Consider the following 72,089-nt stretch of genomic DNA (forward strand, 5'->3'; position numbering starts at 1 on the left):
AATGTAGAGAACAAGAGGATGCGGTTTATGAGGCAAAGACAGAGTGAGGCAAGTGGCAAGAAGCTGCAGGTCATCAGGTATAGGAGCACATGGCAGGAGACAAGGGGGGGAGGAGGGAGGTGAGGGGAAGAGTCAGTGGGTAAATTACCACGGGGAAGGGGTAGTACAGACAGCACAAAACAGCACGGTGCAGGTAACAAAGACGAGGCAGAGTAGGAGACAGTGGGATGCAGGGCAAGGAGCAAAGTGGGAGTCAATCAGTGGGGACACAAAAGGTAAGGAATAATAACACAAGGACACTGGCTGCTGGTAGAAAGGACATGCAGTGCAAAGGATATGAGGATGCAGAACCGGGCAAGAGGGAGCAGCACAGTGAGCAAAGTGGAAAGATGTGAAGTGGGGAGGGGACATAGGCACAATGTGAGGAGCATTACAAGAGCTGATGATTGTGTGTAGTCAAAAAGGGGGGCTGCACAGAATGCAAAGTGCAGGGGTACAGGGTGTACAGAGCCAGCACTGAGAACAAAGGGAAGGAGTAGTGCAGAGGAGGATGGAGGACATTTACTGGGGGCAATGGGCGTAATGCAAGGAGCAAGTGGACAGCGCAGTAGACAGTGGTGAGCAGAGCAGGTCGCAAAGGAGGGCAGTAGGTGTGAAAAGAGGAGCAGTACAAAGTGCAAGTGGGGAAGGCAATGCAGAGCAGAAGGTGGAGAGAAGGGCAGGGTGCAAGTAGGAGCAGTGCTGTGGGCGTGGGGGAAGCAGGGCAGGGGAAGTGGTGAATGGGGCAATAGGGACTAGGGAATGGAAGGGGAATAGTGCAAGGTCAAATGGCAGAAGGGGAACATCAAGAGATAGTTGTTCAAGCAGGTATGGGGCAGCAAAGAACCAAAGAAGCAGAACAATGCAGGGTGCAGGGAAGCATGGCAGTGTGAAAGAGGCAGTAGAGGGGACAATGTATGACAGAAGCAGTGTGGGTGAGACACAAGGGCGTGCTGCAGTTGGCCAGATGTGTATTAGAGAGGGTATGGGCAGCGCAATGCAGTCAGTGGGGCAAGGTTGGGGAGCAAGAAACGGAAACAATCCAGGGGCAATGGGGTAGCACAGAGGGCACAAGGTAGCAGCACAGGGAAAAGGAGAAAGAAGCACAGGAGGCTCGGATGATCAGGGTGGAAGAAGGAATGGAAACCCTAGAGTTGAGATTAGAGGAGAATGCAAGGAGTAAGGAGGGCAGTGGCGAGTTCCAGGGGCAATGAGGAGTGAGCAGGGGTGAGAGCAGCTTGTGAAACTGGGAGTCCCAATGACACCGCAAACATACAGGAGCAAGTTCAGAGACTATGGAGAAATGGGATAGAAGAGGGTGGAGAAGATAAAGACATTTTCATGGTGAAAAGTGGAGTGTAAAGTGCAGGGGGGTCATAGAATAAGGAGGAGTGTTTGGGTGAGTGCAAGGGCAAAGGGCATACAGGGATAAAAGGGGTGCAGAAGGTAAGCAAGGCACATGGTGAAAGGAGGAAAACTTCAAGCAATCCTCCCATGCAAACAAAGAACTGGTACAGCACAGATATAATGAGTGCATTCTCCCACTCCACAGACATACAGATCAGGTAGTACATGGGTAGTACATGAGCATAAGTAGAACTAGTTCCCTCAGCAAGAAGCACTAGTATGAAATGTGCAGCTACCGTTGCAATAATCACTGGTACAGAAATATTAAAGCAAAAAAAGCTGTGCACACTGTGTGATGGGGGGGGGCAAATGAAGAATGCAGGGTGGAGGTAGTACTTCAGATTACTCACTTCTTTATCAACATATAGGGATGCAAACAAACATATAGAAGAGGGTACCAAGTAGACATCTGCACTGTGATATTCCCTCACAGACACTGGCAAGCAGTAGCAGGGTAAGCTTTCCTCACACAAAACATTTATTTCAATGGCAGAGGGGATGCATCCAGTTCTTGAAAGAGGCAAGCGTTCCTTACATGTAGGAACCATTACAGAAAAAGAAGTAGTTGTACAATGGTGTGGAGCTCTTCTCAGCAAGAATGTTGCATATCAGATCCACTGCACTAGTAGAAGGCTGTGTCAGGTACTCAGGGCTATTCACAAAGGTAAACTTACTCATGAGTAAATCTACATGTGTAAGTCTACTCTTACATTTTTTAGTAGCTTTACTACTTTTTGCTGTTCATCATTACTCAAAAGTTTAGGCTTACTTGTCCCATCCGCTGAATTCAGGGGGTGGACACTAATTTACAAAAATAAAGCTATCATTTGTAACTTTTTACATGTAGGAGAAGGTCTTTTCCACCAGGGCAAAGATCTCCCTAAGGTAAACTAACCAATCAATCAATTGGTAGAGTGCTGCTTGTTACCTACAAGGGTATGCAGACACTAGCGGGGACCCAGTGTTCGATGAAAGTGCCAGAACTTGAGCATCTTCCAGAAATCTGGGAAAGTGCCAGAGGTCCAGAGGTATAGGGGGAGGTCATTCCATGCTTTGGCTGTAAGGTAGGAGAAGGAGCAGCCACCGGCCCTGCTCTTCTAGAAGGTGCATGGAAGTCTAGGTGGCACTTGAGGTATGGTGGTCTAGAGTTGTGCAGGGCTTTGAAAGTGTGGATGGGTAGTTTGAAATGGAGCATGTGAAGCTTCTTGAGATGTGGGGTAATATGTAATCATGAGAGGAGATTTAGGATGAGCCTGGCTGTGGCGTTCTGGATGTTTTGGACTCTGTGGAGGAGATGGGATATATCTATTGCATTAAGGGCATTTACATAGTCCAGTCGGCCGGTCATCAGGGCCTGGGTGATGGTGCATCTGGAGTTTTGGGGAAGCCACATGAAGATCTTGAGTAGCATACACAGGATGAAGAAGCATGAGAATGATACAGCATTGATTGGGGATGTCATGGAGCAATTGTCATCCAGTAATATGTCTAGGTTCCTGGCAAGGTCTGTTGAGGTTGGCGTGGGTCCGAGTACAGTTGGGCACCATGAGGCTTCCGGGGGTGGGGGGGGTTTGCTGAAGATCAGCATATCCAACTTGTCCATGTTGAGTTTGAGGCAGTTTTCCCTTATTCAGTTTGTGATGCTAGTCTTGCAGTGGTGGAAGTTTGTCCTGGTGGAACTGCTATCTTTGGAAAGGGAGAGAATGAGTTGGGTGTCATCTATGTAGGAGATGATGTTGAGTCTGTGGGATCTGACAACACTGGCTAGCGGTGTGAAGTATTTAGGAAGGTGGGCTGAGTTATGAGACTTGAGGAACTCAATAGGTGATATCCTTGGGTGCAGAAGTGAAAGGTGGCTGTTGTAACGGCTCAGTTCTGCCGTTGAGGATGGGGCCGATCCATCTGAGGGGGTGTTCCTTGGACTCCTATGTAATGCATTCTGGCGATCAGCATGTGGAGCAAAATGGTGTTGAATGCACCGGAGAAATCTAGGAGAAGTAATTGTTCTGTTCCCCCTGATCGGAAAGGGTCCGGATGTCATTAGTTTCTGTGAGCAGGGCTGTTTTGGTGCTGTAGTTGCAGCGAAAGCCAGATTGGGAATTGGCCAGGAGATGGTTTTGTTCAAGGTAGGTAGACAGCTGGTGGTTGGTTGCTTTTTCTATGACTTTGGCTGGGAAGAAAAGAGGGGAGATGGATCTGGAGGGATTGAGTTCACCTGAGTTTGCTGATGGCTGTATCAGTAATGCATTGACCTCAGCCTGCTTCCAGATTTTAGGGAATGTGGCCATGGTCAGGGAGGCATTGATTAGAGTGCTGAGTCCTGGCTGATTCTGGTGGTTCTGAGGCTGAAGATGTGGTGTAGGCAAGGGTCGGTGGGGGCCCCTGAGTGTATCGATCTCATGATGGTGGTGGTTCCCTCATTGGTGAGGAGGTTCCATATGGTGAGACATGGTTCCATTGTGAGTGTGGAGTTATCATGCTGGTTCTTGAAGAAGTCAGCCAGTCTGATTTGGGCATTTAAATTTCTATAGATTTTGACGATTTTGTTGTGAAAGACGTTCACAGGGTTGTTAGGGGGTGATGTTGTTTGTTGTGGCTGTCGAGTTGTAGAACTCCTTAATGATGCTGAAGAGTTCTTGGCAGTTGTTGGAGCTGGTTTCTATGAGTGTCACCAGGGCCTTCATCTTAATGTCCCTTGGCTGTCTGTGGTAAAGTTTGAGGGCAGTTTTGAAGGCTTGTCTGTTGGTGGAATCCTTGCTGATTCACCATTGCCTCTTGAGTTGTTGGCAAAGACTTTTGGAGTTCCTGAAATCCTCGGAGTACCACCTGTCTTATTTTGTATATCTCCTTTGTTTGTCATTGCTAATGGGAGCAATGCTGTTGGTGCGGTCTGTGACCCAGTTGTTCAAGTTGATGATGTTTTGGTCCAGGTTGTTGGAGCCAATGGGCTGATAGGTAGCCAGGTATTGTGCCCATTTGGGTTCAGATATTTTTCTCCATTTGTGGTGGGGAGATCCTGGGGGTGGTGATGTTGAAGTGGTCAATGGAGTGGTCTGACCAAGTGATTTCTGTGGTGTGGCTGTATTTTATTCTGTTGCTGGAGATGAAGTTGGGGTCAAGTGTGTGGCCTGCGATGTGGTGGAGTTGTGGATACGTTGGGTGAGGCAGAGGGTCCCGAGGGTGTTGAATAGGAGGGTTTAGTTGGGGTTGGTGAGGTCATCGAGGTGGAAGTTGAGGTTGCCCAAGGGAAGGTAGTTCTTGGAGCTGATAACAAGGGAGGCGATGCAGTCAGCAATGGACCTGTGATCTGAAGGTGAGGGTGCCCCTGATTGTTGTTTACCCATCCATCTGAAGATTAGGTGCTCAATGGCCAAGAAGGGGATGTCGGCTGTAGTGGTGCATAATATGGACTCTCTGTGGATAATGACAATTCCTTTGCCAGGCTTGTTAGTGCAGTCACGGTGGGAGATCTTGTAGCCTGGTGGTATTGTGGTGGCAATGTCAGGGGCGGAGGATGGGTTGAGACAGGTCTCAGAGAGAAAGATGTCTGACTGCAACGTGTGGATGGGATCCCAGACCTTGATGCCGTGTTTGCCGAACAAACACGCATTGACAAAGATGCAAGCGAGCTGTCCCCGAGGTGCCAGTGTAGTGGGGGTGGAGGGTTGCACAGGGTTTGGAAGTGCGATTGTGAACATGTTGGTGAAGTAGCAGTGGGGGAAGGTGAAAGGGACTTCCATGGAGAGTGGGGAAAAGCGGCAGCAGAGCTTGTGGTGATGTCTGGGTTTAAAAGTGTGGATGGCAGCTGAGGTGTAGCTGTAGTGGGTGCAGTCCAGACATGGACAGGCATAAACGGGCTTGCCCTTAGCCTGCCTTTGGCATGCCAGCAGTGTGGGTGCACTGTTGCCATCATTAGGTCAGTGCTGGGAGATGGGAGGAGTGCTGGGTCATGGAGAGGGAGATTGCGGGGTGGGATGTGCTGGGCGAGAGCCACAGCAAGGGGTGCATGACTGAGGCCAAAAAAGTGTGAGAAACAGCAGCAAAAATGGGCAGAGAGGAGAAGAGAAAAATGGGCACAGAAGGCAAAGAAAATGAGGCAGTATGGATGAAAGAGAGGGCTCACAGAGCAAGGAAAATGAACCAGCAGAGATGAAAGAGAGGGAATCAGAGGTCAAAGAAAATGAGACAGCAGAGACGGAAGAGAGGGCTCAGAGGGCAAAGAAAACGAGGCAGCGGAGATGAAAGTGAGGGCTGCAGCTGTGGTGGTCCGACTGCCACATCACGATCCTGGCAGTCAGACTGCCAAAAGACCACCGTCTCCACCAGGATCTTTGATCTAGATGGGATGGTAGTGGTCGTGGTTGTAATCAGCCACAGCGGAACTAAAGTCAGCGCCGCCATGCTGATTAGAACCATGTTCTCTGCCAGCCTTTTCTTAGCAGTTCAACCGGCATGTAAAGGCTGGTGGAGAACAAGTGCTCAGCACCAGAGAGGGGCCCCTGCCCTGCCCATGACATTGTAGTGGGCAGTGCAGAGCCCCCTGCCCAGCACCGTCTGAATATGCACTGTCTGCTCAGCAGATAGTGTGCATTCTGGGGGCTCTAGACAAGCCCCCTGTGCGACAGCTTTGGACTCAGCTCCATGTGGAGCTAAGTCCTATGCGGCCACACATTTTCCACTGGGCTGACTAGTGGAAACCTTGGTTCCTGACGGTCAGTGCAGTGAAAAACTCATAATGGGGCCGGTGGGGAGCACACCAGCACAGTGGCAGTCTACTGATCTAGAGTTTGGCAGTCGGGTGTTTCTGACCACCAAACTCGTAATTAGCTCCTAAATCTTCACAGTCATACTCAGGAAATGCTTCTATGGTCCTGTGCATGGGCTGAGTCAACTCTTCATGGTTAGAGAATATAATCAGCTGTGCTTGTGTGAGGTAGCTCACATTTCTTCTTGATAACGTCAATGTTAAAATTTAGTTTTTTGTTTGCAAAACCTTGTCTGCATTTTTTAGTAGATAGACTTTTGTGATAAAAACCATGGGTGACTGCTAGAAAAACCCCATTTATCACCCATGGAACATCCTTTTTACGTAAAGTAATGCAAAACAGTTCTTTGCATTACTTTCAGGTGACTTTGCAGCACAAAACACGTTTTTGAGCTGCAAAGTAAATTTCAAACAAATATTAGAAAACATACATGTCTGTCTAAACTATAAATATGTTTCAATCACCGATAATATTTTTTTTATCTTACCACGTAGGATGACAGTCTGAGTGAGCCTTGTTAGGAATGGGACATGTCACCATTAGAGCCCTACTCACCAGTATAACACTCTTGTGAGCTTCAGACCATGTGGATGCTTTCAGAGCAGAATGGGCTGCCATGGCCCTAGCTTGCTCCCGTGGCTACATTCTGGTCACAGCATCCTGCAGGGTGGGGTTAGATTGAACAGTTTTACCAGGGTTGACTTTAATTGATAAATCCTGTCATTTAGTTGCATTTGAGTTTAAAGAGTAGTAAAACTTTATTTAAAATTAAGTTGAACATATTAATGCAAGATATTAGTTAGCAACGCCAGTTGTCTTTTGAGCCTTTCCCTGTTTTACCAGAAAAAGAGAAATACTTGCATAATTTCATTAAGAGGTAATACCAACACTTGAAGGGTAAAAGTCAACTAGAGTTTGTTCATTTGATCAGAATAAAATGAATAACAAATATTTTGGACGACTGAGAAAGAGCTGCAGGAAACCGACGCCTAACCTGAGTGGCTGTTCATTAACTGTATCAGGTGAGAAAGATAATTCAAAGATGAAAGGGCCATCTATAGATTATTTCATCAAAGAGGAGCCCAGGCAAACAAAAGGAGCTCTTTAATGTGTTAAAAGTGTGTTTAATAATTACTGTTGTGTTTGAATAATGGCTTGCCACTCCCCTTGAGAGCCATGTTGTTTCTCGTTTCTCATTGCATATCTCAGTAAGAAGTGATTTTGACTCACTGTATCCATACACCTGGAGCAGAATCTAGCTCTTTGGGAAGTGCTTATTGGGTTTCCTTTCTGTCTCTCACGATTTGTAACGCCGAGTGACAGCTGGGAATACAATTCCTTTTTGCCAGATGTCTCACAAAACGTCTGGCTTCAGGGACTACAACAGAACTGGTGTGAAGCTACCTGTGCACCGATTACAATTTACCCACATCCAGTTCTGTAGCGCTACTGTGTATTTCTGGCTACCTGATAAGCAACCATGAGGCAGAGTGGTCTGTAAACATCACCAGAACTCCATAACATGTTGTCTATTGTATACTTGTCATATTACATCACCTTTAAATAGAAAAACGCATTTTAGAAACGCTGCTACATCATACCCGTGCGCTTTATTATACATTTCTACTTCCTAGCGCTCATGCCGGCTGGTATGTTCACAATGATAATGACATTTCTGTGAACTGGGGAAAATTAGTAACCCACAGGCCTGGCATCATTCCTTTAAAATACAGATTTGCAAACCATTACTGAAAGAACTTTATAATGATAATTACAAACATAAGAAACTTCGAATTTTACCATTTATGATCAGTATTGTACCACCGCACTGCAGAATTTGAAGCTCATGAATTTTACAAATGCCATGTAGCCAAAGTACACCTTCCTAAAATAATAGCTGAACATTGCTACTACTAGCGGACACTGGACACAGGGATGTCCCCAGCCCAGGACCTGCGACCAGTATTCTGCTCCTGGTACCCATTGGCCATAGGTGCAGCTGTGCCACGTGCCCCCCTCGGCATGGTATGCACCCATGCCCCGTGATCAGTACTCTGGCAGGTAGTACATATTGGGAACGGGCAGCGGCCACAGCCAATCAATTACACCCATCGTTATGAAAGGTATGTGCCTTTTGCTTTTTTAAACATAGGCATATGCCGCCTTCTAAAATAGATCACACAAAACTATTTGTTTGTCTGCTCCCCCAGAACTCCTCGTGACCATCTCAAGCTTTTTCATTACCTTCTCACATTTACCGTCCACGAGTTAGGCTTAAATTACCGAATGTTGGCACCAGGACAAACATTATTTCATATTTGTACTCACCCAGGCACAATCTACTTGCTTTTGCCCATTTTCGCCGGTCTAAACTTGCCCTAACTGTCCTGCGTAAAGCGCCGAGCGCAGTATCTGGTCAAACCAATGCTACATAACGGGGGGAGAGCGCCGTGTGTCCCAGGAATAGAAGCATTACGCATTCTTCTGTGCTGCTGGAGCTTCGATGCTATTTAGGACCAGGAAAGGCTGACTGGAGGCTGCATAACGACTTCACGAGGTCGTGCATTACTTTATTTCCTTTCATTGTGTCAAAACTGGGTCGGTCGGTGAGCGTGGGAGTGAGTACACTTCACAATCTGTCAATTTCCTTATCCAGATAAGGTACCTGGCAACTCAGAACACACCGATGCTTACAGCGGAGGTGAAACGTCATATTTTCGCTATTAGAGAAACACGAGCATTGAAACGGCAACAACAAATTGACAGGTAGGTAGAACAGAATGTAAAGCTGCTGCTGAAACAGTTGAAATAAATAAAGATTGGGGTCTAGAGACGAAACAACTCGACATTTTACTGTCCTAAGCAACGTTAGCCAGCGTTGTGTTCTAGCACTAGCCATGCCCACCCTTTATATAGACAATTTGCCCCTGACCTAGGCATTAAGGGGCATCATTGTGAGCCCCGTTGCGTTAGCGACGCAGGCCCAAAATGTGATTTATGAAGCCACGGAAGGCCACCCTGCATGGCCCTGCGTGACTTCATAAATCTCGGGTAAAGCAACGCAGCACAAATCGCTGCGTTGCCTTATGCCCCAGAAAGCATCCATGGCTTTTGCATGCGTGCAACATCCATGGATTTTGATGCATTCCCAGATTTACCAGAAGTGGTAGACCTGGGAATGTGTCAAAAACCTAAGCCTCCCCAGGTGAGCCGTAAAGAGGAGAAATATGTTGATTTCTCCTCATTAGTTCCTCTTTCTGTGTTTGCTGCATTCTGAAGCACACATAGAAAGTGGAATATACCTCAGTGGATTGTTTTTGTGCAGGAAGGTGCCCTGTCTGAATAAAAAGAATCCTCCTTACAAAGGAGCAAGGGTGCCTGCATTGACGCTAGGCAGCCCATTGTGCGCCAGAGCTGGAGAAAGGACAGGAATGCAACATATTGGGATAAACATGGCACATTCCTGCCTTTTCTGTCTCACTTGCCCATAAATATGGCCCTAACTGATCTAACCAATGATCCAAAATGTGCCTGCGTGAGTATGATAATGATGCTGTTTACTGATTATGCTGCTATCCTGTTTACTCTGATGGCCTTTCCTGGCGCCCCAACTGACTCTCGCCTTTGTGTAATGAGAGAGGGCTGTCATCCAATAAAAACCTAATAGGCAGCCTTGAATCCCACCCCAAAAGTTGTTAAAGAATAACATCAGTCTTCATTCACTCATGCTAGTGAAGATTTCAGAAATTGAATATTTTGGTGTTCAGTTTTGGGAGAACCAAATCTGAGTCAGTCAGCTCGCAAAGATTGATGCAATCCTTTGTCAAAAAGAGGGAGCCCTGAAGAGAATCATAGTGAGACATGGCAGTAGGGTGCTAGCCTCATATAATCAATCAATCAATCAGGGGATTTGTAAAGTGCACTACTCACCCGTGAGGGTCTCAAGGTGCTGAGGAGAGGAGGGGGAGAAGGGGGGTGAGGGGGTGCTGCTACTGCTCAAACAGCCAGGTCTTGTGAAGTTTCCTGAAGATAAAGAGGTCTTTGGTCTGGCGCAGGTGGGTGGGAAGAGTGTTCCACGTTTTGGCGGCGAGGTGTGAAAATGATTTACCTCTGGTTGTAGTTCTGTGGACGTGTGGGACGGTTGCGAGGGCAAGGTCAGCGGACCGGAGATGCCGGGTTGGGGTGTAGAAGGAGAGTCGTTTGTTGAGGTATTCTGAGGTATACTAAGATGTTCACTGATAAGGCGGTTTGTGTCATAGGTGACATTTGGAGTGGATCTGTGGATATAGGCCAAATGAGATACATTGGGCGCTAAAGAAAATTCATTTAAAATAGCTTCTTGAGTTACCCAATTGAACATCAATTTTGCCTCTCTTCATGGATCTGAGACATGATTCCATCATTTGTAAAATTTGTATGAAACCTTAGGACTATTGGATGTTAATTGTTGCTCTGTTGCTTATGAAAATAATAGAGTAACTTTTACTGACAATTGAAAGAATCAATAAGTTATTTTTGCATTGTCTCCAGCAATGTTGCCTGACATAGTATGCACAGTTTCAGATCTGATCAAACACTCCTCAAACTAATATAATCTCTGCTCTTAAGAATCAGTAATACCACTGATATGACCTCTACCCTTAAGTACCAATGTCACATGTTTGTCACATGCAATACAGAAAGCAATCCTTTTTGCTACTTTTCCCCCAGCATTGGCAAAGCCAAAGGCCTGACTTTCATGTGCTAAACAGCTTTTATGCATGTAATGCTCAGAAACAGAATTTGTGCAAGTCTGTGTTTGCGTGCTCTAGCACATTGATGCCAGGCATATTTGGCTTTCCAAATGTTTTTTCTTTTTCCTGTCCTGTCTATATGGTTCCTCACAGGAGCTGGCTAGTACTGCTTTTCAGGCCTACATGGATGGTGTATGTTACACCTGGCATTCTTGGTGTGGTTTCCTCCTAACTTTGGCCCATATTTATACTTTTTGACGCAAAACTGCACTAACGCAGTTTTGCGTAAAAAAAATTAGCGCCGGCTAACGCCATTCTGAAGCGCCATGCGGGCGCCGTATTTATTCAATGACGTTAGCCGGCGTTAGCCGCCGGCGCTGCCTGGTGTGCGTGGAAAAAAACGACGTACACCAGGCAGCGCCGGCGTAGGGGGATATGGGGTTTGGGCGTCAAGAAATGGGGCAAGTCAGTTTGAGGCAATTTTTTCGCCTCAACCCGATTTGCGCCATTTTTTTTCACTCCCAACCCCCATAGAAATGACTCCTGTCTTAGCAAAGACAGGAGTCATGCCCCCTTGCCCAATGGCCATGCCCAGGGGACTTCTGTCCCCTGGGCATGGTCATTGGGCATAGTGGCATGTAGGGGGGCACAAATCAGGCCCCCCTATGCCACAAAAAAATAAAAATAAAAACACTTACCTGAACTTACCTTAATGTCCCTGGGATGGGTCCCTCCAGCCTTGGGTGTCCTCCTGGGGTGGGCAAGGGTGACAGGGGGTGTCCCTGGGGGCATGGGAGGGCACCTCTGGGCTCCTTCAGAGCCCACAGGTCCCTTAACGCCTGCCTTTTGCAGGCGCTAAAAAACGGCGCAAAAGCGGCCGTACGTCATTTTTTTTGACCCGCCCACTCCCGGGCGTGAATTTTGCCCCGGGAGTATAAATCCGACGCACATGCCTCGGAGTCGATTTTTTAGACGTGAACGCCTACCTTGCATCTCATTAACGCAAAGTAGGTGTCCACGCTAAAAAATGACGCAAACTCCATGGAGTTTGGCGCTAGACGCATCTAACGCCAAAGTATAAATATGGAGTTAGTTTTGCGTCGAAATTGCGTAAAAAAAAACGACGCAATTCCGTCGCAAACGGAGTATAAATATGCCCCTTTGTGCCTTCAGACCTCCTGCTCTTGCTGAATTAATTTGTATTGGCCTTAGGACTTTGCACACATTACCACTGCTAACCAGTGCTAAAGTGCTTGTGGTCTCTGTTCAAAACAGGGTAACACTGATTTATACCCAATTGGCATATCTGATTTATTTTAAGTCCCTAGCAAAGTGTACTACATGTGCTCAGGTGCTGTAAATTAAATGCTACTAGTAGGCTTGCAGCACTGATTGTGCCATCTACATAAGTAGCCCTTTAAACATATCTCAGGCCTGCTATTGCAGAGCCTGTGTATGCTTTTTTAACCTGCCATTTCAACCAGATGAAATAAACCATTTGCCAGGATCAACCTTTCCTAAAACAAAATACCAGCAGACTCAACTATGGCAACGCCCTCTACGCCGGTACCATGCAGAAGAACCTGAAGAAATTACAGCACATCCAAAACGCCTCCCCCAGACTCATCCTGGACATTCCCCATTGTGAACATATCTTCAACCACCTAAGAGACCTACACTGGCTTCCAATCAAGGAAAAAATTAACTTCAAGCTCCTCGTCCATGCCTACAAGCCCTCCACAAGTTAGGACCAGACCTACCTCAACCACTGCATCACCTTGTACTCCCCTACCAGACCTCTCTGCTCAACAAACACTAGCCACTGTACCCTGCATATGGAAGGCCTTGGCTGGTGGAAGATCCTTCGCCATCTTCAGGGCAAAGAGCGGGAACATCCTGCCCCTGCACCTCAGGCAGTCACCGTTGCTGACTCAATTCTGGCAAGACCTTAAAACCTGGCTCTTCAACTGAAGCTCAGAGGACAAAACCCTTAGTGCCTTGAGACCCTTATGGGTGAGTAGTTGCGCTTTATAAACCCTGATTTGATATATATATATAAATATATATATATATATATATATATATATATATATATATATATATATATATGGGGAGTTACTTCGAAAGTGACGCGTTTTGTCCGACTCCGTGGCCGACTCTCCATCAGTAAACAAGTAAAGTAAATCCCTGTTTTCACTTTGTATCTGAGTGAGCATACTTTGTTGAATGTACTGAAGACATTTACTGCCGGTGTGCTCCGCCGGCTCATGCTGTCGGGTGGGCAACACTTTGTTCAGATATGGATATATAAATATATATATATGGCGGGTCATAGCCTGAAAGAAGGGGTAGACAGACATGTTAGGGTTAACAATGGTTGTCTTTTTTTTTATATTTGCTCTTTGAATGTCCCAAAACTGTCCTTATCACTTCTCCTCATCAGCGTCCTCTTCGGAATTGGTGTTATGATTTCCTTTTTCCTCTCATTTCTAATTTATTAGGTTAGAAGGTACGACCTGGGTCCCCTCTCCACTCCCACTAGTTCACCACGGAGAAAGAGCGAGAGACAAGAAAGATCCAGGATCAGGTAAGAGCTTCCAGACTTAGGGTTATCGGTAGGGAAACAGGGAAGCCCTCGGTTTTCACCTCTCTATGTGAAAGAAAACCATGCAGTTCTATCATTCCCGAGTGGCTTCAAAGGGTGCCCTCTGCTGGAACACGGAGTTGCCTCCCTTACAAGCTGGTCTCCAACCTGTTCTCAGCACCAGCTTCCCCTTTTTAGACACTTGTCTCTACTCCAAAGAGACCATACCTTGTCTATCCATGCTTCTCCAGGAGCATGGTGTGGCTGTAGGGTCTGAACTCCTCCTTCCTCAGCTTTTCAGTCCACCTCGGAGGCCATTATGCCTTCATCCTCCTCATCAGCTTCCATAGGCTCCTCTTCTTCCTCCTTTTCAGGATTCGCGTCTGCTCCATTGTGCATCCCGGATTCTGTTGGCCCGGGTCCCCCGTCTTCTTCGATGTGCGTCCCTGGTTCTCCTGCCTTGGGTCTCACATCTTCTTTTCACTCTCTCTGTCCATCGTCGTCTGTTCTCTATTTCTCTGCCTGCCCCTCTTCTGGACTGCGTTGACCACAGAAGTAGTACTCATTTCCGGTATACCGTCCCTCCATTGTTTCCCCGGGGCACCGATAGAGGTCATTCTGGAAAGTGGAGTCACCGGACCATGCCGGAGAAACCCCTCAAGACCCGTCATGAGATATATATATATATATATATATATATATATATATATATATATCATCCAAACGTCCTGCTACAGCTGACTGCTACCGCCTATGAGGTTGGTGCTCAGCTACGGACGCAGGATCCGTAAATATTCAAAGAACTTCTCGCTCAACACGATAATGAAGGAGACGCCGGCACTCCAGACTCTCTTAGAAATCCATTGCTTTATTCATATGACGACTGTACAAAGCTGAATTATCCTATGGCTTTAGGGCTGACGCGTTTCAACCGTGTTGGTCTTATTCATAGCCCACATTGTCTTAGTTTGAAAAAACAAGTCCTACCACCTTTCAACCTTATATCCTGTCTGTTAATAAACATAAACAAAATAGTCACACTAATATCATATACTAGCAACATAAATCTCACTCCTTATATTCATTGATATCTTCCTTATACATTCTCTCATCCCTTTCCCATCATTTTTATTTTAATTTTTTGTTTAGATTATTATTTATTTTTGTTTTTTATCTTGGTTATTAATTATACCCCATACAGTATATGCATTATACAATTTTAAATAATGTTCCCATCCTATTCTAAATATACCATCTTTACATAAATTCCTCTCCAAAAAACAAAAACTCTTATTTCATTCATTAATTTCAAATCAATACATTTCTTTCAGTTAATCACAATTTTTCTGTATTAGACAGCTAAGTGGATTTAGCCAGATTACTGAAGGCCCGGTCAATTTCATTCTCATTGATTACAACATCTCTGATTCAAAAACAAATCAAAAATATTATCCCACTTGTACATAAAGTTCTTCATCCTGGTTCAAACCCCACGGGGTTCTACTATTGAGTCTAATTATATATTCCGATTCCATCCTCCTAAGAGTCCGTTCCCTGTCTCCTCCTCTTGGAGACAGCAACACCCTGTCAATTCCAAAAAATAACAGATCATCAACTTTCCCATCATATTCCTGTCTGCAATGTCGTACTATCGGATAATTGGAATCATTTTTTTTAATAGCTCGCCAGTGTTCCAAAATACATTTTTATCTGGAAAAATCATACTTCCAACATACCATAAATTACACGGACATTTTATGACATATATGGTAAAATCTGAATTACAATTAATGAACTTATCGATCTTCCTCTCTTCCCCTGCGGGCACACAATTACGAACAAAGGTTCAATTTGGGTTAAATATGGAAGAGGAACTTCATGTACATATATAAGTGACATGAATCAAAAGTGATAAAGGACTACAGCACCTTGGGTGTTCATATTGGAATAATACTCAATTGGAACTCTTCCTCTTCTTTCTTTCTTTCTTTCTCCCTTGTTTCTTTCTCCTTACTCTAGATTATATTTATTATTGCATAAAAATTAAGAGAAAATTAGGAAAGTAAAATCTAAGAAAATTGCAAATAAGTGGAAATTAATTGATGCAATAATATAGTTATATATGGCACTTAGCCAATAGGATCTGAAAATTGCCTTATTATCATATGTTTATTATGCAATGAGATAATAATACTGATATTGATTTAGTTATAATTATATGAATTTTGCTATATAAGTAGATTACAATTTGATTTTCACAATGTATGATATGAGGTGATTCATAGCACATTACAGGGGTTAAAATGATTGTTAGTGAGCAGAAATTGCCACACGTTTTATTTTAAATGATTATTTTTGTATTTGTACATAGTAACTATAAGGTCCAGAATGGCACATAATGGGCATCATAGACCTATGCTATTTAAGGTAAAAGGGAAAAAGGACTCACTAGCCACGAGCAAGACTTGTTAGAAGTCGAAACACGTTGGTGGTTGCTGGAACAATAAAATAGAGTCTTCAAAAACCTCCTGGAGTGCGGTGAATATTTTTGATTTTTATAAATATATATATATATATGTATATATATATATATATTTTTTTTGCTTAGACCCTGGACAGCCCCAAGGGCAGTCCAGTCTACATTTAGCACTTTCAGGTTTTCCATGTCATTGTAGTAAAAAACTCTTACATTCTTTTTTCACTACTGCAAGGCCTATCTCTCCCACAGGATAACATTGGAGTTTCCCTTATTGCATTTCATAGATTTAATTTCCAAATAAGAACAGAAAACTGGTTCTTTTTTGGTGTCTATTGAATCTTTATTAAAAATCCTAAGTTATGGTGAAGTCAGATTTTAAATTACAATTCTAAAAATGCCAGTTTTAGAAAGTTGACATTTTCTTGCTGTAGCCATTTCGTACCGGCATCCTGTGTCTGGTCATATAACTGAGTGTAGCTGGCAGTTGGGCTTTCTGTATTCCTTCTAGACAGCCACACACAATCAGAATTTAGGTGTGACCATATGGGCCATCACTGGCAGGATGGGAGGGAGGAGCTAAGCCCAGCCTCACTTACACGTAAATAGGCTGTGCCCTGTCTCCACACAAAGGGCTGCATTGCCCCTGTAGCTAGACTGGAGCCAGGGCATGGAAGGCAGGGCATCCGTGCTCTTCAAAGGCATGCCTCAAGAAGCTTCTCACCACTTCAAGGCCTCACACCTGTGTATAAAATAAGGACCTCAGACACCACCACTTCAGTACACTTCTGGACCTCTTAATACTCTGCCAGGAAAAGTACTGCTGTGCTACTAGAGGGACTGCAATTCTGCTGGACTGCTGCTCTGAAGGAACTGCTGACTTGCTTTGCTGACCTGCAGCCAGCTGCCCTCTTCCCTGGGTAAGAAAGACTGGACATGCATCTCTTGAATCCAGAACCCATAATGACTCCTAGGGCTAGGTGACAGAGTAAGGACCATCAGAGATGGGGCCATGTGTCTGCCCACTCAATTAAGAGTTGGCAGGCACTTAGCCAATTTTCACTTTTGCAAGCCACCATCTAAAATGTGGCGGTATGTAAAAGTAAAAATTTCAATGACCCACACATCATGGGAAAACACTTGCATGGAAGGGGGGGGTCATTGTTTTTTTTATTTTCAAAAACAAAATCCCAATTTGGGATTTTGTTTTTGAAAATAAAAAAAGAAAATGAAAGTGTGCTCTACAGTGCCATCATATTGAAGGAGCAGCAAGGCATAATTTTATTGCATTTACAGAAACAGCCATGACGGCAGTGCCTATAAATACAAGAGATGACTGCTTGGGCGGTGGACATCTCTAAATGTGGTGGGTGGAGTACTCTTGCCATAGTGGAGTACTTTACTCCCACACTAACACTGTCTGCCAATATTTAAATCAGGCCCTCTGCCAAGCTCCAGATCAGGGCCAATGTATGGGCTCCTCTTGTATTATGTTAATATGTGTATAACATTGTAATGCAAAGATGTAGGAAATTGGATTTTTGATTGCTAGTGTGGAGAAGAATGTAGCAGGAGCTACCATGAAGTCAGGAAGACTGGTGATGCACCTTGGGCAGATCAGCAAGCAGGTAGGTCCTGGTCTTCTCTCGGTTCTTAGGCTACTTTTTATTGGCAAACTTTCAAAGTCCCAAGTTTCTGTTTTTAGTAGAAGTTTGGGCAACTTTAGCAACACCTTCAAGGGTCCAGGACTGGGTGGGCTCTACCTGGAGGGTAGGACTCACTTGAGGTAGGGTCCAGGTGTATGGTTTAAGTGGTTGTAGCTTTTTGTGTCCCTTGTCGCTCAGGAAAGGAGTCCAGAGTCACTCTGGTAGTCGTGGGATGAAGCAGCAAGACTGGACTCAAGCAGCATGGCAGTCCTCTAAGGGTACAAGGTAGGTTGCAAGCAGCAGGGCAGTCCTCTGGTAGCAGCAGGCAGTCCTCTGTGTAAAAAGCAGACCTCAAGCTGCAGGGGCGTCCTCTGAAATACACAGCAGCTCTTCTAGGAGTCCACCTCAGGTCCAGATATGAACTGAAGAGTTGGTCTGAGAGTCCAATATTTAAACCTGGTGCCAGTCTTTGAAACTGGAGACGTTTCTAAAGTTCCCCCACATCTGGTTCTGGAATTTTCCTTCCTTCCCTGAACAGGCTCCAAGAGGTCTAAGTTGACAAATGACAGGTGTCAAGTTCTTTGTGAGTGGGCTGAGGCAGCACCCTTGAAATGTAAGTGTGGCAGGGAACAGTTTTGCCCCTTCCAACCTGGCAGGATAGTCCATCCTGCCGACATCTAGTCCCCCTTGGTTTCACTGTCTGGGAGGAATACACAAAGCCCAGTTTTCAACTATCCACAGTCATGTGACACAGGACACAGACTGTAGGCACCAAATGGTAAAGACAAAAAAATGCAAACTTTCTAAAAGTGCCATTTTCAGAATTGTGACTTAAAATCCAACATTACCATTAAAGATGATTTTGAATTGCAATTCCTTTTAGACCAAACATGGCATTTCTACCTGCTCCCAAGCAAAAATGATCACCAATGTTACCCTATGGGAGAGCTTGGCCTCACAGTAATGAAAACCTTTTTGGGAGTTGTTCCCTCCCAGGACATGGAAAACTTAAAAGTACATGTTCAGCTTTTTTAAATACACTGCACTCTGCCCAGTGGGTCATTTAGAGCCTATCTCTGGGTGATATAGGTATTAAAAAGGGAGATTTAGGCCTGGCAAAAGGTTTATTTTGCCAAATCAACTTGGCAGGTTAAAAACTGCACACAGGCTGCAATGGCAGGACTGGTACATGTCTTAATGGGATACTAAAGTTGGTGGCACAATAAGTGCTGCAGGCCCACCAGTGACATTTAATGTATAGGCCCTGGGAACATGTTGTACCATACTAAGGACTTATAAGCAAATTAAATGTGCCAAGCAATTGTGGGCCACTTTTGTCATGTCTTAAGGAGTAAACACAAGCATTTTACAACTGGTTAGCAGCATTAAAGTCTGCAAGTGAACAAGAATGAATTTCAGCAACAGGAGGTGAGTAGGAAAAAAGTGTGCAGGAACACCACCCTGAGGGCCTTCAGATTTAACAGCAGAACAAATGATTTTCAATTTATCTGCCCGAGTTCAAGCCTAGAACTCAACCAGAGCTATTCCGAAGAAAGAGAGAGTTTAGTTTTGAATAATAACGGTCTTCGCATGTTGCAGGTCCTGTGCAAAAACAGAATCAGGATCTTTGATAATTTTTCTTAGTTCAGGGCAAAGGGTGCATAACGAGTCAGTCTATATGGAAAGAGCAATCTCTGTTTCTGTGAGGGAAACTGGTGAATTGTTTTAAAGTAACAATTTGACCATACATTGATCCTCACTTCCCCATGCAAATTCCTGGGAGAAATGAAAAATGCTGCTGCTGGCTATCACCTCGTGATTTTGTATGAAACCAGAAATGAGCAACCTACTGCCCAAGAAAGGGGGTTTAAGTTTAGAGAATTACTGTGAAAAACACCCTTTTCGCCTTTTTTAATATTTATTGTGGGTAAAAAGAGATAATTTCTTAACCTGGAGAAAGGTTAAGGCATATTTGCACCCTAACCTAACTGTATGGCTTTTGGCAGAGGCCCATGGCTGTGTTCCTAGGGGTGGGGGGTGAGGGGGTTCAAGTGAAAATGCCTTTGTAAATGCTTGTTGTAAATAAAGGAGTCTTGGAACGTTTCCAGGTTGTCTTCATTTATTTCCAGGGGTTAAAGTGGCTAAAAAAAATATGGCAGCTGTGGTGGCGGGATCAAAGACATGGGTAAGTGGTTAAAAATTATATTTTCTGCACGTATTTTGTGTTTTCACCTTCAGCTAGCTGAATATACTGTAAATGAAAAAGAAATGGCAAGTAAACCAATGGTTGGGAACACTTTCTTGTATGTTATGGAACCTCGTTTAATTAATGAGATCACTGCAGATGTCTGTTGCGAGACAAGAGAGTCACACATTCAAGTCATGGTTAGGGCATTGTGAAATAGTGACTTGTGTATTTATTACGATATGATGTTTGCAGCCTGCAACACAAAGCACTGTGAACTTGCAAGTTATTAATTAAAATTTGTATTTCACATATTATAAGCAGGGCTATCGGAATTTTACAGAAGGGGAGGACCAAATTATGCAGGGATGACTAAACAAAACAACAAATGTGTGGCTTATGCACTTTTGTTGAAAGTATTACTTCATCATTTTTCAGTTTACACAAGCTAACACTGTCTGGACACAGGATTCACCTCATTAATACCAGTTTAATACCTAAACACAGCAATTAGCACTGGAATGATGACCAGTCAACCATAGCAATGGGTCTTACACTAAGTGACAACGTGTCGCCACTTTTTCATAACTTTTTATCCATTTGAGCTAGAAACACATTTTTAGGGTTAAAATCTGCAGATGATGCAGCAGATGACTGATTATGTGAAACATGCAGCAAATCTATAATTATGCAGAAAATGCCACAAAATTGAATAATTCCAGTGGCTCTAAGATAGGCTACCACAAAAAGATTTACTGTTTAAGAACAAGCAAGTGCTTTAAAGAATATCTTTTTCGTGATAGGCAGTCACACTGTATCTAGTGCAAACATTTTTATAAGTCCATTAAAAGTACACTTTCCAAAACTCAACACCCTAAGATGACATCTCAAAAAGAAAACATCTTTGTTATCCTGAAGCTTCAAGTGACGACATAAATTAAGCCTCTACTTGCTTCCAAGCAGCCTTAATATTTGGTGATTAACCAATTAAACACATTTACATTTCTTTCAGGTAGTAGGTACACTATTGGGAAGGCCTGCTTTTTCTTTAACTCTGTCCATGGGTAGCAAGATATGGCCCAGACGAGCGGGAGCCTGTTTTTTTGTTTACAAATGGACATTCAGCTTCCTCATGGAGGTGCCCTGAGGAAGATGGAGAGATGTAAGCTCATTTTCTTTTTAGATGCCATCACTACCATTAGTGCAGCAGGTGCAGTGGCACTGCTGGGGCAATGCTATGAGGGACTACTGCATCCCAGTTACGGTTATGCTACTAGAAAAAGGTGGGTGGGAACCCTTTTTTACTTGTTAGCCTTAGAGCCCAGATTACCCTTACTGTGCAGGATACGGGTCACAAGCAACAGGGGCCGCAAAGCGGATTTATCCCCTTTTTTTTTACACAAAGGGTCAGCCAGCCAGCTTTGGTCCTCAGGCCTAGGAGTGATTGCCCAGCTGAGTGAAGAGAGGAGTAGGTATCATTTGTGCTCCCGGTGCAGTGGCACCGGGCCCAGGGGTGTGATGCACCAACTAAACCCCAATTAGTGTTGTTTTGCTATCCTTCCTCGTTTAAGGCCTAGTGCATCGCTGCTGTGCCAGTAACGTTTGGGTCTCAGACCAATAGCCAAACGGAGGGAAAAATTGAAGCACACAAGACACCTTAGCTTAGGCCTCAAAGAGATGAAAGAGTAGGGAATTGAGCAAGCTGGAGGCCCATGCTTTTCTCATGTTTTTGACTCTCGTTCATGAAGCTGGTGCTAAGCCCCTGGGGCCCAGGAGTGTGAGAAGCCCACTACATCTGAATTATGATTCCTTACTTTATGAAAGTGGCATTGAGGCTCCTTTACCTTGCTACCATTAGGGCTGATGGACCCTTGTTGCAAAGTGGAGGGCAACACCTCAATTATGTGGCGTAGTGTTTTTTGGTCGATTTCTGTTTTGCTTTGATATATTATCTCTTTTATAAGTCTCACATGTAGTGTGGATTATAAGATACAGAAAAAATACCCCACAAATTATAGGACCGCTCCCTGCACTCAGCCCAGACCATTCTGCTCCTCCAAGTACTGCCATAAAGTTTTTGAGGGAGGCCCAACTTAAACAAATTTTGCTGAGGGGGGGGGGGGCTCACAGCAAGAGAGTTTGAAGATCTCTGGTTCATGTTAGGTGAATGGAAGTAAACACGATTTTCAATTATTTTGGTGTGTAGGCCAGAACGCTTTTTGTGACACTGTCGATAAGGGCCACTTAACAAAAACAGCATTAATGCATGGGGCTATGATTTGTAAAGCTACTCTTTTCTTGGTAAAGTAGTCCAGTTACACAGCGTTTAAGGTCAGGCGTAAAAGCTCAAAGCTCTATGTATCGTCTGTAAGACATATATTTATTTTTGTAGTCTGAGAGATGAAATGCAAGAACCGCCCCTTAAAGCTGGTTAAACGTGTGATTGCCTACTTGGTTGTAGCTCCAAGTTATTTTGTGAATATCACAATTAAAGGGTCTTTTGTAAAGTGCAGAAAAATATGGAGGGGAGCTACTTCTCAATATGTGTCAGATACCTGGTTCTGGCTTAGCTCCAGTCCAAATATAGCCGAACCTCAGTGTGACTTCAGCCTCACACCCACGCCTTTATCTAATGCTCCAAAGTCCCCACAACTTCACTTCTGGCTGGCAACACAGTGCTGGTCTGTGGAAATGGGCAGCACATGAGCACATTTTAAGGTGCTGTGAAAGTGCTCAAAGTTGTACTTTATGTCCCCGTCGAGATGAGGGAATAGTGTAAAATTGCGGGACTTATGCTATTGTTTTTTCAGTCAGAGGTGCTGCTCATCAGCGACATTTGGGATGGGCAGATAGTGAACAACTGTGGAGCGTTGTAAAGGTACTTGAAGCAGGGCGCTATCCTAATGATTTTTCAAACAGTTCTTCTCTCGAGCACCTTCACACACAGGTCTTAGTAATAAGCCATCTAAATGGCTGCCTGCGAGGGGAAATGATAACAAATGTGAAAAGGCTCGAGTGTGAGCTCTGTGTGGAAGTCTGTATGCAGCCGGCCTGTACGCGTCACTTGTGTTGATCTCCCAGATCTTTTGTTTTGTTAATTCGTGCAATTGCCTTCTCTGAGATACTGAACCGCTCCTAACATCGGTCGCCGGGTTAGGTGCAGTTAGTGATATCACCCTTAACCAGAGCACCCAGCCTTCTCTTACGTTAACTTTGTGTTTTTTTTACAGAAAGACTTCCAGTGTTAACTGGATTTAACATGTAACACCGATATTTGTTTAACAAAGTGTGCTGATTTAGTTTCTCAAAGACTTAAGCAACAAGCAATAACCTTTGAAGTACAACGAGAGGGAAAGGTGCCCATATAATGGCTGAGTCGCACAACGTGAAACCAGGGAACCTGGGATCAATCCTGTTTTTCCCGTTTCACCAAATTGTGCTGTCTTACTCATTTATTTAATTTCACCGTGCCTCCTTTTCCTTAATTATTATATGTAAACTCATGAGCTCAGGATGTGTGCTGTGCAATGCCCTCTCTTGAGTTTTGTTTATGGACTCTAATGGTGCGCCATTTATAATAGCAACCGGGGCACCATGTGGGTGGTTCATGACAACTGACGTGCCTCTTGGTTAACTAATGGCGTCGTTGTGAGGACGTGTTGGTGGTGTGAATGTTTATAAGTTCATGTTTAAAGACTGTCGCAGCTAATAAACGCACTGTCTGCAATCATGTAAATATTTGTGGCACAATTCGCATGCCAAATATGTTGCTTGCTTGCTGCAGAACCGTGATTCTGGTCTGGCTTGGCTCTTCCTATTAATTGGTTGGCTTGCCCTTCCCTAATGTACGCTAATACACACACTTGAGCTGACACTGTTTTGTACTTTGTGCAGCAGTGAACATCTGGGTCCATATTCTTTTACCTTTTCAAAAAAATGGATCATTTACTTTACACTGTTGTGCTGTTTGTGCATTAGGCAAACGAACATACAGGGTTTGCATGCATGGTTAGCCCAGTTCATATTACAGAAACGTTTTTCCATCATGAGAAGTGCCCTTAGGTATGTAGTTGCGTAATCCTTATCATTGTGCAATACACGTACAGGTATAGAGGGGTATGATCAGAAGATGGCCTCATTGGCAGATGATATTAAAGATTTCCAAGGCGACAAGATGCAAGTCATCTAATATCCTTAATGGAGAGCTTTCAATTTATTTGCTGCCGTCTTGGAGAGCATGTGGCCTACTCCCTCAACCTCAGATCTGTACACAATTCACCTAGAGCCATGTCCTGATTTATATTGTTTCTCTAAATGAACACGATTGTCACAGTGTATCATAAAACATGATGCAAGGGGTGATCGGCAGACTTTTTCTTACATGGGTTGTTCAGGAGTTTGGTAGAGTGTGTGATTTGGTTAGGCGTACATTTGGTAAATTTGTGATTTCATGCTTCACAATGCTTTAATTACCCTGTAAAGGCTATATTTTGCAGAAATTACAACATGCAACAATAAAAACCTCAAAACAGCACAGATTAGCATTCGACATTAGGCTTTGTAGAGAGTAAGCGGGGAGCCATGCGGGCTCTCCTTGTTTGTTTAACGTGATCTGCGTGTCCGGGAGGGGCACGGAGCACGAGGCTATAAATAAAGAGGAGCTGCGGTGACGCAGTCTCTTGCGCACCAGTGAACTAACTTGGTCTCCGTGTGTGTGTTTCTAGCATTAGACACCAACATTACATTGGCGACGAGCGGGATTTCGACAAATTCATGCAGTGTAACATGTTAAAATAAAGGAACACGTACCAGTGCAGGTGGTGCTGAGTCGGCCGCTGAGGTGGAGATGCGACTGGCGGCACGAGTTGGTGAAGGAGGCGAGCGTCAGCCGTGAATCCTTGGAGACCGATCGCCGGAGGTGCTGCGAAGGAAGTGTGCGGCCGAGTCTCCTGACCGGAGAGGCCGTTTGTGGTGAGCCGCCCCGCCGAAAAGGAAGGGAGGAGGAACACGTGGAGCGCGACGCTCCGCCCAGCGTGTCCACCGGGAGCGTCCTGTTGCTGGGACTGCCTGCCCCAGGTGAGGACATTGGAGGGAGCGCGGCCGCCCGGCGTGTCCGCGGGGAGCGTCCTGTTGCTGGGGCAGCCCGCCCCGAGTGAAGAAATCAAGGGGGAGTACAGCGCTCCGTCGAGCGCGCCCAGGGGGGAGTGTCCTGTTGCTAGGACAGCCTGCCCTGGAAGAAAACAAATAAACGCGTGGAGCGCAACGCTCCGTTAAACATTTGTGACTGGAGCGTCTTGTTGCCAGGTGAGCAACAGTGACGCTGAAGTGTTTTCCCCGAGGCTGGGGAGTTGGAAAAAAAAAACTTTATTGAAAAAAAAGAAAGAAAAGGGGAAGTGGTTCCCCGCATTCTGCTGCCGTGTGAAGGCAACAACGAGTGTTTTCCCCGAGGCTGGGGAGTTGAAAAAAAACTTTATTGAAAAAGAAAAAAAAAAAAAAGAAAAAAAAAGAAAAGGGGAAGTGGTTCCCCGCATTCTGCTGCCGTGTGAAGGCAACAACGAGTGTATTCCCCGAGGCTGGGGAGTTGAAAAAAAACTTTATTGAAAAAAAAAAACATTGAGCTTAAATAAGTGAAGTGTCAGAGTGCCAATATGAGTGCCCCACCCCAAGACAATGCCAATCCACCACCGCCACCACCAGGAAATCCTCAACTTCCAGCACAGTTGACTAATAGTGTTCACTCCTTAATCACGTCATTACCGCCGTTCAGCCAACTTATTGACCCGGCTACTGCCGCGCCCAGATGGCGCTTATGGATCAATCGCCTAGAAAACTATTTTTGCGCAACGAGAGAAACAGATGGGGCAGTACGTAGATCGGTAATGCTGCTGATGGGAGGGGACGAACTGCAGGAGCTTTTTGATTCTCTCCCTGATACAGGAGACAAGTCTGATTTTGATGCAGCAGTAACTGCTTTAAATAGGCATTTCGATCCTCAACTTAATTCGGATTATGAACGTTTTAAATTGAGACAGGCACAACAAACAGAGGTTGAGTCGATGGATATGTTTTATGCAAGGTTGAGAAAATTGGCAAGCTCGTGTACCGCGCTCAATCAGCAAGAGGAGATCCGAGCGCAAGTCATTCAAGGCTGTAGGTCCAATGCGTTAAGAAAGTTTATTCTTCGACAGCAGGGTATGTCTCTTGATGATATTTTGATTCTTGCACGATCGCATGAACTGTCGGCGGTAAGAGCAGACGCAATGGCAGCCGTAAGGGGTCAGTCATTGGCTGCAGCGTCGTCAGCACGCTCTGTTCAGGTAAAAGAGGAACAGGTGGATGCTGTTCAGACGCGTCAGTCAACTCCGCGCAAATCGAATCCCGCTAAACCCAGTGATAGGGTTTGTGGAAGCTGTGGCTATGAACATCGAGCGAATATGGGGTGCCCGGCAAAGGGACAGTCGTGCAACCGCTGTGGTAAACCAAACCATTTCGCTAAAGTATGTAGATCCAGGAGGAATAAGCCAGGAGATCAGAAAGGAAAGGACGCTAATGTTAGAGCGGTATCAAAAGGTATGGAAGAGGAAAGAGACCACCCGATGGGGAGTGGCCCGGGGTTCGACGAAGATGAAGAGGAGGACATTTTTGTAATTTCTTTTACGGGAGGGAGACAACAAAAAAAAAGACCGCCTCCCATGAGTGACGTTCATGTCAATGGTGTAGTCGTATCAGTACTCATTGACACAGGGGCGTCTGTAAATGTCATGGACGAAACTCTATTCATGAAACTAGTACCTACTCCGATACTTACTCCAACGACTACAAAAATATATAACTATGGAGGGAGAGACCCCCTTCCTCTTAAGGGAACTGTGGAAGTGGCTGTGAATAGTGGGGACAAGTCAACAGAAGCAAAATTCTATGTGGTGGCTGGAGACCGTGGCACGTTGTTAGGATGCCACACGGCAGAAGAACTAGAACTGGTATTTTTTGCACGTCAAGTCTATGACACTCAGGTGGAACAGCTTCTCCGTGAGTTCCCGCAACTGTTTGAGGGGCTGGGACGGTTGAAAGGAAAACGGATCAAACTGCATATAGACAACAGCGTGGTGCCGGTAGCGCTACGACATCGCAGAGTGCCGTTCCATTTGCGCCCTATTGTTGAGAAAGAATTGCAAATGCTGGAAGACCAAGGAGTCATTGAAAAGGTAGATGGGCCTACGCCGTGGGTGTCACCGTTGGTGATTGCGCCGAAACCCAAACAACCTGGAGCGATTCGTCTTTGCGTGGATATGCGTTTGCCAAACAAGGCTATTCGAAGGGAAAGGCACATAACGCCAACAATGGATGACATAATTGCAGATCTGAATGGGGCCCAATGGTTCTCAAAGCTGGATCTTAATGCCGGGTATCATCAGCTAGAACTTGACCCGGAGAGTAGGAATATCACCACCTTTTCGACACATGTGGGGCTGAGGAGATATAAGAGACTCAGTTTTGGGGTCTCGTCAGCTGCTGAGGTGTTTCAGAATGCAATTAGAGAGACTTTGTCGGGATTACCGGGAGTAATCAATCTGAGTGATGACATCTTGATACACTCCCGAACGAGAGAAGAGCATCACTGTCATCTCAGAGCAACATTGAAAAGGTTAGCTGGAGCAGGGTTGACACTGCATAAAAAGAAGTGTGCTTTTTACCAAACATCTGTAGAATTCTTCGGCTACATCTTTTCGAAAGATGGCCTACAAGTAGACCCGAAGAAAGCTGAAGCTATTCGTCAGGCCCCTGTTCCACAAAATCCCACGGAGGTTCGCAGTTTTCTAGGAATGGCCACGTATTGTGGGAGATTCATACCCCAACTCGCCACTATGTCAGAACCGCTTCGGCAGCTCACGAGAGGGCAACACTCTTGGGACTGGACTCCGGAGGCACACAAGGCGTTTGTGGACATTAAGGCTGCATTGCTAGACAGGTCGACTATGGCTTACATCCACCCCAGCAAGAGAACAGAAGTGGTGGTAGATGCAAGCCCTGTTGGGCTAGGAGCCGTTCTATTGCAAGAACAAGGGCATCAAGAGTGGATTCCTGTCGCTTATGCTAGCCGGGCTTTATCAGCGGTTGAAACTAGGTACGCGCAGATTGAGCGCGAAGCGCTAGCTATTCGATGGGCATGCCGCCATTTTCATCTATATCTGTATGGGCATGAATTCCAAGTTGTAACTGATCATAAGCCTTTAGTTTCATTGTTTGCGGGCAGCCCGCGTCTGGCACCTCCCAGAATTGAAAGATGGACTGTTCTGCTTCAACCGTATCGATTCACCGTCGTTTATCGGCCAGGGGCGAATAATCCGGCAGATTATCTATCTCGTCATCCGACTCCGAAAGTATTTGATGCTCACCAAGAACATGACGAAGAGAGTACTGAGATTTTCGTCAGCATGGTCGTACAGTCGGCATGTCCTAATGCTCTTCTTGTAACGGACATTGTAAGTGCTACACAGGAGGATGTGGTACTGAGTCATGTTAAGGAGGCGCTGAGCCATAAGAAATGGAAGTATTTCTTAGAGAAAACTAATGGGTCAGGACCAGTTCAGAACTTGGCTATGCAAAGTATATGGAAGGTGCGTGACGAACTGTCTACCGATAATAATGGGTTAGTGCTTAGAGGAAGAAGAATTGTACTTCCGCAGTGTTTATGGTCTCGAGTAGTCGAGTTAGCTCATCAAGGACATCAAGGGGCAGCTAAAACCAAAGCAAGGTTACGTGCCAAGGTGTGGTTCCCTGGTATGGATAAGCACGTTGACGACATGATAAGGAAGTGTCACTCCTGTGTTATCACATCGGTGGAACCTCCGAGTTGCCCTGTGATAACCGAACCTGCCACTCTGAAACCTTGGTCGAAGGTAAGCATGGACTTTGGAAGTTTTCCGGATGGAAGGTTGACCGCTGTTTTGATTGATTCATATACCAAGTTCCCTGTGGTCGAGGTTGTGTCGTCAACAGCGTTTGAAAATGTAAAGCCAGTTCTGCAGAAGACGTTTGCATTGTTTGGTCTGCCTGACGAAATTAGAACAGACAATGGTCCTCCGTTTCAGGGACAGGACTTTCGCTCGTATCTTGATGGGTTGGCGATTCATCACCGTAAGATAACGCCTTATTGGCCTCAAGCCAATGGGGACGTCGAAAGGTTTATGCGAACTTTGAATAGGGCTCTCCGGATTGGAGTGGAGCAGAAGGAAGACAGTGAACAGTGTTTGTACCAGTTTTTGAGTGCGTACCGTCAAACACCCCATAGCACCACCGGGTGTGCCCCCTCTGCTCTGATGTTCAAAGTGTCTCCACGTGACTGTATTCCGTCGGGTCCTAAGTGGAAACCTCCAGCGTTGGATGTAAAGGCCACTCAAAAGCGACGAGCGATGACTAATCAGAAGGCCAGTTTAAAACGGAGAGCAAAATATCGAGGGTTTCAAGAAGGAGATCAAGTGGTGGTGAGAGGCCGTCGAGGAGGAGGAAAGTTTAGGACACTGTTTGATCCTGAGATATGGGAAGTCATTGGAGTAAAAGGGTCGATGATAACTGCGTCCAGGGGACGACGGAGAGTGACCAGAAACGTGTCACATTTCCGGAAGGCTGGGCTGCGAGAGTCGACTGAAGAGGAAGACGAGATAGGTGATATAGATGGTGAAACCGCAACAACCTCTAAAGAGATGGAGAACATTGTCGGACCAGCAGGATCTGAACATGCCCCGCCTGTGTGTGCTCCTGAGCGTGGAGGTGTGCGTACTAGGAATGTGAGGTATGACTTACGCCCTAATCCTGCACCAAACAGTCAGCTAAAAGACTTTGTCTGTCAAGTCGTTTAGTTGTAACATGTTTATGCCCATACCACTGTTGGAGACAGAAGGGGACCGAAGGAGAAGGCTACCCGACGTTGAAAGTGGACAGTGTTTACACATAATTTGCCCTGGTTGTTACAGAATTGCAATATGTGGTTATTTGACATTTTCTTTTGTTTTCTGTCACTTTCTCCCCTGGGGGGGGGGTGCTGTAGTTAACTCTCTTCCATGTGGAGTAAAACATGGGAGGGATGTAGAGAGTAAGCGGGGAGCCATGCGGGCTCTCCTTGTTTGTTTAACGTGATCTGCGTGTCCGGGAGGGGCACGGAGCACGAGGCTATAAATAAAGAGGAGCTGCGGTGACGCAGTCTCTTGCGCACCAGTGAACTAACTTGGTCTCCGTGTGTGTGTTTCTAGCATTAGACACCAACATTACAGGCTTCAACATCACTTTGCAATATTTCGTTGTTGATGTACATGTCCATATCAATGCCCACAGCATTAATCCTTCACCATGATTTCCAACGATCCTCAAGTACTATATACTTTTTATAATGACAAATTAACGGCAATTATAAATGCCCCCACCCTCTAACCCTCTGTGTTGTCTCATCCCCCAACCCACTCTCCTGTTTGTTTGAAAAAACATAAAACAGTGAAGCGGATTGGGGATGAGGAAACACGGAGGGACGGATGGTGGTGGGGCAGGATAGAAGGATGTGGGTGGGGTAGAGGACAGGCAAAAAAGGAAGGTAATTACACAGCAACAAAATTTAATAAAAAAGTACTGTGACACAGAAGCACTAATGTGTTTTTGTCTTAAGAGTTTTTGCAACGGTGTACATATGGGACATTTTTTACAATGTGTCATATTTTTTGTTCAAAAACTATTTTTAATGTGTAACTAGGCACATGAGTGTACACATCTCCTCCGAGCAGACAAGATTGAAAGCTGACAAACAGTTAACCCATGACAGCCACGGTAGTTAGGTTGTGACACGGGTTAGATGTGTGCTCACATCGACATTAGGAAATATTCATGAATGATACTGCTCAGAGAAGAAGTAGATACCATGTTTTTTTTCTTCAAGTAGTCATGGCGTACTAAGGTACCCCAGTACATCCAAACAAACACGCATGCCCAAGTTTGTCATCCTGTTTACATATGTTGGACACACTTGTCCTAGTTTTCAAACTCTTAAACATATTATGATGTTTAAATCACCAATTTTCCTCGAGCAAAATTGTATCAAAAGAGTCCTTTTGATCTTGCTTCTTTAAGGAAAGTTAGTTTATTAATTTGTCCAATAATCAACACAGTTTCACTTTCTCATAGTTTTATACAATGATAATCATATATAGCACATGGATCCAAATAATAATAATAACAGCCAATGAACACGTGTGTCACAATACAGTCACTTCTCCAAAGCTTCATACATTCATTTCTGAGTACTCAAATCGCCATCTCAATTTCTGTCCAAACTGGTGGACAGATCCTCACACTCACAGTCTTAAATTAGCCCACATACTGCATGATCCAAAAGCAAAATCTTCAAAGTCACCATCAATGCCCCATGTTTCGGGTATCTCCTTTTTGCAGACACAAAAATACATTCTGATCCAATACCAACAGTATGTTATGGTGTGTTGAACATTGCAATGTCATGTGAGGATGTGGCTTAATGCATGACATTTTTATAATGAGGCATTCATGAAACAAGATCATTTGTTAATCATTTGATCCATTGGTTAAGAATTGTGTAATTGATTGTATGTGGCATGTGCTGTCACATAGAACTTTAACTTTGAACTTTTAATTTTGAATAGAGTTGAATAGAGGGCTCTGAAACGAAACCTCAGTCCCTCTCTTTATTGGGCTCAAAGTGTGTCTGTCAATCTGAATTTAGAAAGCTTTATGGACACAAGGATGCAAAGTTGCAAGTACACTACATCAATTCTAATTACCTCAACCATAGAGTAAGATTCTGGCAAAAGAACATTGTATTGTCAATAAATATCATAGCAATAAGCTAATTTTATTGAGAGGTACATTTATTAATTGAATGTGTTAGTGACAAAGTAGAATAATTATGAAAAGAAATTGTCCACCTCTGCTCTTATCCTTTAGCTCTCCAGTGTGTCAATGGGTATTCCCCCTGTTGTACTGCTGTGTAGCATTGCACAGACAAGTATAATCTTACTGACCACTTTTGAACTGTGCAGTTGGCTTCCACCAGGGAGACATAGCCAACACAATGGTGACTTCAGGATGTCCGGTGTTCTTTCTATGATGGTTTAGCAGCGTGCTGCATTGTATGACATCTGTGCTAGAGTCCTGGGGTTACCAACTGGCATCTTGTGCCACTGTCTAATGAAGTAACCCTGGTCAAATCTGATATAGTGAATATATTTGACATGTACACATACAATGTGTAAGAGGCAGATTACTTTACGTGGACCAAGAGTGGATTCTCTATGTAATTGGTGCTAGGTGTGACTTTCTCAGAAGGTCCTCACAACATTTATGCTTTGCAGCAATGGCAGATGTTTACATGATCAACAATACTGCAAATAGCAGAATACTCAAAAAACATCAGCCAACACAGGAATAGGTTAGCTGGACTTGTGGATCATCATAGGTGACATTTGTTGTGTATATTATTGATTGTAATTGTCTCCTGCTTGCTATTCCGGTATAGGTGAGCAGAGGCTGCTGGTGGGGCCAAAGCCATGTGCGCGCAGTCTATTACACCCCGTACTTGTATGAATTGTGCTATCTGGTAGAAGCCATGTTTCACTTATTCAGGTTCAGATTTTGGAAGTGTACTATTAATTTTGGGAAGTGTAAGTGTTAATTCATGATTTTCTGGATGGCATCAAGGACAGATGGAAGTAAGGCAAAGAGAGCACTCGGCGAGATGCCTGTCACTTTTCCACCTGGGCTCTGAAACGACCCAGAGGTACGTAGGTGTCCCTTTGCACTACTTAGTGAGACATTTTCTAAGGATGGTGGGTTGCTTTGCATGGTTTTTGCATGAGTTTTGATTATCTTCTGCCCCAATTACTGTGCACTGATCACAAACTCTTGCAAAGGACCTGAATGCTGGGTAGAAAATGTCACCCTGCACATTGAGCTGATTTGTCTCACACAAGTGCTGCGCAAAAGCATTATACATCTGGTCCACCATCATTAACTGGGTGCGCAAACTCTTTTATCGCATAGTCTGCCTCATTCTGACGTCAGAGCTTGGAGTGGAAGGATAGCTCTGTAAATACTGCAACTTTTCTTGTAAGCAGTTACCAGATGCACTACTACCACCCAAAATGTCGGAGCACTCATAAAGATGCCCAAAGTCTCCAAAGAATTATAACATTTGTGAGAAATATAATGTAATTTAATGAAAGCTCAATTCAGCAGTAAATAAAACGTGACTTTATTCTGGGGGCCTTCCTCGATATCTGGAGAAGGAGATATCATTGTCACTTGTGTTTCTGGAAGGCACTCAGTTCAGTGACGCACCACCGCTTTGTTCCCAGCCTCCTCAATATGGCGACAAAGCGCACAGGTCATGGTCATGTGTAGATGAGCCATGTCTTATACCAGAAAGTCGAAGCTCTCCTAAGACAAATGTTTGCTTTTCAGTGTTGACACAAAAAACTGAGAAGTTGTGTCTTATCACCAGGCCGAAGTAGAAAGTGATATTACCTCAACTCTTCGCAAGCAAATATTTACCAGCTCTGTGAAGGCCCACGTGGAAACAGGGCAGGAAAGATCATTTTTGTTCCTCAGGCTGCATGCTACCTGGAGCACAACAATATACTTACTCTTAGTACATGATTCATAACAGGGTGAAAATAGAGCACTGTCGAATAAGTTCCTGGTTAAACATTTTACACTTGGGTTTGTTGTTGCTGCCAGTTCAGAGAATGTGCGTAGACACGTTCGTCACGGAGATGGCTACTCCCAGCACGTCGGCGCAGGCAACCGTCCTTCCGAGAGACGCACGTCAAATTTATAAATATATATATTTATATGATGACACATGATTATAATTAAGACACTGATAAATCTTTAGAGGTAATTTTAATTGGATCCGAAATGTACCTGGCAAGTCTTGTCTTGAATAAGGATTGATACTTTGGTAGATGCACAGAGGTGACAGGCACTATATTAAAGGGGATTGCTTGAAACTAGATCTGATGCTCAGTGACTGGGAATGATGCACTTCCAAAAACCTAAATACCCACAACTTCAAATACTGCACTGTCGGTTAATTGTTCGCGATAAAAATGTTGCGATATAAATGCTAACTCACAGGGTTGTATAGTTGCCTATCACCCACTTCTGGAGATGGGCGGTGCTGGCTTGTGACGAGCCTTTCTATGCTGTGGGATCGTCAATGGTTCTGTTTATCAGCATGCCACAAATTGTTTCCCCGCTGCTGCCACACCGTGCTTTTATTGTGGCATGCCCATTCAGCTTCAGCATGCCTAAGGGGGTAAAGCCAAAAGGGTACCTCAACTGGTATTGCCACACATTATCCCTTGAAAAGGAACACCAACTTTACCGAAAGCAGAGGACCTGGCTGCCTACTAAAAGAGTATGACAACGCGAGGTCATGCTAAGGTCGTGCTACTCTTCCTGTGAGTTAATCCAGTCATTGGTTTACTCACTATTTTATCCAAAATGCAGTACCATTGTAAAAAGGTATCGTCCTAAAAGAGCGATCAGAAGAATGATATCACAGTACATATCAAAAACAATCAGACATCAGCAAACAAAGCAACTTTCTAGAATGACTATTGTTAATGACTATGGCTAATGCAGGCAGGTTAAAAGAGCTGCTTTATCTCTACAGTGAATGATCCCTTTAACTGGGAAGTTCCATTCAACGTGTTTTGGGCATTGAATGGGCCACAGCATACGCTCACAGAACCATCTACCATTTTATGTTTTTTCAAAGCAACTCTTGTCCCTTTGCCCCCATTTTACCAACTGAAAGTTGACACTTGGCACACACTACCTTGTCCTATCTTTGCTATTCTCTAACACAAATATTATTTTGCGTGTATGTGCATTTTGGTATTCTGGCATGTGTTTCATAAGGAATAACAAAGTAACTAATACCTATCTATCCGTTCAAAATGTATGTGTGGATTTTGAGAAATAGTTTTCATGTAACCTTACAAAATGCCATGCCACAAAGTAGGAGTAAATATGGTGTTTTTCCTCCAGAGATGTTTGATGTTTTTAAGTACCACACACACTGTTAAGGACCATCTTCCTAGCTCTACAGGTGATATAACGTTTGTGTTAGTAGGCATGGGCGTAGTGGTATAGGCAGTGATCCATGGTCATATACTGATGGGGATTGTGACCTGAGGAGATGCAAGGTCAGTGACAAGTATTGATGTCAATTATCAGGTTGTGGGCGGGCATTACAAGAGTGAGTGGGCTGCCCAGTTACGTCTTGTCCTGTTGTACTGATTTACGACCAATCATTTTACATGGAGACCCCGCCTACCAGTAGCTTCCACACAACCAGGCCCCCAGAAAGAAGTCTCACATATTTATCCTTCTCTATTTGCATTTTTTCATTCGATTTCTACACAGCAATTCTGTTCTGCCAAGCCTTGAAATGGTTTAGGAATATTACCCCTCTGCCCTCGAGATCTGTTTAATCACATTACGATTGTCAATCTTTTTAAGTACTTAACGTCATTAATAACTGCATTTTTGCACCATCCAGGAGTCATAAGCTGCAATATTATTTTTTCGGTAATGGTTGTCAAGCATCTAAAACAGCAGAGTGGGTTCGTGACAAGTCCACAGTAACCTTCATTCTCATTCTTCAGGGCTCTCTCAAAGGATGTTGTACGATGGGCAGGGACGCCCGGCGGTGATTGTCTTTCCAGAGAGAGAAAATAAACCATGTTTTCACACTTTAAGAGAAGATTGAGGAGAATATGTTGGAATCTAGTAAAATGTGTGAACTATGGGGAGGGCAGAGTTAACAGCAGGGCAGTGTGGGATGGTTCATTCTAAAAATACATGAAAAGGGCAGAGCGAATGCTATGAATGCTATGACGGCGGAAGGGTGAAGGCTTATTTAGGAGCCAGACATCAGCAACTCTGTGTTATTAACTCTGTGTTGTATTTAAAAAAAATATATATATCGTGACCCCCTCGCCAAATGGATCATGGTTATTAGAAGCCACGCGTTCATACTGTGAGAGACAAGTCGTATCGTTCATATGGTGAAAGAGGCAAGGCGTATTCTGTAATACTGAATGAGTGTCCACTGCTGCAATGGGGATGGATTAAAAAAGTGTGTTACCTTGCTTGCATAGTGGGAGCTCCATGCTAATCAGGGATCCCCCTCAGATTCATCATGCAGAAATATGAAAATGGTCAAAGAGACCCTATAGGACACACAATATGACTTTCACCTAAAAGGTGGTGATGAACATTTAGAATATCCCGACAGATGCCTTTTTGGACTGGCCATGGGGGGTACAAAGAAGGTCTCAGGTCCTGCATGTAAGGGTGTAATTAGTGTAATGCAGCCTCGCTCTGAGGATGGGCTCCTGGTCATGGTTTACGCTATGACCGTGGGGAGGGTCATGCTAAAAATATGTGCATACAGGCATTCTAAACCCTGCCTTTTGTATGTTTTTTAAAGTTGTGAGGCCACCTGCATTCAGTCTAGCTACACTATAACACTCTGCTATATGCTTCTCTGAGCAACACTTACTGTCTGTCTGAACACTTGTGAAAGGGATCATAGATTATTTTAAAAGGGAACAGGGCTGCAGTGTCCACATGGCACATCCAGTTTATGTGAGTACATTTGTCTGCTGTGTTAATAGTGTTATATAACCACCTGCATAAATATGTTTGTAAATTACCCCATCATCTCCGCACAGACTAATCAGATGCAAGGGCAGCAGAGAAGATAGAGATTTAGATCTGCCCCTGTCTCTGACTTCCTCCTCTTAGGTCCAGATGCTAGCAAGATGGAGAGCACATGCAGGTTCATCTACTTCACCTTGTGCCACACCCTTTGCATCTCCATGTCTTCCTCCACCTCACTCACATCTGTAGAATCAGGAGGGCTGACCTGAATAATGCCCAAGATCATCAGCAGCTTTTTCACTCTGACAGACTTGCTTCCAGTTGCATTGGTTACACCAAACATTCTGAATTGCTGGTATGGGGGCGAAAACCATTCTTCAACTTTTTAGGACACCACGACGTTTAAAAACTCCGAAATGTTATCTTGTACAATTCTCCCACAGAAAATAATTGCACAAACAGGCACCCTCCTGACATCAGTTTAACAGATAAGCGACTGGGATCATTAAATAATTGACTTCTGGAACAGAAGGAAAAGTTAAACCTTTTTATTTAAAAAATGTCAAAATCAAGCAGTACAGAATAAATGACATAAAGTCTCAAATACAAAGCTATTACAGAGTATCAAAAAATAAGAAATCATTACAAGTCCAAAGTGAACATCAAAATCAGAAGCCCCCAGGGGGAATAAGGCCCAGGCTACTTTTTTATGAAAAATTGCCACTTGTAAATATGTTTTAACTTGTTTTAGCTTATTGACTGTATATATTGCAAGTCTATTTATATTTGAAACTTTGTGAAATGTTTTTTATAAGTTCTCGGATGATTTTCTTTTTTAGTCTTATGAATTTAACAGTTTTATCCTTTTATAATTTCTCTGTATCGAAGATCGTGTGACAAACTTGCTTGAAGGGCATTATTTTGCCAAAATAAAGCTAAAAAAAATTGAATTGAAATTGAACATCAAAATCAGAAAAGGGACAGGCAGCATCCCTATTAGCATCTAGCAAAGCTAAAACATCTTCTGTCTTGCCCCCAAAATCAAGGAGTTCTTATACACAACTATGGCAAAACAAATTAGCTAAACTGCAAATTCATCACAGCATGATCACAAGTAACAACTTTGTAGCAAATCAGAAGGTGCAATGTCAATACCTTAACACCTAAGAACTATCCCATTGTAAGAAAGTATCCTGCATCTTCTGTGCTACTGCCATCCAGAGTTGTTCGAACATAATGTGAATAAAAAAAAAAAAAAAACATTAGTTCAAGCAGTTTATTGGGACCTGTTTATCTAGTAGAGCTACAACAGCACCTAAGTAGTACAGCGGTACTAAGACCTTGGATGTTTCAATATATCAGAAACACTTTCATAAATATGTTTTGTATTCACAACAGTGACAAAAATGTTACATCAGCTGTCCTCGCTCTTGCAGAGTCTGTGTGGAGAAAAGATACATAGGGGAATCTGATGGGCGGGGTGAACACAGGAGTGAATGACAGAATCAGCATCCGTTTTATCTAAGATGGAGTTTCCACCTCAATGTGACCTAACTAATATATGTTATTAGATACACTTCTAAACCTTGTATTAAATTTGTTTAAACTGTAATCATATTAATTTATAATTTCCGTATTATTTCAAACATAAAAATATATTTTTTTCATATGCATATATGCAATGGCAATCAGATTATAGTTCTCAATTGTCTCAAAAGACTTTAGAACACCAACATCAAATTCTGATTGTGAAAAAACGGATTGAAAACTATGACAAGAAATACAGCTTTTCCCTAATGTCTTTTCAGTCACAAGATTGAACTGAATATTATTGTTGGCATTAGATAAGATTGATTAATCAGCGCTGATCAAGATCCCAAATTAAACAGAAAAACCCATGTTACCTTTTTTGGGATGACTCGTGCCTTTTTGCCAGTGCAAGAAAGTGAAATGTGAGAGATGAATTGCAAGCTGCCCGTCTTCTACAGGTACTATGGTAACTGTGAATAAGATCGGAAATACTAGGTCAAAACTCAGTAAGCTATTACAAGAAATACGACTTTTCCCTAATGTCTTTTCTGTCACGAGATTGATGCGAATATTATTGCTGGCATTAGATAAGTTTGATTGATCAGCACTGATGAAAATCCCAAATTAAACAGAAAAGTTTGTGTTACCTTTTTTGCGGTGACTCATGTCTTTTTGCCCACAAAAGAAAGAGCAATGTGAGAGATGAATAGCAAGCTGCCCGCCTTCTACAGGTACTGTGGTAACTGTGGAGAACATTGGAAATTCTAGGTCGGAACTCAGGAAGCTCGTCGCTTTGAGGAGAAGCCTGTCCCTGTAAAGATATGGATGCCGCTGCGAAGAGAGGACTGCCACTGCAAAGGGAAGGCTGCTGAAGACTGGAGACAAGCAAGCGTTGCTTTCAACTTCAACAAGGCTAAGCAGGATTTAATCTGAAACACCTGCTTTTATAGCCGGCCTGAACCAGGTGCAAGGAAACACATGGAGAAAACATTATTGTAATTGCACATGTTTCTCAACTGTCTTTTTGCCATTAGGAGGATCAATAAAAAATCAGGCAGCAGTTGACAGTTGCTTCCTTGATTACCTGGGTGAGGCCTAGGTGGTTGTAGACAGTTGAAATGTGCTTACTGGATTACCTGTTTGAGGCGCAGGTGTTCAGAAGTTATCTTGACAACTTTAAACATTGCCATTATGGTAATAACTGAGTTGCCAAATTACACAAGGTCTCAAAGGCATAACATGATTCAAACTTGTACTGTGAAGAAATGAAAACAACAACATCTCTGATATCACTCATAAGAGGGGGAATAAGGCATGACTAAGACATGACTAGCCCTGCTCACAGCTTGGACTATGACAATCAGGCATAGGTGAAGTTTTCCCCCTCTATTGCTATTTTCAACGTAGTTACTCTTCCTAGTCCCAATTGTCCATTTTTCACATCTATGGGGTTTTGTCACGACAGGTAGGCCAGGTGCAGCACACATCTGGCTCTCTTCTTCTTCCCAAAGGAGACACCCTCGCTATGAGTGTTCCAGAAAAGGTAGCAGCAGAGGCTGCTACCCAGTGTCTGTGCATGACTCAAGTGCCATTGCAGGTCTTTGGCTGGTTGTAGCCCCTCTTCTGGTCTTTCTTGAGTTGAACTGATAGGCTGTGGGGTCAAGGGTCATGTGGCTGCCCCAAGGCACTCATTTTCCAGCTAGCAGCACAGTCGCTAATGTGAAGTTCAAAGTCTCAACAAGCCAGATCCTTCAAGCATGGCTTTACAATGTTGCAGCAACACAGTCATCTCAGGCACAACTTCATTTATTTATGTATTTTAGTCATTTAAAAATCACCCATAGAGCACGACTGCCATCTCACAGGTATCCAGGCGCTTCATGAATTGTAGGGATATAGTCTACTCAAGCAGAACTTCACAATGTCACAGTAGCATGGACGGTTTGAGCACAACTTCACAATGTCACAGCTGCACAGTCCGCTCGAGCACAACTTGATGACATCAAGGCAGCACAATCTGTCCAGGCACACCTTCACAATGCTGAAGCAGCATAATCCATTTGAACACAACTTCACCATGCCTCTTGGGGTTAGTTGGTCATTGTGCAAGACTGTGCTCCGGTCCTAGATGGGACCAGAGGATGCAGCATCTTCCTTCCAGGAGATGTCCCTTCTCCCCCAGTAAGGTGGCTTTCAGTCAGACATCAGTTCTGGATGCACATCAGACCTCTGAGTACTCTGCAAAGCACTGCCTTCCTTGGTCAAAGAAAATTTTAGAGTTGCTAATACATTTGGCCCTGTTTGATGAATCTCCATAAAACCTTCTACAAAGATACTACTTTTTGACTAGTTTGTGCAGGGAAAGTTTTGGGGTGATCCGTCAAGCAGGGACCAATGAGAAAGGGGGGCCCAACACGCCAAATCCCTATACATTTTCCATAGACTTCTTTAGGAAGAGCTACAGCAAAAACTGGAGAAGATAATAACACCAAATTTGGCAGGAAGCTAGATCTTTGTCCACAGATTGTGTTTTAATGATTAAATGTAACTCCATACAGTAGTTTTTGAGAAATTACGGTTAAAAAGTATTGGTATATGTGACCGGTTGGGCTTGAGGGACTCTTATGAGAATCTCTCAACCCCAATTTAAAAAAAATAGATCACTCAAATTGGCTCAGGGAGCCTTTTTCCCTTGGGCCATATCACTCCCACGGCAGTCAGACTCCCGTGGGAGAGAGCACTCTAATTGGCTGGCAGAAACATGTGAAAAACATAATACAAAGGGCAGGGTTGGGATTCCTTGTCACCCTAGGCCCCATTGCAGGGGGGCCCAGAGGGACCACCGAGGGGCCAAAATTATAAAAATGGCAATCTTTAACGTGATCCAGTGGGTCTCCCACGGGATAAAAATAAATGATGGCCTGGAGCTGTACTCCTTAATTAAGGGGAGGGTGCACACAGCCCCCCCCCCCCACTGGCCATTTTTGGCCCTGGTGACCCCATCCCCTAGCACCTGATTATTTTAATAAAGGGAGGGGGTGCAAAGCCTCCCTTCCTTGAGCCAGATTCAGTCCCAGGGACCCCCAGGGCCTGATTGTAATAATTAGGGGAGGAGGGTGTGCCACCCCCTCACTGAGTCACAGTAAGCCCAGGGGACCCCATCTGGTAGGGCCCACAGTATTTTTTAAGGGGAGGTGCTGCACAACCCACCCTCCTTGAGCCTTTATTGGTCCCAGGGCCCCCATCCCCTGGGGCCCACTCAGTTGCTGTGTCCCAGGGAGCCCACACACGGGACAGAGCAGTTTTCCTGCCCACACTGGCACTGAAAGGGAAACTTGTGTTTGCTTCCGCCTGGCGGAAGCATTTTTAAAACTCCTGCCAATTGGCAACAAACACAATATCTGCTCCCAGTGGATGGGAGCTTTAAAAATGCTCCCGTCAGATGGGAGCTGAATTGTGATCTGTTTCACTGCCTGCACTGATGCAGGCAGGGAAACAGATCAACAGATTGCTCCCTCCCAGAGGTAGCAGCATCAATAGCTGCTTTCTCCAATGCCATTTGAGATGTCCTCAGTAATGTCATTGGACATGTTATGAGTGATGTCATATGTGAGGTTATAAGTGGAACATGGTGGGGGCATAAGTTATAGTTAGCTCTCCTAACAAAAACTGGTAAATTTCTGAGGTTTGTTTAGTTCAAAACACTAATGTTGTCACTGACATATTCACCTAACTATAATGTTACTTTAACTTTTGGTGTGAATATATATTTATATATATATATATATCTTGATGCGCTTGTGTGAGGATGTATGGCTGTGTACATGTCACTTTTTCTGACACCCCACAACAGGTATGCATTGTTGGAATACTGTGCCCACTGTGTTATAGGAACCAAGCTATACCTCTGTAATGTAATTTGCTTTTGTGTAAATATGCAAAATTCAAATACATCATGTAGTGCTAACTTTTAGCATGTAATGGGTCTTTATGTCAATTTTTGACACGAGGACGCATTTGTGGTAAAAAAATAGCATGATTGCTCTGAATAAGAGTTGCTCACATTATGGTTATATGTGTTACTCCTGTATTCCTACGCTATAATTTTACTTTGAACAGCTACATCATTAGATGATGTGGCATAATTTCAGGGTTTTCACCTAGCAAGTGTAACACAAAATTCCTGACATTACGCAAATTACGCCAGTATAATGTCAATTTCACCCAGGCCTACTAACTACGCCTTAACCTGATGGGTTTGCTTGTATTCCCACCTGGACAGGGCCTGGCCTGGAAGTTCAGGTTTGATTGTTCTTATTGGAGCAACCAATTCTGATTTGCATATGGCTTGTCTCCGACTGAAGTGGCAGAAGGTACAAAAAACAATGGAATGGGGTGGAGCCAGTATATTTACCTGTGGGTGAGATTAACTCAAGCATTCCACTATCACCTTTTTGTTTTTTTCAGTAAGAGGAACCATGGCCAACTCGGCAGCACTGTAAGCTCTTTGGGATTGCCAGCGATTTATCTTTTGCTGTGGCTAAAACGTTGATATGGTTAATACATGTCAATAAATTGACTAATATTGAATTCAAAGGTAGCTGACATTGGAAACAGGTCACGACCATAGGTTTGTAGGACATAGGAAGTAAGAATTATAGGTTAAAAGTTATTCTTTTTTCAGTGTTCTGCTGTTCTTACAATCCAGAGAGTTTGCAACCAGGGGCTGCTATTTGTTTGTACTTTGCATTCCAATTTAGTTTAAAGTAGACCTCTGTTTTCTTTCTGCATCTTGGATATCTAATCCTACCAAGAAGAATATATTTTCGCCAAAAGTTAAACCATTCTCTGATTTCATCGAGTTTTGGAGGAAAAACTATTTGTTTCAAATGTACCTAGGATTGGCAATATTACAAGTGAGAGAGTGTATTTTGATATTACATATTATAGACGTGAAATGCTTATGTCTAACAACGCTGTATTAATAAACATCCATTAAAAGTGTATTCATAAAAATGGGAATCGTTCACATGTCTTAACTAATGTCAACTGTAAGGAATAATTGTTTATAGTTTGCCTAACTGAGCACATTATGCACTTTGCAGGTGATTGTGAATACTTGAGTGTGATTAGGCCAAATTAAGTGTTGTTTAGAAGGAGTGGGCGTACTCCACAGCATGAGAGTAGGGAAGTCGGCGTACTTCATGTGAATGCAGCGCTTGTTGCTCAAAATTATCCACGTGGTTGGTTGTTGTATACGGGCCTATTGAGGTCTAAGACTCCGGAGTATGATGTTAAAATGGTTTATGTTGTAATTTGTGCGGTTTAGTAGGTCAATCGGGCGTGATTGACAGATCGAGTTTCGAGTTATGATGCATGTGTGTAACCTTCGATGGAGATTTGACAAGTTCTAAAGTGCACTAGAAGGAGTCATTGACAAGTCGAGAGTAGGATTTGCAGGACGAATTCTGCTTGCGTATGAGGGAACTGAGAAGGAGAGAGTAGCGGCCGAGGCTTCAAGTGAAATCTCTGTAAAGTTCTGAAGCGAATGCGTTACCCTTCCTGTAGTAAACCGGCAGATTTGTGTTGTCAATCAAGTGCTAGCAATAATTTGCATTCGTTTGTATGAGTTGTAAGGAGTTAGTGAGGTGTGGACAAGCCGCAAGACTTTGTCAGCTGCAGTGTGCGTGAGTGTGACGTCAGTGGTGCCGCGCTGGGATAGGTCAGATGTCGAGAGGGGTCGCGCACGGATTGGCTGCCGTCCGTGAGAGACAATAGGTTGAGCAAAGGGTAGGTGAAGAGTGTCCTGGGAACAGAGCCGTTTCTGAGAAAAAAATAAGATAAAATGAATTTTGTTAAGGCATTTAAAAGCGCATTGAAAGGAGATGTGTATATCGTTGCGACTGATGGGGAACCTACACCACCTGAGGGTACGCCAGCTTACACGGTTATGGAAGAAAAGGGTGTTGCACCGTGTTTATGGATAAAACAATGGCGTAAACTGACAGAGAAAGAAGGGTGTCTAGCGTTTCCTGAACATGGAACGTTTAATCAAGAGGTGTTAGAAAATCTGAGGTGGATGTTAAGTACGCAGCAACCACCTCCACGACCAGCACAGTATGAGGCTTTGGCAATTTGGGACCTGATGGCTCTTAAACATAGACAAGAAAGATTTCAAAGGAGACTGACAAGAGCCGAAAAATCCTATGCAGAGGCTAGATGGGATAATGAGAACAAAATGTGGAGACGAGGAATAGTGGATGGGTTGAAGCTGTTTCCGGCAATAATCCAAGGAGAGGAAACACAGGGAAAGAAAGCTTCTTGCAAAACTGACAAAGAGCCAGTCAAACATAAAGAGAATAAAAGATCTTGGGAAGAAGAGGACAATTCAGATGATGAGGCATTTATGGATAGACTGTTACATGATCGTCCGCCACCTTACGCGGTGAACGACAATGCTCCAAGTACTAGCTTGGATCCTGGGAACCAGACGAAAGAGAAGGGTGTTACTGATACAGTGCAGAATAGCGATACAGCTTTGATACAGAATGGTGTCAGTGTACCCACTGCTCCAGACCCGCCGATACAGTTGCAGCCTCCACCACAGATAAAAAGAATTTATCCTGATGTTCCAGTGCTTGAGACTACTACGAACTTGGTGGTGCAGCCAGACCTGATATATACAAAGCCAAGGTTAGTGCAGATTGAATCAACTCCGCAGTTAGTGTCACAACCGCCAAAACTGATACCTGGGTATAACCCAGTAGCGGGTCCTTTAAAAGAACCTGCACCAGGATTATTGAATCAGACCTATGGTGTTAAAGCTCCAAGAAGCTTGGGAGCAGGCCAGACACCTGCTGCTATATCACTACCCATTACAGTTGGTCCCCCGGTGCAGTTATACGCACAGGAGAAAACAAGGATGTGTGAGCAGGGAGTCCTAACTCATGAAATGATAAGAGGAGGGTCTCTTATAACTCCACAAATAATGACACAGGGAGGACAGGCTGGTGAACAATCAAGACCCTTAATGGACCTTAGTCCAATAGGAGCACCTCTTGAGGCAATGCGACAAGCAGGATTGGGAGTCCTGACTCCCCAAACCATGAGTACAAATACCTCATACACTCCAATGATACATGCAGGGAACATTTCACTGCAGGGTTTTACAGTACAACAGCTAAATGAATGGTTAGAGAAAACCTGCACATCACAAAGGGCTACAGCAACTGCAATCGAACCTGAGAAAGAAAAACAGGATGAATACCTAAACTTAGTACGAATAGGAGCAGAAGCTGCTGAATTGGTGGATGGAACAATGGGAGTAAATAGGTTGGAGTCTTACACTGAGGCAGAATTAAGGTACCTATGTCCTAAAATAACCAAAGAGGTAGGCAAAGTACACCAGAAAATAACGAATTTGGCAGACAAATACAATATCGACATTGGGAACACAAAACATTTGAAACGGAGTTACAGATTAGATTTTGACTCAAAAGATTTTGAGCACATGAGATCTGCAGGCATGAAGACACATTTGAAAGAGCTGCTGCAAAGCGCACAAATTTGGGGAGCACTAGAGAAATGGGAAGGCCGATGGATGAAGAAAAAAGATAAGGGAAAAAGAGATAGTCCAGTGTCTAATGAAACAACAGTCACACCAAACTTAGAGACAGTAAAAATCCTACCTATGAGAGAAACAGCTGGTGGTGTTTTGGTGCATGTGCCTTGGTCCAGGGGAGACATTTTGTCCTTTACAAATGATTATCCCAGGTTAAGAGAAAAACCGATCGAGTGGTATCAACAGACAGATAGATTCGTGAAGCTTGCGAAGTGTCTCTGGGAAGACTTAAATACCTTGTTTGAGATTATTGTTCCGCCAGACTTGTGGCTTGAGTGCAAGAGAGGGGTAGATTGGCCCACAAGGGAACCGGCAAGGGATAAAGTGACTGGAGCACCTTCTGAAGAGGTGATGAAATATAATCATAAAGTAATTGAGTTTTTGAAACAAAAGGTGTCGCCGAAGGTGACTGATTGGCAGAAAATTGACCGGACCTCTCAAGAGGTTAAAGAGTCAATACATGCATATTATGAAAGATTGTTAAAGGCATTTAAACATTACAGTGGTACTGAAACGATTGAGCCGAAGGACATGAATCATCTTGTGTTCAGATTTGTCGAAGGGCTGAGACCGGAGGTCAGCCAAATGATTAAAAATCATTTGATTTGTTGGCAAGCTAAACCGATTGATGAAGTATTACAGTACGCGAAATACTGTAGTGACGAAATTGAGTTAAAGCAGAAAAAGTTGAAGGAGAAGGTGATGGTGATGCAGATAAGAGCTGCACAGGCTGGAATACAGGGAAATGGTGTTCAGCAAATGATACAGCAACAACAGCAATTGAATGGTGTGTTTCAGGCACAGCCGAGAGGTAGAGGTCGAGGGTTTGTGAACCGTGGTGCAGACATGAATAATGTTGTTGTTCAAGGTGATGGTCAAGGAGTGAAAAAGATGTCACCATGCCATGCGTGCGGGGGCGTGGGACATTGGAAACGGGATTGTCCAAATATAATGCAGGATGGTACAGTTCAGCAGAGTAACAATGCCGGTACATTGCAAAATTCACGAGGTCCAAGAATGAGACACCCGAATCAGAACTATCAAAATAATTTGGTACAAATGACAGGGGTGTAACCTATGCAGCAAATGCAAATGCCGCGTTTCCAAACAGTGTCAGTACAACCGATGCAACAGCAGATCCCTATGGTGCCTAGACAGCAAATGCAGTTACCCCTAGCTCCGATGGGACAGCAACAGGTGATGCTTCCTCAACAGGTCACAGGTCAAGTAACAAATCAAAACAACACTGTACAACAATTCCCATTACGAGGTGAAAATGAGATGAATGAGGATTGGTCAGATGATAGCTCAGACAGTGAAGAGTGCAGACTCGCCGCATCCTTAGAGGTAGACCAGAGAGGCCCATATGTGGAGGGAAAAGTAATGGGCTACAAAGTCTAATTTTTAGTCGATACAGGAGCTACACGCTCTACGGTTCGCAGTGCAGAGGTGCCAAGATTACCTCTCTCAGGGCGCACCATACGAGTGGTTGGTGTGGCTATCAGTACCTGACTAATCCAATCACTGACCCAGTGCAGGTTGAAATCGGAAATTTCCAGGGCCTGCATAGATTTGTTGTATGCGACTCAAGCCCAGTATCCTTATTAGGAAGAGACTTATTATGCAAAACCAAATGCTCGATTACCTGTTCCAATGGTGGAATAGAAGTACAGACAAACAGTGATGATGAGGGAGATGAGGGTCAACTCATAGAAGAAGGAGGAGAGATGAATGAAGATTACCCTCTAATTACCCTTTTCCCAGTGTTTACCTTGATCGATCTACCTGCTGATCTGCAAGGATTGGTAACAGAGAAGGTGTGGGATTTGACCGGAAAGGAGGTTGGATTAATAAAGGGAGTAGGTCCAGTCAAGGTGCAGATAAAGCCGAATGCAGTGTTTCCACAAATGTCACAATATCACATGACTCAGGATGTCCTTATTGAAGTGACACAGATAATTGCAGATTTCCTCAGACAGGGAGTTCTGAAAGAAGTCCTGAGTAGTCCGTGTAACTCTCCAACTATGGGTTTGAGAAAGCCCTGTGGGAAAGTTCGAATTGTGCAGGATTTGAGAAAAATAAACGAAATCGTGGTAAAATGCTGCCCTGTGGTTCCCAACCCAGCAGTAATAATGTACCAGGTTCCTTGTGATGCTGAATGGTTTACCGTAGTAGATCTATCACAAGCGTTTTTCTCGATTCCACTTCACGAAGACAGCCAGCTTTTGTTCAGTTTCAAATTCCTGGATAAGGTATACAGTTGGTGCAGAATTCCTCAGGGGTTTTCTGAGTCACCATCCATCTTCAATCAGATATTGAAGAAGGATTTGGAACCTCTTGTGCTACCTTACAATTCGACTCTTGTGCAGTACATTGATGATTTGTTGATTGCATCTAAAACCAAAGACAGCTGCAAATATGATACAATTGCCTTATTGAACCATTTAGGGAAAAACGGACATAAGGTGTCACCTAAAAAGCTGCAGTACTGCCAAAAAGAAGTAAAATATTTGGGACATCTGATTGAGAAAGGGTCGCGAAGAATATCAAAAGAAAGAATAACAGTTGTTTTACAAATGAATCCCCCAACAACAAAGAGAGATGTCAGAATGTTCTTGGGAATGGTGGGCTACTGTCGCCAGTGGATACCCAACTTCTCGATCATTTCAAAACCATTGACAAAACTGACAGGAAAGGAAGTTAAGGATGAACCATACACAATCACATTGACAAAAGAAGAGCTTGAGTAATTTCTAGAGCTGAAAGAATGCATGTGCAGAGCTCCAGCATTAGGAATGCCTGATTATGAGAAGCCATTTTCGTTGTTCTGTCATGAACGTGATGCTTGTTCTTTGTTTTAACACAGGTCCATGGAGATGCAAATCGCCCTGTAGCATATTTTTCGGCTACTTTGGACCCTGTCGCAGCAGCCTTACCGGGTTGTTTGCGAGCAGTCGCAGCAGTTGGTCAAAGCCTTTCACAATGCGAGGGCATAGTTATGGGATATCCCCTAACAGTATTGGTTCCACATTCTGTTGAAATTCTGCTGACACGAACTAAGACACGACACATGACAAATGCCCGACTTACCAAATATGAGACAATTATTCTGGGGTCACCAAATGTCACATTGAAAAGGTGTACTGTACTGAACCCGGCAACTCTACTTCCCATTGAGAATACAGAAGTAAAAGATGGGGAAGAATTTGAGCATGATTGTCTGGAGGTAACTGAGCTCAGTACCAAACCTCGCTCAGATATAAAAGATACCCAGTTAAAGGAAAACGATTACATTATGTTTGTTGATGGGTCCTGTCTAAGAGATTCATCAGGAACCTTGAGAGCTGGTTATGCAGTATGTACCATGTCCGGTATAGTCGAAGCCTCCTGGCTCGAGAAAGTGTTTTCTGCACAAGTGGCAGAATTGATAGCTCTCACAAAAGCCTGCCATGCTGCTGTAAATTTAAAGGTCACAATCTATACAGACAGCAGATACGGATTTGGAATTGTGCATGATTTTGGCCAACTCTGGTCACAAAGAGGGTTTATGACATCCTCTGGTTCACCAGTGAAAAATGGAGAACAGATAAGAGATTTGTTACATGCGATTCAGTTGCCTCTTGAAATTGCTGTGGTGAAATGCAGTGCTCACACCAGGTCACAAGATTTTGTGTCAATGGGGAATGGTTATGCAGACCAAAGAACAATGGGAGCTGTTACCACAACCTGAGAAGGACACCACCTTAAGTTTAGCATTACGAGTGGTTGATACCTTAGACGAATTAAAGACACTACAAAGCCACATTGGTAAGGAAGAAAAACGTTCTTGGCAGAAAATGCAGTGTATACAGAGAGAAGACGATATTTGGGTATCGAGAGAGGGAAAACTAGTGTTGCCAAACAGTCTTCTGTCACAATTTGCCAGATTGTATCATGGGCAGGCTCACTTGGGAAGAGATGCCATGATCAGATCATTTAAAATCGATTGGTTCAATCCAAGATTCAGACATGCCGCAGAAATTACCTGTCACAGATGCGTCATTTGTCAACAAATGAACGCTGGAAAAGGAACTGTGGTAACTTTGAGCCACATTGGGAGAGCTGGTGGTCCATTTAATAAGATACAAATGGATTTCATTGAAATGCCTGTTTGTGGAGGTCTGAGATACGTGTTGGTGATTGTGTGTGTTTTTAGCCATTGGATTGAGGCATATCCCACACGTAGGAATGACAGTCTTACAGTTGCAAAACTACTACTCAGAGAATTAATACCCAGGTTCGGGTTTCCGGTTTCTATAGAATCAGATAGGGGAAGACACTTCGACAATGAGGTGATTAAACTTCTGTGTGCCGCACTCAACATTGAACAAAAGCTGCATTGTAGCTATCGCCCTGAAGCTTCAGGACTAGTCGAACAGATGAATGGTACTTTGAAATCAAGAATAGCAAAAATGTGTGCAGCAACAAACATGAAGTGGCCAGATGCATTACCTCTAGTGCTGATGTCTATGAGAAACACGCCAGATAAGAAAACAGGATTGGCCCCACATGAAATCCTCATGGGCAGAGCAATGAGGTTACCGGCGGTACCTGCAAATGCACTAGTGAATATTACAGATGATATGGTGTTGGATTACTGCAAAAGTTTGGCTGACGTGATTCGCTCTTTCTCTCACCAGGTGGAAGCTAACACGTTACCACCAGTCGGCGAACCAGGACACTCTCTGCAAGCTGGAGATTGGGTGGTTGTCAAGAAGCACGTAAGAAAATCGTGTCTTGAGCCGCGTTGGAAAGGACCATATCAGGTGATATTGACGACCACTACTGCTGTGAAGTGTGCCGGGGTTCCCAACTGGATACATGCCAGTCATACAAAAAGGGTAGCGTGTCCTGTTGAAGAGGAACTTGAAAATTCCGGTGCAGAAACCTCAAGAGGAGAAGTCTCAGAGTCAGAGATCAGTCAAGAAGGATCTGAGACTACAGGAGAGCCCGCGGAGAACAGCCGTGTCCCTCAAACTATCAGTGAGTTCGAGAGAGGTGACGAAGTGCCAATCTCAGTGGAGGCAGCAGGAGAACAAAGTCAAGGAGAAGTTCTCCCAGAAGCAGACGAATACAATTCGGAAACTGAATACAGTATCGAACAAGGAGAGAGAAACGGAGAAGTGTCAAATTCAAATCAGAACAAATCAAGATCTGCCAAACAAGTTCCAAGCCTATCAGCAGAAAACACCATATTACCAGAGGAGGGTGCTGTCCGAGGTACTGAAGGAAAACGCCGAAGCAAGACGAACAGAGGTGACAATTGGCCAGAAAATTCACACTTTAGAATAAGAGAAATACCGAATGAAACAATAATAGAAGAAAGTGATACCTCACGAGCAGACGATCTGAGTGAAGGAGAACAGCAAGGTGAACGAAGAATAAAAAGAAAAAGAATAGCAAACAGAAGATATACCGGTCCTGAATGGGCATACGCTACAACCGCTGAATGGCAACAAGAATTCTTAGCGTTCTGTTTTGATAGAGAAGTACCAGGCCAGTACTACGGTACCTGAAGAAAATACAACAAGAAAATTGAAAAGAAAGACATTGAAAATTGTGAAAGCTAAAATAAGAATCTTAGAGAGAAAATATTTTACCGGAAAGTGACATTAAACCTGGATTTGACTTATAGAAACCTGATTACGACAAGCTGCTAACCTGAATTGACGAAAAGGGTCCTGGATTGAGTGAAGACGCTGTAAATTACGCAGAAAGAGTTTGCTACTCAGAGTTGATTGTTGATCTACTGTTTGATTCTATACAAACATGGCTTATAGTAACAAGGGAAGTAAAGTGTGTGGCTGGTTAGGACTTATGATAGGTGCTGTATGTGCAATAATGATTGTGGGAGTGATTGTAGGAATGCCATGGAGAGAGAGTGAAGCTATTAATGCAACTTCAAAACCTGAGACTACTACTACAACTAATAAATTATCACCATGGGAGAAATTCGAGCAAGACACAAAACACCTGCATGAGGGAGCTAACCCAAACGGGGAGCTTTCTACTAATGTTTTCTATCGCCTACTGAATGAGTATGTGGAAACTATGAATGCGAAAGACTGTTGTGTGTACTAAAATTCCTTCATCCGTGCAGGAGGGAGTTACTTATCATAGCCTCCCTCTTACGTATGGGATTAGTTGTAGCTTGCTAGTAACAAGATTTTATGATCAAGAGCATGTGCAATATTTTTATTCAAATTTGGATGTTGTGTTTTCTTTTGTGCCTGTTATTGAATTCTTAAATAGATTAGCTAAAGAGCATGATATAAAATTAGAGGATTCTTTGAGCCAACACTAACATTTGGAACTGCTTATGCACATCGCAATAACTTAACATGCTTACTGTCTCCTGTAGAGAAAAGCTTTTTAGATCACACAGATGATAGACGCAAAGCATTAAAAGAAAGATTAGAAAAAGGTTTAGAAAAACGTACTTATGCAAACGATTATGCTTATACTGAAATTAAAACCCAAGGCAAGTTAGCTATAGATGCATTACACGTAGGTAGACTCTGTATATATAGACCAAAATCTGATCAAGATAATTTGTTTGTAGGAACGAGTGAATGTAGGCATGTGTTTTTGTTTCAGAGCAAATGGACCTTTATGTTAAATGGACAAGACCCAGCGATTCCTGGAATCTATTACATCTGTGGGTTAAATGCGTATTACCGTCTCCCTAAGGGATGGTATGGGACATGCTATTTGGGAATAATATTCCCAAAGATTTACCAGATTGATGACTTAAAACAACTACCTAAAACGTCTGAATTACAACATACCAGACAAAAACGAGAATCAGTGGCGGCTGTCATTGGTGATATATTTGGAGCTATAATCCCTTCAATAGGGGTTGTCTTGAATTCTATGAAAATTCAAAAGTTGTCTACTATTGTGGATAACATGCTGACTAATTTCACAGGAGCTATACTCCTGATGGATACAGAACTTGCTGCAGAAAGAGCTATGACTCTTCAAAACCGGCTTGCTTTAGACATTCTTTTAGCAAAAAGTGGAGGTGTGTGCAAAATGCTTAATGAGCGACATTGTTGCAAGTATATACCTGACAATAGTAAGAAAATTAGAAGCATGCTTACTAACCTGACTAGAGATAGTACAGATTTGAAGGATCTAAAAGAACTTGGTGTTTGGGAGAAATTTGGAAAGGGAATTGCCCGAGTGGGAAGCTGGTTTACCAACATTTGGAATGGGGTACTTGCAAAAATCATGATGGGATTATTAATTGTTCTGATTTTTTTATTGGGATTTTGGGGAATATGCAAAATTAATGAAAAGGTGAAAAGAAATTTGGCTAACAGAACCAAAAGAAACGAAGAAAGTGAAAGAGAGAAAATGTTTAATGAAATATGGGAAAGCTCACATAAAGGAAAGGATGTTGAAATGCGCATTATGCGCAAGGCAAAAGGTTAAAACCTGAAAGATTTGTGATGACGAGCGTCATCAGAGGAGGGACTGAGAGAGTGTATTTTGATATTACATATTATAGACGTGAAATGCTTATGTCTAACAACGCTGTATTAATAAACATCCATTAAAAGTGTATTCATAAAAATGGGAATCGTTCACATGTATAAACTAATGTCAACTGTAAGGAATAATTGTTTATAGTTTGCCTAACTGAGCACATTAAAACGTATAGAACTGCATTCATTAAACTCGTATATCTTAAGTTAGCGTGAGTCAAGCAGAAGCTGTGTAGCTCTCATATTAAAGACGTATTTTTCCTGTCTCTTCAGTGTGCAGAAACTTGCAAACAACCATGACCTAGCTATTGTTCTCTCTGTATTAGTTCGACACATCGGGATATTTTCCCATCCGCATGCTAGCATCTTTTAGTATAAAATGATTGTGCCTCGAAACATTTGTAGATACTTCCAAGGACAATGAGACGAGGGAACGAGAACTTTTAACCTGAGACGTGTGCCAAGCTGATGAAGTAACCCCGGATATGCCACCTACGGAAGACTGATTATGAAGACCAATCAGAAGCCAATATTTTATCGAGAGATGACAAATGCATTACTTAATGTATAATTTGATAGGTTAACAATGATGGGGTGTATTGACTAACCAATAGAATTTTGGGGAAATGAATCACTAGAAAGGGATAAAAACCCATGACACAGGAAATAACCAGGCATTAGGCTTTAGGTAGGGAATGATACTGATTACATCCCGAAACTCTGTCACACTATTCTGTGATTTGAGACTTAGACAAACCATCCTTGCCCATATCACTGCCCCTTACACTTTTCTCCTTATGAGGAGAGTGTCTCTTGCCTCTAACTTAGATAGACTGACGGTGAACTGACTGATGTCCTGAAGACGAAGACTGATCCTGAATGCTGACCTAATCAGAGGAGGGTAATTATATAATTGCTAATGGAAATTCATTTTGCCTTTTCTTTCTAGGTACCAACTGCTGTATGTTTTGATAGAGACCTTAGTTAGATGTTTTCCAAATTGGTGTTCAAAATTGTTTTGCATGACGCCCAACATGCTAATGCTAATTAGAGGTTAGACGAGGTATTCACTCTGACTGACAAACTGACGTGACTGACGTGGTGCTATGCTGAACTAGTATCTTAGAAATTCGAAGTGTTATAATCTGCTTATATCTATCTGATTATTCATGTTACTAATTTTTGCATTATCGAAAGCTTATTGTGGTTGCCATCTTATCATCGTGCTTATGTGTTTATTGACTTTGAGATTAATGCCTTTGCTACTAGATTGTAATCAATAGGGAATAAAACTTATTAACTCCATTAAGGTGTGGTTAGTCATGACTGAAAGGTCATGGTTGCGCCGAACGTCTAATTTGATGTTAAACGTTGACAATGATATTGACCTATTGATTGATGTTTTGATTAGTTATCTCGTCCTACGGTGTCTCACCACTGGGCCCAAAGATTCATTGGCCTAAAACGAGTCCTGATGTGTATAAATTAACATAGACGGACGCGTTAACACAAGTTAAAAGCAAAATTTTACTTTCTTTTCATCTTGGATGTCGAACACCCTTACATCACTATAGGCTGTCATGTATCCTTTCCAGAAAGTAATCCAATGGCATCTCTCTGGCAATACTAAGCACATCCATATTTAAATTAATTATCACAAATGGGTAAAATATGATGCTCCTCAACTCCCTTCTAAAATCCACAGCATCGGTTAGAATACCAACATAGACAACCATGGACTTGCATAAATTTCCTTAAACCCAAACAAATACACACAAAGCAAATGGTGGATCTCAATGTCTCTCAAGTTGACACCATCAAAGTAGTCATCTAAACATTTACTACACATAGCATTGTAACTTGCTGATTTTTTATTTTTTTGGGTAAGTACTAAAGCTGTTTCAAGATTAAATAATGTTTCCTTTTGAATAAGGGACTGCGTTTTCCATTGTTACTGATTTTACAGATAAATACAGGCAGAAAAGCATCTATTATCCTGGCTGTATTTATTTTAAAACATTGATGAATACATACAATAGGTTCTATTTTGGAAAATTCTCACGACTGTCAGTCATGAGCGCTAACCCAATAGCTGTACAGATTGACATGTAGGGTAGCTAAAAAATGAAAAACGATTTCCCATTGGAGCTTAAATAACTTCAGCAGTACACCTGTTTATGCTGTTCAATAATGCAAATTGTTTTAAGGTATTGTATTGTACTGTAAATGGCTAAAACTCATTTAATATTCAAACATGAGTAAACATTTGTTGGTTAAATAAATGTGTTAATGTACCCATTGCAGATTCATTTTTTACACTCAGCACAAAATAAATATGGGTACATAAAGATCAAATGAGTAAAAATATATGGATAAATACAGTAGGAAAAGTAAAAAAATAAATACCATAAAACCAGAAGCCCTACTTTTAATCACCCAGCTTTATTGTGCCAGGCATAAGTTGCTGAGTGTGATATGATTCTTGTTCATTTTGTACTGACCGAACATGCTCACCAAGAAATATAAAGATCAAGCTCAGGAATGCCCAACTCATTTTTTTCTACCATGTGCTATGGTTGTACTGTCAGCTCTGTTGCAAAATAATATGGCAATGATATGAAAATGTTAGTTACTTTTGTCACAATTATTAGTTCTGATAGGTTTTATCTAATAATTTTGATAGGCTTTACCTATTGTAATATTTTTTTTTGGCCCACCATTACATTTCAGTTAATTTCAAACAATTTTTTATTCTACTGTGTAGGTACACCTGTGCGAAATGTTCTCCTATGGTTATGTGATTTGCGTAGTTCACTCAATTTCCCATTACACAAATTAGACTAAATGTCAGAAACAACGTCAGTGTGAAATTTCAGAAAATAATTTTGTTCGGGAAGAATTGTTCAAGCAGAAAATGTCTTGGGTGATAGGTTCCAATAGAAAATATGTTGCAAAAAATGCTTTCTCCACAAACAAGCTTCCTTGTTGTTTTCATGACACAATTAGGTATGCTCTTGCGTTAAATTTTCACTTAAAATACCCCAAAGTCAATTTTGTGTAGATTACAATTAATTTTATGTATTGTTCCCAACATGTAGCCTAGTTTTGAAAAAAAACAATAGTCTCTTGCACACCATTCCCTGTAACCTTCATATCGAGATATTCATTTTTTTCCATTGGATCCATTAATATCCTCTTTATTTAAGAACATAACATTATTTCAGTGTGTTTTGTATTCTGAAATGTACTCTGAAATGCAATCTCATTCTTAGATAAGAGGACCCCATTGGTTCTTTAGAGATGAAAAAATCTATAAAATCATTATCAACATATAAATGTATTCTTTAAGCAGACCCCACCCCCGGATATTTAAATTTTATTTAATTATATATTATTTTATATAATTGCAAAATAATCGCAAAATCTGCACTTTTGCAAAAAACCTGTGATTTTTTATAAAAGTCCTGCAAAAAATGTAATTATAAAATATATATATGCTGATCCTCCTTTTACTGCCTGTTGCTGAGTCAATAGAATGATGGAGCGCACAAGCAAGAAGGCTGCAGAGGTGTTAGGTACCTCTGTCACCTGCCTGTTATCACCTTTAAAATGCACGTCCCTCCTCCCATCAGCCTCCCCAGGATATTAGGGAGTGTATGCACAAAAGACAGCAGCTTCTACCGCTTTGCAATGAGCAGGGATAGCCATGAGGCAGCAGACGTTCAGTGATTGCATCCCTAAGTGGTGATGACTTCAAACACATAATATCTCTGCTTAATTACATGGTTGCTATGCAACACATCTGATAGACCATATATATGTTCTTTGCCAGTATTTTTGTAGTCGATATTCTGAATATGATATTGTTGCTGGTCGGTAAAAAAAAGTCTATATGGTGATAGATGCCAGTATCTGATGCATCTGAGTATATCCCAGCTGCGAACGGTCCCTTAGGGTGAGGGGCCACGCCCCCTCGCCTTTTGCCCCTCAAGAAAAGTGTCTTTCAGGCTGAGCAAAGGTCAGCCTGACAGTCACTCTTCATTTTCAGGTCAGGCAGGAGATAAACATGTGCTATTTGCACAGGCTGCTGGTTGCCTGAGCTGAACTCAGTTGGGCTGAGTAGGTCGCAGATCCTGTAGGTGTGACCTCCTCAGCTCAGCAAAGGTCTTCAAGACCCTCCCCCTCTGTGGCAAGTGGTAGTGGCACTCATTGCCTCTGAACTAGGCACTTCATTTTTATGCCCTGAAGCACCCATGGCGAGTGTCAATCAGTGACACCTTGTCACAGAGTGGGGTGGGGTCACTTACCCCATTCCCCTCTGTGACAAGGTTGGGACTACTGACTTCCCTAATTGGCTGACGTAAGGTCAACCAATTAGAGAAGGCAGCTGTCCCAACGCTCCCGGGACCTCCGAGACTGACATGCAGCTAAGTATGTGTGTGTGTTTGAAATGAATGTTTGATGCATGTGTGCATGTATATTTCAATATTTGGTAATGAGTGTTGTGAATTTATGTGTGTGTGTGTGTGTGTGTGTGTGAATGAATGAGTGAAAGTGACTGTGCATACGTGACCCAGTTCCCTCTTGTATATCCATTGCTGCTGCTATGAATTCTAGGAGGCCTGACTGTATACGTTCTGGAACGGAACACTTTATTTGAATGTATTGAAAGGGGCAGTTGAGGCCATAGGTGATTCATGGATATTAAATATTACGAGGGTGACTAGTCCACATTTTCACCTGGTTTCAATATGAGTCCGTCACATTTGGGTCGGTTGTATTATATTAAAAGGACTGTACCTGCAGTACTCACGAAGTAACATTAGAGACACTGCAGCTAATGGCACAGAAACCAATTAGCTCATGAAATACCACATTTAAATCCTTACTACTCATATCTGCAGGTTAGATTGTGCAAGAGCTGTTGTACAGAGCCCTGAGGTGTATGCTTCACATAATCAAACTGGCCGTACTTACGCTGGAAGAAAGAGTACACGTTTGGTACATTCACTGTGATACTTACATGGCTCTATGGCTCATATCCCTGATTTAAAATAGAAGACTGAGGCTGCTTTTCTGACCCCCCCACCCCTCGTTACCTTGCAGAGTGTTAATAAAATCTATTCTACAACTAACGTAACTGAGCACACATCTATCCTTTCCATTCGCACTTTACCAAGTTGCCACTGTTGCCAATCCCATTGACAGAGCAGGCACATACCAATTGGGACTGGGGATAAAGTAATCCAGTCCAGCTTTCGCCAATACAATCTTTCTACTGCAGAGATATCGGTGTGCTTTTAAGTTGTCTTCAAAGCACTTCATCTGTTTAGAGATGCAAATGGCAGCATAAACGTAGTGTGTGCGTAAAGACTGGTCTTCAACTAGTGATCTATTTGCTAAACTACGCACAGTGCAATTGCCAATACTACTCTTACCCATGGGTGACCAGGCTCATGGCGGTGGAGTGGAGGTGATCTCTTATAGGGAGACCTCTTAACAATTAGTGATTTACAGAGTTATTAGCAGGGACTTCTTGAGTAAACCTCCACCCTTCAACCTTTCTAGGTTTCTATTAATAAGAAGAAATGCCTTTTGAAACTGCTTGTAAGATAAGGAGATTTTATAGTAGGTTTTCATTATATTCCATAAAATATTCAGAAGTAAAGAAAGCATAAAGCGCTGACTCCATATTGAGAAAGCTGCACCAGAACAGCTGAAGTCTAATTTAACTAACAAAGTGTTTCAACCTGCATTTTGGCAGTGACTTTCTTTCTGGCTGAATCTTCATGGTTCACTTGGACTCTGGTGACAGTGAAAACAAGCATTTGCGATGCAATGGGTCTCACATTTCCAATGCAATGGGTCTCGCATTTGCTCGAGTTAGAGCTATTAGCATTGTAAATTCCTAACTGGACTTTTTTGCCACTTAAATTGAAAGTGAAAAGTAAAACAGTTGACATAAGCGAGCCGATTCAAAGCGCCATGGCTGCCATGAGCATGAGCGCGAAGGAGAGACACAAAAAGAAAAAGGAGTTCGTTCGCAGTCAAACGTATCGTAATAGTGCAATTACCCATGTAACAGGGACAGTCTGCAAGGCAGTAACAAAACAGCCCGAGGGTGGACAAACGTAAACCATTTACCAATGATAACAAGGATTTTTGAAAGGCAAGCCCACGAACGAGTGAAAGTGATGGGCGTGCAGTTGGCGTGGTTAAAACACCACAATACTTACTACAGGTCAAAGTGCTTCCATGCACCACCTAAAAACACGAGTTAAAACGGTGTTTGCAAGAGTTTGCCCCTATTGCGCTCGCTCAGGTGTTACACATGCATTTACCAGCACCTCTTAAATGTGATCACAAAATGCCGAAAATGAAAATAGAGCAAAAACAAAATGAGTGTGAATGCGTTGTGAACGTACTACTCCTTTTGTTCCGATATTTAAACCACATACAAAATAGCAACCACTGCACACATAACTTTACCATTTTGCACAAGGCTCAAAACATGGCTCCTAGTCCAGTGGATATTTTTTACACGCCGAAGAAAGAAACATTGATATTTTTTTAGAATAAAAGTTCTTTCATCCTGAAAGCTTAACGTCTTTGGAAACGCAAGTACTGTAATGCACTAAGGTTAAATTAAAATACATAGGTTTGAAAGATAAATTTAGCATACAATGCGCATATGATATTTCAAGCTAATATGTAACAGAGCAGAGGTCACTTGGGTTAAATAAACTAATAGTAACTTTTCCTCAGAATAGTTGCATTGATATATATTTCCTTCTGCATTGGTACAGCCCCACCAGACAAGCACGTTTGAGCGCGTGCAGATTTTATGACGTGAGAATTCTCAAGTATGCCGGTATTCCAGTCTCTATGCTGTTTTTACCAGAAACATTTCTTTTGTATGTATGTATTTATTTATTGATTTATTTTACATAGCACTGACACTGAATTATGTCCATTCCATGCTGCTGATCCTGAAAAGTAGCTTGGGTTTAAAGGTGCTCAGTAGTACAGAGAATGACATGATGTTTTTGAGGAACCTCCGTTTCCTCATGCTATTGATGGCATGCAGAGGGAAACCTGGGGTTTCAGCCTTTGCAGTATTCCAGGAAGTCTGCATAAAGGCGAAAGTACTGTTGGACGGAGTCCAATGATTCTGTACCTTCTACCATTTGAAATTGTTTTTTTACATAGCACTTTGGGGCATATTTATGCTTGTTTTGGGCCAAATTTGCGTCATTTGTTTCCGCAAATTCGGTGCAAAACTAACTCCATATTTATACATTGGCGCTAGACCCGTCAAGTGTCAAAGTTATGGAGTTAAAGTCATTTTTTGGACATGGAAACCTACCTACCCTGCATCAATGAGATGCAAGGTAGGCGTTCCCGTGCAAAAAATGACTCTATGGCCTTAGCGCCATATTTATCACCTTTTCACCGGCTTGCACCATTCCATAAATATGGTGCCTGGCTAGCGCTCAGGAATGCTGCAAGCTGGTGCAAAACTTTTTGATGTAAAACTGCGTTAGTACGGGTGTAGTTTGTCATGGTCTTTCTATTCCATGTCGTATAATTTTTAGATTCTTCAGAAGCAGATTAATACAAGCTTGTGCAGTTCACGTGCTGCAATTAAAAGGGTACTTCAGATACCTAGTAACATTGTAATGCATGTGGAATGTCTAATACATTATCATGCCATTCATGTACTGTTTTGACACTGTTATTTGTGTTAGAAAGTTGATATGCAGAGTAAAAGAAGTGCCACTTAGTTGGATGATAATGAAAATTCCAGACTGTTGGTATAAACATTCATTTTTAATGTCATGTATAATATGGTGGCGTTGCCAAGATGGCAGCCGCATTGGATGCTCATTGAACTCGCTCTCTGCCGGGCCCAATCTTGATCCTGAGCCAACAGCGGCATCTGACCTCATCCGTCCTCATATGAGCTGCCTTGCCCATTTATCGCTGCAGGGCGAGAGCAGTGATAAAATAACCAGAGCCCCACGGAGTGTTGACTCGGTGTAAGTCCCTCAGCAAACGCTACTCAGGGAGAAACAGCGGCAGAGAGGAGGCCCTACCCGAATGGCACCCAGAGAGTCGTCACCCCTGCGAGACTGTGATGAGCAGGCGTGCGGCTACTGATCCAGGGGCCTGTTCAATCCACCTTCTGGTTTCTGCATTCCTGCCGATGTAGCCTGAGACGAGGCCCTCCTGCCAGGGCCGACCTCCCCCACCAGCTGATGCAGGCCTGAGACACCAGAGTGAGGACGACAAACCCGATGGGCAGATCTGCGAGTCAATTTGCAGCATCAGACTCGTGAGCTCCTGCGCTGTGCAAGCAGTGGCACAGTGCTGTCTTGCCTCCAGGAGCCGCCTGCAGCCATCCACTGCACCTCTCACCTGCACCTGGCTGGGGACTTCCAAAGTCCTTAGTAGCAAGCAAGGTGGCCGCAAACCTCCCCGGCCGGTGCCAAGACGGATCACTGCATCGTACCCCAGGAGGTGCGCAGGAACCACCCATGTGATGGGGCTGTCTACCCATCTCCACTACGGAAAATGGCGAGGCAGTGAGCCTGCGGAGGAGTTGTGTGCCTGTAGAGGCCAAGTCAGTGAACCTTGATTGAGGCACTGGGCCCTCACCGCACAACCTCCCTGCATGTAGTGTATCTGAAATGAGAATGCACCACAACATGGCTCTGAGGGGCCAGCAACCTTGAGCATGGTGTTGCTTGCATCCCAACCCGGCGAACTGGGACACCGACCAGGGACTGAACTAAATATCAGCACTCCTTCAGTTGGCAAGCCACATGGTGAACTTCTTTCCTTGCTCTGGATAGGTGGCAGGACCCACACCACCAGCTGCATTACAAGTGCTCACCGTCCCAGGCATCGGCCCTCTATTTGCAGTGCTGAGGACTTCCTTAACTGGGAACACCCTCGTCTGTGAGCCTGCTCCTCGCCTGCCTGCCTGGACATGAGGGTGTCTATCTTATGGTTGGGGATCCCTCGTGGACCAGAACTGCAGTACTACTTTCCTAGCACTCACCACACTTGCTTGGTGGCCTTGGGAGCCCACAGAGCCCTAGCCAGCATGTGATTGGCATGACCTGCCTCCAGCTCTCTGTCTCCACTGCATCATGATGGGGAAAACCAGGACTGTTAAATCACAGATCCCCGATCTCCACTCCATGGCACCACCCCCAATGCCTGATTATACAACCGTGGGTGCTGTACACCACCTAGAAACCTGTTTGGACAAACACTTGCAACAATTCAAGAAGGTTCTCCTTGCCGTTTCCCTGCATGCAAATCTGCTGAGGGCGGGCCATCGTAAGTTAGCAGTGCGAGTGGGTGAAACACAATCCGTTCTGTCCTCCATGGGCCCCACTGTGAGTGATCTTCAGGCCCAGTAGCACACTATGAAGGAAGAAGTTGCCTCTTTGTAAAGCCATGCAGATCAAGCAGAGGGGCACTTATGGTAAAACAACATTCGCTTCCCGGGCTTTCCGGAGTGGGCTGAACACCCCAGTGCCAAGCTCTTTCTTGAGAATTGGCTGATGGTCCCAAGTTGTTCTCAGTAGAACAAGCACACAGCACCCTGGGCCGCCCACCTCCACATGGAGCACCGCCCTGTCTCCTCATCGCTTGTTTCCTTCACTACCGTGACTGAGATCTCATATTGCAGCTTTTCCGCACCCTGGTGCTATGAAAACACAGAAATCTCTGCATACCATGATTTCACAGTCGAGGTCAAATGACAGTGTGGCTCTTACATGAAGGTGAAAAAACAATTGCGGGAGCTGCAACTTCGCTATGCACTGCAGTTTCCATCCAAGCTCAAAGTCCTAGAGGGAGAAACCTCTCACATCTTCTCAATCCCTGAGGATGTCTGGACCTGGCTCCATGCGAAAGGCCTTGCAGGCTCACTCAAAGTGCCCAAATAGACGGGGACTGGTTGACTCCGACAGCCAAACGCTGGAAGTGCAAGTTGACGTGAACATGTCCCTTCCATGGCCATGTGGCCCCAGAGCAGGTCTATGTGGTTGAGATGGCAACCCTGTAAAACATAAACTCTTTCACAGCCCTGCATCACAAACTGGTCCTGGACTCGAGCTCAAACAAAAGTGCTATCAGAGTCTCCAGATCCTCGGGGTTTGCGCATGTTCCCAACACGTCCTCTAATGAACAGCTCCAAGACTCTGATAGAGAATTTACAGAGAGTGTGAGTGTTCAAGAGGGGAAGAGGGGATTAGGAAGGGTACAGCTGGGAAGGAGACCTTTAATAGGAAAAAAGGTTAGAACACACAATATAACCTGAAGTAAATATTAGTAAGCATAGTCTTTATGAAAATATGAGCAATCTTAAATTGAATTTTAAAAATGAACAGATTTCGTGATGATCAGATACCTGTAATGGAATCAAGGTTAATTGAAAAATAAACTTTTCTTATTCAAGCATGAATTAGAATATTAAAATATGCATAATAGGAGCATATAATATTACATTTAGAATCTCTGAACTTATATATATTTTCCTTGAAATGTTTTCAACACAGATTACACTCTTAAAACACTAGAGGAGAAATATATTTCAATGGGTTCAAGAGTTCAAGAAATATTTCCCATACTTGTCAACTCGAAATGTACCAAACAATTGTCCTGGAATGGTAATATGTAGTTCACAACCTAAATAAACTCTAGTAGAAAAATGGCATGTTTTGCTGACTCGAATGCCACCATATAAAGTCAAGAAATGGTTGCAAAATAATAAGCGACAGGTTTTGAAATTATCTTAAATTGAATTACACATTGTGCCACTTCGATACCTTCTTTTAAATGTCAATAAAAAGTAGCACACAATGTATCACAAGCTTTCAAAGCTTCATAAACGAGCAGCGCCTCTTGCCGATTCGTGAACATTCATGTACATGTCAATAAATGCCAGCGCGCAATGCAACTCAAGTTTTCAAAGTTTTACAAACGAATCGTGCCTCCTGCCGATTCGTAAATATCCACGCGTATGTCAATAAACGCGGGCACGCAATGTAACACAGTTTTTTAAAGCTTTTCAAACGAATCGCGGATCCTGCCGATTCATAAACATCAACGCGTATGTCAATAAATGCTGGCACGCAATGTAACACGAGTTTCAAAACTATAAACGAATCGCGCTTCTTGCCGATTCATAAACATCCATGTACACACTTTAACAATAATACTCGAGTGCACTTTTTATGATCATAAACAATTTGTTAACCTAAATAAAACTTTCAGATCTTAGAATGCGATAATTCTAGAAAAAATAAACGGTGTTGGGAATAAACCCAACTACCGTCTTACCACCCAGGAACAAGATGCACCAATGAAGTTTTCAAAGCAGAGAACTGGAAGATCAAAAAGGCCACCAGAACAGGAGCTCTGGAAATAGCTGCTCTTCTGCACTGGGACCTCTGAATAGTGAGCACTGGGAGTTGGGCTGACTCTCCTTATATATAGTCTTGGCCCAGCCCAGAGCCACGCCCAGGCATGTTGCAGGGAAAGTCTCTGGAAGGCCCTGGAAAGGGGCCACACCCTAACCCACTCTGAAACCTGTAGCAATACCTTGCAAAGAAACAGTATTTGTAAACATATTAAAAATAAGTGTTTAGGATTAAACTCTGCAATGCAAAAGGGTAAAATACAACATATCAGCACAATGCATGAATCACGTTGTTTTGAAAGTGATGTTTTTTTGCATTTCTTGTCGCTAATAGAGCGCGTACTGTTCCGGTGTTGACAGTACTCCCCTCTCCCAGACGCGCTCTAGGGCCTGGTTTGCTTGGATTAAGACGATGAAAGTGTCTCACAAGTACTGGAGCATGAACATCAGATGCGGAAACCCATGAGTTACTTTCAGGACCATAACCTTTCCATGAGATTAAATACCATAGATTACGTCATCTCAGTTTAGAGTCCAACACTTTCTTGACTTCATATTCTTCTTCCCCTTGTACTAGAACAGGAGCTGGATGAGGATAGACCTTTTGGACTGCCTTTTTCAAGAGGGAAGTGTGGAACACTGGATGAATCCGTAAGGATCCGGGCAATTGTAGTTTATAAGTCACCGGATTGATTTGCTGAAGGACAGTATAAGGACCTATGAATTTGGGGTTAAACATGTGCTTCTTCTTGAAGTCTATATGTTTTGTGGAAAGCCACACTTTGTCACCTGGTTGATATTGCGGTCCCTCACAATGTTTCTTATCATAATGCCTTTTATATTTTTGTTTGGCTTTTTCTAGATACTGTTGAATCAGCTTCTGGGTTTGATGTAAATGCTGAATGGTTTCTGACACAGCTGGAGTAAGAGAACTTTCTTGAGGAATTATGATGGGCAAGGTGTCAGGATGATAACCAAATAAACCAAAAAAGGGTGTAACGCCAATAGAAGTGTGGAATGAGTTATTGTAAGCTAACTCAGCTAACCAGAGCATAGCTGTCCAAGAATGAAGTGCCTTTTCAGCGTAGGCACGTAGGTATTGTTTTAAAGTCTGATTTAGTCTTTCTGTTTGACCATCTGTTTGAGGATGGTGACTAGTAGATAGTGTAGATGTCACTTGGAGTGTTTTACACCATGTCTTCCAGAAATTGGAGGAAAATTGTGACCCTCGATCAGAGAGGATAACCTTTGGTAGTCCATGATAACGAAGCACTGTGTTCAGTAAAATGTTTGCCAATTCACTAGAAGTGGGCAATTTTTTACAAGCAATAAAATGTCCATATTTTGTGAGACTATCTACTACCACCAGAATTACTGAATGCTGTTGAACCACTGGCAAACCGGTAATAAAGTCTAATGAAATGTACTCCCATGGACGACTTGGGGTTGGAAGTGGATGCAATAATCCTTTTGGTTTAGAATGACTTGTTTTAGTGCAAGCACAAACTTCACAGTTGTTTACCATTGCTTTTACATCTTTTGTTAGGGTAGGCCACCAAAAATAATGTTGGATCAGTTCAAGAGTTTTAGGAATACCTCGGTGACCTGCCGTAGGTATAACATGTAACCAATGAAACACTATCTTGCGAAGTTTGATAGTGGGTATGAATAAACGAGCGTCATGAAAGGGTAAACCTTGTTTGATTGACCTTTTGGGATCAGTTTGGGCCCATATTTGCCATTTTTCAACAGTGAAGGAATTGCAAATTTATTCAAAGAAATCTTCAGTTTTTATGATACATAGAACCTTGTCTGGAGCAATGATAGCTCTGGAGGCTTGAAATGCAGGCAACGTGGTAGACTTTTGACGGGACAAGGCGTCAGCCTTGCGATTATCTTTACCAGGCCGGAAGGTTACTACAAAATCAAATTCGGCAAAAAAAAGCATCCAGCGTAATTACCGAGGGGTCAAAAGTCTGGCGGAACTCATGAATTGAAGATTACGATGATCAGTATATACTGTAACAGTGTATTTGGCACCCAACAAATGATGTCTCCATTCTTTAAAGGCGTCACGAATTGCCAGAAGTTCTTTTTCAGCAATGACATAGTTTTGTTCGGCTTCGTTCAACTTCCGAGACATATAAGCTACAGGATGAAGTTGACCAGTGTCTTTATTTTGTTGTGATAAGACGGCTCCTATTGCTACATCCGAAGCATCAGCTTCCACTATGAGAGGTTGATTCGCATCAGGATGAGTTAAAACTGGGGCAGTGGAGAAAGCTTTCTTTAAAGTCGAGAAGGCTTGATCAGCTTCTGGGGACCATACAAACTTTTCTTTCTTTCTTAGTAGCTTAGTGATTGGAGCCACTGTCTGGGAGAAATGACTTATGAACCTCCGGTAAAAATTTGCAAACCCCAGGAAGCATTGTACATCACGAACAGTTTTTGGGATGGGCCACTCAGATATGGCTTTTACTTTCTTTTCTGCCATTACCATACCTTGAGGGGTAAGAATAACCCCCAAAAACTCAACTGTGGTAACATGAAACTCACACTTGGTTAGTTTACAATATAAATGGTGTTTTCGAAGGGCTGCAAGAATTTTCTTGACATGTTGGACATGTTCGCTTTCATTGTCTGAGTAGATCAAAATGTCATTGATGTAAACTATGGCAAATATGTCGAGGTACTCTCTAAGAACATCATTCAAGAAAAATTGAAAAGCTGCTGGAGCATTACACAGACCAAAAGGCATGACGGTGTATTCAAAAAGGCCATGTCTTGAACGCTGTTTTCCATTCATCACCCTCTCTCATTCTGACCAAATGATAAGCACCTCGAAGATCAAGTTTTGTGTAGATCTTTGCTCTCTTTACTTGTTCCAATAAGACCGGAATTAGGGGTAAAGGATATTTATTCTTGATGGTGACTTTGTTTAAACCCCTATAGTCAATGCAAGTTCGAAGTTCTCCATTAGCTTTTGGAACAAAAAATAAAGGCGAAGCTGCAGGAGACTTAGAGGGGCGAATGAACACATTCTCCGAAAATGTATCTAGGTATTTTCGTAAATGTTGGTTTTCATGTTCTGACAGGGCATATACACGACAGTTGGGAAGTATCGCACCTGGGGCTAGATCAATTTGACAGTCATAAGATCTATGAGGAGGTAGAGTTTCTGCTCCTTTCTCATCAAATACATCTTTGTAAGATGAATACTGTTTGGGCAGCTGAGTTTCTTTCTCCGCGGCAGAAGCTATGTTAGTGTTGCAAACTGTTGGTACTTGATTTTTTTGGAGACATTGTTCATTACATAGCGCAGATGAGAACACGATTTGTCGTTCTGCCCAATTGATCTCTGGATTGTGATGAGTTAACCATGGCAAGCCGAGGATAATCCCATATTGGGGAGCATGGATCACATCTAGGATGATTTTCTCTTCATGTTTCTTTCTTAGAATCTTATCTTCACAAATCATTGACAAGGGGATAGTCTGAAGAGTTACCGGACCTCCAGTCAAGAGTTTTCCATCGACTGCCTGGATGATTTCTGGGTTCTTCTTTTCAATACATGGGATCCCCCATGCACGAACCAATTGGACATCAACAAAATTCCCAGTAGCTCCAGAATCGACTAGAGCTTTTTTTAAATAGATCTCTTTCTTGACCTGAACTCTTATTTCCAGTTTAAGATGTCTAGATTGTGAAGGGTCCACGGTGACACCCAAGAGCAACCCTTCTCTGCATCTCGGGTGTTTTAGTTTTCCAACTCGACTGGTGCATTGGCTGCGACCTTCTGAGCTGGACCTTGCTTGTTCTTTGGTTTGATTGGACAATCTTTGGCAAAATGACCTTTTCGCCCACAATAAAGACATTGTCCATTTTTTCTGCGTAAGTCCTTTTCCTCTTTAGTCAAAGGTCTTCTGATGGTTCCAATTTCCATCGGTTCCGACGTTCTTTCTTTCGGAGTTCTTGAGTCTCTGTTATCATGACCGCGCCATGAATATTTTTCAATCTTTTTGTGCGTTCCTTTACGTTCTGCTAAACGATGGTCAAGTCTCAAGACAAGATTTATTAACTCTTGACAGTCTGTAGGTTGTGGATCGATTTGCGCTAAGATATCTTTTAATTCCTCTTTGAGTCCCTTGTAAAACAAGACCGCTTGTTTTTCTTCAGGCCAGGATGTCTCGGCAACCAGCCGGTTAAAGTTGGCTAAATACGACACTAGGTCTTGATTTCCTTGGCGTAAGTTTATTAATTCATGATCTGCTGACTGTGTTACAGTTCTACGATCAAAAACTCTCTCAAATTCACGAACAAAATTTCTCCAATTATACAACAAGGGACTATTTTTACACACAAGAGGAATTGACCAAGTAGCTGCATCTCCAAGTCAGATATGATAACAAGAAAGCTACTTTGGACTGGGCATCGGGAAAGGTATTTGGTCTGCAGGTGAAGTGTAGTTCCACTTGGACCAGGAAAGATTGCGCTTTCAATGGGTCACCTGAGAAACGTTCTGGAGGAGCTAAAGGAATAGCAGAAGGAACATTTAGGAAAATAGGATTACTTCCAGAAGGCTGAGAAGAAGTACCTGGCCAAATCACCCCTGTGGGACTTTGCTCCTTCTTCTCTACCTTATCTTGCAACTGACTCACTCTCTCTGCTAAGCTAGTTGTCAATTCTTTGGATGATACTACCTCTGCTTGGAGCTGGGTGATAGCCTTAACTAACTCGTCTAGCGTGGCCATGCTGAGAACATACACAAACCAGGAGGATAATAATTAGTGGGCTCACTATTCTGTCAGAGTCTCCAGATCCTCTGGGTTTGCGCACGTTCCCAACACGTCCTCTAATGAACAGCTCCAAGACTCTGATAGAGAATTTACAGAGACTGTGAGAGTTCAAGAGGGGAAGAGGGGATTAGGAAGGTTACAGCTGGGAAGGAGACCTTTAATAGGAAAAAAGGTTATAACACACAATATAACCTGAAGTAAATATTAGTAAGCATAGTCTTTCTGAAAATATGAGCAATCTTAAATTGAATTTTAAAAATGAACAGATTTCGTGATGATCAGATACCTGTAATGGAATCAAGGTTAATTGAAAAATAAACTTTTCTTATTCAAGCATGAATTAGAATATTAAAATATGCATAATAGGAGCATATAATATTACATTTAGAATCTCTGAATTTATATATATTTTCCTTGAAATGTTTTCAACACAGATTACACTCTTAAAACACTAGAGGAGAAATATGTTTCAATGGGTTCAAGAGTTCAAGAAATATTTCCAATACTTGTCAACTCGAAATGTACCAAACAATTGTCCTGGAATGGTAATATGTAGTTCACAACCTAAATAAATCTAGTAGAAAAATGGCATGTTCTGCTGACTCGAATGCCACCATACAAAGTCAAGAAATGGTTGCAAAATAATAAGCAACAGGTTTTGAAATTATCTTAAATTGAATTACACATCGTGCCACTTCGAAACCTTCTTTTAAATGTCAATAAATAGTAGCACACAATGTATCACAAGCTTTCAAAGCTTCATAAACGAACCGCGCCTCTTGCCGATTCGTGAACATTCATGTACATGTCAATAAATGCCAGCGCGCAATGCAACTCAAGTTTTAAAAGTTTTACAAACGAATCGTGCCTCCTGCCGATTCGTAAATATCCACGCGTATGTCAATAAACTCGGGCGCGCAATGTAACACAGTTTTTTAAAGCTTTTCAAACGAATCGCGCATCCTGCCGATTCGTAAACATCAACGCGTATGTCAATAAATGCTGGCACGCAATGTAACACGAGTTTCAATACTATAAAAGAATCGCGCTTCTTGCCGATTCATAAACATCCATGTACACACTTTAACAATAATACTCGAGTGCACTTTTTATGATCATAAACAATTTGTTAACCTAAATAAAACGATCAGATCTTAGAATGCGATAATTCTAGAAAAAATAAACGGTGTTGGGAATAAACCCAACTACCGTCTTACCACCCAGGAACAAGATGCACCAATGAAGTTTTCAAAGCAGAGAACTGGAAGATCAAAAAGGCCACCGGAACAGGAGCTCTGGAAATAGCTGCTCTTCTGCACTGGGACCTCTGAATAGTGAGCACTGGGAGTTGGGCTGACTCTCCTTATATAGAGTCTTGGCCCAGCCCAGAGCCACGCCCAGGCATGTTGCAGGGAAAGTCTCTGGAAGGCTCTGGAAAGGGGCCACACCCTAACCCACTCTGAAACCTGTAGCAATACCTTGCAAAGAAACAGTATTAGTAAACATATTAAAAATAAGTGTTTAGGATTGAACTCTGCAAAGCAAAAGGGTAAAATACAACATATCAGCACAATGCATGAATCACGTTTTGAAAGTGATTTTTTTTCCATTTCTTGTCGCTAATAGAGCGCGTACTGTTCCGGTGTTGACAGTACTACCCTCTCCCAGACGCGCTCTAGGGCCTGGTTTGCTTGGATTAAGACGATTAAAGTGTCTCACAAGTACTGGAGCATGAACATCAGATGCGGAAACCCATGAGTTACTTTCAGGACCATAACCTTTCCATGAGATTAAATACCATAGATTACGTTCTCTCAGTTTAGAGTCCAACACTTTCTTGACTTCATATTCTTTTTCCCCTTGTACTAGAACAGGAGCTGGATGAGGATAGACCTTTTGGACTGCCTTTTTCAAGAGGGAAGTGTGGAACACTGGATGAATCTGTAAGGATCCAGGCAATTGTAGTTTATAAGTCACTGGATTGATTTGCTGAAGGACAGTATAAGGACCTATGAATTTGGGGTTAAGCATGTGCTTCTTCTTGAAGTCTATATGTTTTGTGGAAAGCCACACTTTGTCACCTGGTTGATATTGCGGTCCCTCACAATGTTTCTTATCATAATGCCTTTTATATTTTTGTTTGGCTTTTTCTAGATACTGTTGAATCAGCTTCTGGGTTTGATGTAAATGCTGAATGGTTTCTGACAGAGCTGGAGTAAGAGAACTTTCTTGAGGAATTATGATGGGCAAGGTGTCAGGATGATAACCAAATAAACCAAAAAAGGGTGTAATGCCAATAGAAGTGTGGAATGAGTTATTGTAAGCTAACTCAGCTAACCAGAGCATAGATGTCCAAGAATGAAGTGCCTTTTCAGCGTAGGCACGTAGGTGTTGTTTTAAAGTCTGATTTAGGGGCATATTTATACTCTGTTTGCGCCGAAATTGCGTCGTTTTTTTTGACACAATTTTGACGCAAAACTAACTCCATATTTATACTTTGGCGTTAGACGCGTCTAGCGCCAAAGTCCATGGAGTTAGCGTAATTTTTTTGCGTGGACACCTACTTTGCGTTAATTATATGCAAGGTAGGCGTTCCCGTCTAAAAAATCGACTCCGAGGCATGTGCGTGGGATTTATACTCCCGGGCA

This window comes from Pleurodeles waltl, chromosome 2_2, assembly GCF_031143425.1.
Source record: "Pleurodeles waltl isolate 20211129_DDA chromosome 2_2, aPleWal1.hap1.20221129, whole genome shotgun sequence".
NCBI classification, from domain to species: domain Eukaryota; kingdom Metazoa; phylum Chordata; class Amphibia; order Caudata; family Salamandridae; genus Pleurodeles; species Pleurodeles waltl.